General features: G+C 46.3%; 2 protein-coding genes across 2 annotated transcripts in view; both read right to left on the bottom strand.

The window, feature by feature from the left end:
- Positions 1 to 155: 155 nt before the first annotated feature.
- On the bottom strand, positions 156 to 48,354 carry LOC121844702 (endophilin-A1-like). Its single transcript, XM_042315116.1, has 6 exons — positions 48,081 to 48,354; positions 10,177 to 10,245; positions 6,450 to 6,522; positions 6,039 to 6,182; positions 5,272 to 5,405; positions 156 to 398 (listed from the first exon to the last, which is right to left on the bottom strand). Exons 1-6 carry the CDS (start codon positions 48,123 to 48,125, stop codon positions 189 to 191), a joined length of 675 nt encoding a protein of 224 aa, XP_042171050.1. The 5' UTR covers positions 48,126 to 48,354; the 3' UTR covers positions 156 to 188.
- Positions 48,355 to 64,578: 16,224 nt separating this feature from the next.
- The window catches only part of cntln (centlein, centrosomal protein), an 87,850-nt gene continuing 80,339 nt past the window's right edge, over positions 64,579 to 72,089 (bottom strand). Inside the window, exon 16 of the mRNA XM_042315115.1 lies at positions 64,579 to 65,624. Coding sequence (XP_042171049.1) covers positions 65,514 to 65,624 — 111 coding nt within the window. The 3' untranslated portion in view covers positions 64,579 to 65,513. The remainder of the gene's footprint in view (positions 65,625 to 72,089) is intronic.

Consider the following 72,089-nt stretch of genomic DNA (forward strand, 5'->3'; position numbering starts at 1 on the left):
TGCTTACTACTTACTGCTGCTTACTACACTACTAGCAATATAGATATTTAGTGCTTAGACCCACAGGTAAACAGTATACTTGCATTTATTAATTAGTTCACCACTTCACACTGAACCTACAGTACAGGAGGAAAACATGGTGCTCATGTGTCAATGGTGGGTCATCGCGCGCGCACACACACACACACCTACCTACTTCCCACACAGTGTGTGTGTAACGGTAGAAACATATTCCTTACATCACTCTCCAACAGGTTGAACATGCTGAGCTCAGCAATCTCCTTGGTATCGTCAAACTTCTCCAGAGCCTGTTTGATCTCGTCGTCCGTCACCTTGCCCTGACGCTTCTTCTTGTAGTCGAAGTCCAGACGGCGGCCTTCCAGTTTCTTCAGGTGATGCTGCGAGGAGAGGAAGGAAGAAAGGGTGATAAGAGTGACAGGTTAGACAGGGATCCCTCCAAATGGTTAGACAACTTCATCCTTTTCGTACCAACCCAAACCGTACTGTGCTGGTCCAGCTCAGCTTGGCCCAGTTAAACTCATGGCCCAGTCCTGAAACAACCCCTGACCTCAGATTGGACAGGCATATGCCAGCAACATGACCGGAGCTCCCGGCCACATCAGATCAAATCAAATTTTATTTGTCACATACACATGGTTAGCAGATGTTAATGCGAGTGTAGTGAAATGCTTGTGCTTCTAGTTCCGGCAATGCAGTAATAACCAACGAGTAATCTAACTTAACAATTTCACAACAACTACCTTATACACCCAAGTGTAAAGGAATGAAGAATATGTACATAAAAATATATGAATGAGTGATGGTACAGAACGGCATAGGCAAGATGCAGTAGATGGTATCGAGTACAGTATATACATATGAGATGAGTAATGTAGGGTATGTAAACATATAAAAGTGCCATTGTTTAAAGTGGCTAGTGATACATTGTGCATCTGTAAAAGTTTGTGTACTTTTGGTGACAAGCCGAATTTCTTCAGCCTCCTGAGGTTGACGCCGAGGAACTTAAAATTTACTACCCTCTCCACTCCTGTCCCGTCGATGTGGATGGGTGGGGGGTGCTCCCTCTGCTGTTTCCTGAAGTCCACGATCATCTCCTTTGTTTTGTTGACATTGAGTGTGAGGTTATTTTCCTGACACCACACTCAGAGGGCCCTCACCTCCTCCCTGTAGGCCGTCACGTCGTTGTTGGTAATCAAGCCTACCACTGTAGTGTCATCTGCAAACTTGATGATTGAGTTGGAGGCGTGCATGGCCACGCAGTCGTGGGTGAACAAGGAGTACAGGAGAGGGCTCAGAACACACCCTTGTGGGGCCCCAGTGTTGAGGATCAGCGGGATGGAGATGTTGTTACCTACCCTCACCACCTGGGGGAGGCCCGTCAGGAAGTCCAGTACCCAGTTGCACAGGGCGGGGTCGAGACCCAGGGTCTCGAGCTTGCTGACGAGTTTGGAGGGTACTACGGTGTTGAATGCTGAGCTGTAGTCGATGAACAGCATTCTCACATAGGTATTCCTCTTGTCCAGATAGGTTAGGGCAGTGTGCAGTGTGGTTGCGATTGCGTTGTCTGTGGACCTATTGGGGCGGTAAGCAAATTGGAGTGGGTCTAGGATGTCAGGTAGGGTGGAGGTGATATGGTCCTCGACTAGTCTCTCAAAGCACTTCATGATGACGGAAGTGAGTGCTACGGGGGCGATAGTCGTTTAGCTCAGTTACCTTAGCTTTCTTGGGAACAGGAACAATGGTGGCCCTCTTGAAGCATGTGGGAACAGCAGACTGGGATAAGGATTGATTGAATATGTCCGTAAACACACCAGCCAGCTGGTCTGCGCATGCTCTGAGGGCGCGGCTGGGGATGCCATCTGGGCCTGCAGACTTGCGAGGTTTAACATGTTTAAATGTTTTACTCACGTCGGCTGCAGTGAAGGACAGTCCGCCGATTTTGGTAGCAGGCCGTGTCAGTGGCACTGTATTGTCCTCAAAGTGAGCAAAGAAGTTATTTAGTCTGCCTGGGAGCAAGGCATCCTGGTCCGTGACTGGGTTGGTTTTCTTTTTGTAATCCGTGATTGACTGTAGACCCTGCCACATACCTCGTGTCTGAGCCGTTGAATTGCGACTCCACTTTGTCTCTATACTGACGCTTAGCTTGTTTGATTGCCTTCCGGAGGGAATAGCTACACTGTTTGTATTCGGTCATGTTTCCGGTCACCTTGCCTGGATTAAAAGCAGTGGTTTGCGCTTTCAGTTTCGCGCGAATATTGCCATCAATCCACGGTTTCTGGTTTGTGAATGTTTTAATAGTTGCTTTGGGTACGACATCGTCGATGCACTTTCTAATGAACTCGCTCACCGAATCAGCGTATTCGTCAATGTTGTTGTTTGAAGCAATGCGGAACATATCCCAGTCCACGTGATCGAAGCAATCTTGAAGCGTGGAATCAGATGTCAGACCAGCGTTGAACAGACCTGAGCGCGGGAGCTTCTTGTTTTAGTTTCTGTCTATAGGCTGGGAGCAACAAAATGGAGTCGTGGTCAGTTTTTCCGAAATAATCTGAAGGTGGTGCCATCACCAATGCTTACCCGTATCAGACACCTTCAGGCATATGATTATTCAGAGTTAATTATAAACTTTTAGTATGCCAGAGTTGATTTTCCCTCTGCCCTTAGAACAAAAAAGTCTAAATGAAGCTCTCCGAGAATCTAAACTTTACTAGCTGAGTATTGATTCTGTGGTCTGGCAGGGAGACGGATGTAATTGTATTGGGCAACTCCAACGAGAGAGTAGAGTAAACATGCTGCCTCTCCCTCCAGGGCAGTAAACATTGACTGAGCATTAGGAGTTATCCAACTGATGTCAATGTCTAGATGAAGTGATTGTCAAATCAAATCAAAATGTATTTGTCACATACACATGGTTAGCAGATGTTAATGCGAGTGTAGCGAAATGCTTGTGCTTCTAGTTCCGACAATGCAGTAATAATCCAACAAGTAATCTAACTAACACCCCCAAAACTACTGTCTTATACACAGTGTAAGGGGATAAAGAATATGTACATAAAGATATATGAATGAGTGATGGTACAGAGCAGCTTAGGAAAGATACAGTAGATGGTATCGAGTACAGTATATACATATGAGATGAGTATGTAAACAAAGTGGCATAGTTAAAGTGGCTAGTGATACATGTATTACTTAAGGATACATAAGGATGCAGTAGATGATATAGAGTACAGTATATACGTATACATATGAGATGAATAATGTAGGGTATGTAAATGTTACTAAACTTATTTAAGTGCATATAAAGGTGCAACGTTGGCATTAACGTTACATTTTTTAAATTAACATTTTCCTGGTCTGCTTTCAACATGACTAGGATTTGAGTTGTATGTTGTAATGTATGCAATGACTTTCAATGTGTCTCATTAAGGACATAGAAAATTAACGGTACATCGGTCTAGCTTACCATGTTATGTCTAGCTTGCCGTGTTGTTACTAGGGTGGTGTGTCTAGCTTGCCGTGTTGTTACTAGGGTGGTGTGTCTAGCTTGCCGTGTTGTTACTAGGGTGGTGTGTCTAGCTTGCCGTGTTGTTACTAGGGTGGTGTGTCTAGCTTGCCGTGTTGTTACTAGGGTGGTGTGTCTAGCTTGCCGTGTTGTTACTAGGGTGGTGTGTCTAGCTTGCCGTGTTGTTACTAGGGTGGTGTGTCTAGCTTGCCGTGTTGTTACTAGGGTGGTGTGTCTAGCTTGCCGTGTTGTTACTAGGGTGGTGTGTCTAGCTTGCCGTGTTGTTACTAGGGTGGTGTGTCTAGCTTGCCGTGATGTTACTAGGGTGGTGTGTCTAGCTTGCCGTGATGTTACTAGGGTGGTAGGGTGGTGTGTCTAGCTTGCCATGTTGTTACTGTGGTGTTGTGTCTAGCTTGCTATGCTGTTATTGTGTTATGTCTGTTATGCAGTTTTGCTATTATGTCTGCCTTGTGATGTCATGCGAGTGCACTGTTCTTGTTATCCTTGTATTTTGTATGTAGGGATTTTTGTAAATGCAGTACTCACTCAAAAAAGAGACCTGGGTCCAGGGTTGACTTAATTTCTTACCGGTACGAGACACCTATACTACAAAAATTGCAGGGTAGCCTACTCTGCTGACACTGACAAACATATCAATAAAAAGGATGTTGTCTGATCCATCTAATCGGCCTATGGGAAGGGGAGACAAGAATACAACCTGAAGGAGGAAATGTTTGTCCAAAAACAAACAAAAAAGTGCTACTGACTCAATGACAAAGACTGAATATGCACAACTCACCGGGATATGGCTGATGTTCTCGCTACTGTTCACTCAAATAAGTTATGAATTTTGATAACTAAAAGACAGGTGAGTATTTTCATTGTCATCTCTTTACAGCAACAGCCATTTTTTTTCCAAACAGTTTTTCTGTAATTGTATTTTTAAATATTGCGATATGCCTGACTGGGTCTCTCTTCTTCTCACTGATAGTCATAACTCAACAATCATCTATTTGGTGTTTGCCCAAATTGCGGGCCCTTCGACTGCGGGCCCTTCGACTGCGGGCCCTTCGACTGCGGGCCCTTCGACTGCGGGCCCTTCGACTGCGGGCCCTTCGACTGCGGGCCCTTCGACTGCGGGCTATGAGATGTCAAACAATCTACAGTTAAAAGAAAAAAAGAAGCTACTTCAAATGTACTTAAGGGAAAGCTTCCCCAGCTTCCCCAGCCTTATGGACACGCCTATGTCTTCTAATTGTGGCATAAACACAACCAGTCATGTTTTCATCTGATTGTCAAACAGTCACTTAACCAAGGCGCTCCTGTAGCCTACCTGCACACATTCGTCCAAACCCCAACAGTGCTCTGTGCACCCGCAATTTGATGAATTGAAAGAGACATCTGTTACAAAAACACCTGTGTGTATTGTAATGACATTCTACCATTGTCATTTGGCCTACACTTGTAGCCTGAATTGATTCATCCACTGTTGTCCATGCGCACCTCGGTTTCGGCCACTCATCTCCGTCTTGACAAAATGTAAGTGTTCTCCTCAAACCACAAAGCAATTTGGAGGGTAAACCACCCGGTTTCCAGTCAATTCGTGGCTGACATGCAGCAATGTTAAATAGTGGTGTAGTAGCCTATAGTTTCTGGGCATGTTGTATTACCAGGCAGCCTTACTTTCCCCCAGTCTGGGTCTCAATGTTGCATAAAATATCAAATAAAATGAATAAATCCAGTCTCACCGCAATCTCCTTGAGGTCTTTGTCGTGGAGGGTCTGCAGCGGGTCCAGGAAGTTCTGCTTGACCTCCATGTCGAGAGCGTCCTTCACCTCCCCCAGCTCACGCATGGACTCCCCAGCATCGATCAGAGCCAGGCCTGGAACACACAGGGGCATAATATAACAACATGTACTCCTCCATCTCCTTCAGACAAGTTGAGGAGTTTGCACATCAATGTTGTTTATGCGCTAAGCTAGCCCGCTCCGTTGTTTGTTTGGTCTTATGAGTCGGCAAGGCCGCACAAACAAATCTGGGGGCAGTCTAGCAATCAGCACCATTATAAATAGACAATGGCGGTGATCGAAATCGGTCTGGCCTACTACTAACTAAAACTACATACTGGGTACTAATAGTACTACATACTGTTTAGAACATACTGTTTAGTAGAAAGGTATGCAGTAAGCAACCGTTAGCATTTCAACATACTACTCATCCATACTGAGAAGGCATCATCAAATGCGCAATCGCATTTGTTCCCCGTCATTCGTACATTTTTGTAGAGCGAGTCCCCTATTCTGAGCTGCTGTCAAACATGTTCAAACAAGTGCAAAGAGAGGATTCTCTTCAATAGTGTGCAGCGAATTCTACTTGATGAAAAGACTACATGAGTATAACATCCTGGCATTTAAAATATACAACATTTTAGAAATGTCACATCCTATACAACGTTATATTTCCGTATACCCAGAAGCCTACTATTTAGAAGGCAAGTACCGCCAAAGTGACTTACCAAAGTTGGACTCTTCCCCGAGCTCCCTGCCAAACTTCTGCATGGACTCTCCCAGGACGGTCTCGGTCTGGATGTAGCCCAGACCCTTCTCCTGGCCACGCATCTTAGACATGGAGTTGATCATGGTCATCTTGGCTCTGGAGGCTTTACACGCAAACAATTCATTCATGAATCACTCAATCAATTAAATCAAATCAAACTTGCCGTACAAGTTTACTTTTTAAACATGTGCTTGATTATGGTGTTTGTCATGCGTATAATTTATTCAATTAAATAAAAATCTATCAAAAAGGGTTGACCAAAACACAGTGCATTTATTTTCAGCAGGGTCCATAGGGCTCAGGTCAAATGTAGTGCACTATATAGGGGATAGGGTGCCATTTGAGACCAGCCATGGCACGTGTCTCTCACCTGGGTTGGGCTGCAGATACTCAGTGGTCTTGGTCATAATGTCCATCACCGCCCTACTGGTGGTGTCCACCTTCTACAACCCACACAGAGAGATATATATTTAAAAAAGGAGAGAGAGATTATGACAGAGACAGAAAAGACAGGGGGGGTGAGAGGGAAGAAAGAGATTAAGACAGAAAAGAGATAGAGAGAGGTGAGGGAGGAGGAGAGAGAAGCAGGAGATTGAGGCAGAAAGACAGAAGAGAGAGCTGGGGTGTAGGGGAGGAAGAGAGAAGGAGAAAAGATGGAGAGAATGAGAGAAAACACAGAAGGAGGAGGAAGGCTTTGGTTCCTGTAGTGTGGAGGGAGAGATAACACACCTGGACAGAACATGAAGGGACTGTACTGTGTAGTGTGGAGGGAGAGACTACACGCCTGGACAGAACATAAAGGGACTGTACTCTGTAGTGTGGAGGGAGAGATAACACGCCTGGACAGAACATGAAGGGGCTTTACTCTGTAGTGTGGAGGGAGAGATAACACGCCTGGACAGAACATGAAGGGGCTTTACTCTAGTGTGGAGCGAGAGATAACACGCCTGGACAGAACATGAAGGGGCTTTACTCTGTAGTGTGGAGGTGGAGGGAGAGACAACATGCCTGGACAGAACATGAAGGGGCTTTACTCTGTAGTGTGGAGGTGGAGGGAGAGACTACACGCCTGGACAGAACATGAAGGGGCTTTACTCTGTAGTGTGGAGGTGGAGGGAGAGACTACACGCCTGGACAGAACATGAAGGGGCTGTACTCTGTAGTGTGGAGGTGGAGGGAGAGACAACATGCCTGGACAGAACATGAAGGGGCTTTACTCTGTAGTGTGGAGGTGGAGGGAGAGACAACATGCCTGGACAGAACATGAAGGGGCTTTACTCTGTAGTGTGGAGGTGGAGGGAGAGACAACATGCCTGGACAGAACATGAAGGGGCTTTACTCTGTAGTGTGGAGGTGGAGGGAGAGACTACACGCCTGGACAGAACATGAAGGGGCTATACTCTGTAGTGTGGAGGTGGAGGGAGAGACAACATGCCTGGACAGAACATGAAGGGGCTTTACTCTGTAGTGTGGAGGTGGAGGGAGAGACTACATGCCTGGACAGAACATGAAGGGGCTTTACTCTGTAGTGTGGAGGGAGAGACAACATGCCTGGACAGAACATGAAGAGGCTGTACTCTGTAGTGTGGAGGGAGAGACAACATGCCTGGACAGAACATGAAGGGGCTTTACTCTGTAGTGTGGAGGTGGAGGGAGAGACTACACGCCTGGACAGAACATGAAGGGGCTTTACTCTGTAGTGTGGAGGTGGAGGGAGAGACTACATGCCTGGACAGAACATGAAGGGGCTGTACTCTGTAGTGTGGAGGTGGAGGGAGAGACAACATGCCTGGACAGAACATGAAGGGCTTTACTCTGTAGGAGGTGGAGGGAGAGACAACATGCCTGGACAGAACATGAAGAGACTGTACTCTGTAGTGTGGAGGTGGAGGGAGAGACAACATGCCTGGACAGAACATGAAGGGGCTTTACTCTGTAGTGTGGAGGGAGAGACAACATGCCTGGACAGAACATGAAGAGACTGTACTCTGTAGTGTGGAGGGAGAGACAACATGCCTGGACAGAACATGAAGAGACTGTACTCTGTAGTGTGGAGTGGAGAGACAACATGCCTGGACAGAACATGAAGAGACTGTACTCTGTAGTGTGGAGGGAGAGACAACATGCCTGGACAGAACATGAAGGGAGGCAACATGCCTACTCTGTAGTGTGAAGGTGGAGGGAGAGACAACATGCCTGGACAGAACATGAAGAGACTGTACTCTGTAGTGTGGAGGGAGAGACAACATGCCTGGACAGAACATGAAGAGACTGTACTCTGTAGTGTGGAGGGAGAGACAACATGCCTGGACAGAACATGAAGAGACTGTACTCTGTAGACAACATGTGGACAGAACATGGACTCTGTAGTATGGGGAGAGACAACATGCCTGGACAGAACATGAAGAGACTGTACTCTGTAGTATGGAGGGAGAGACAACATGCCTGGACAGAACATGAAGAGACTTTACTCTGTAGTATGGAGGGAGAGACAACATGCCTGGACAGAACATGAAGAGACTGTACTCTGTAGTATGGAGGGAGAGACAACATGCCTGGACAGAACATGAAGAGACTGTACTCTGTAGTGTGGAGGGAGAGACAACATGCCTGGACAGAACATGAAGAGACTGTACTCTGTAGTATGGAGGGAGAGACAACATGCCTGGACAGAACATGAAGAGACTTTACTCTGTAGTATGGAGGGAGAGACAACATGCCTGGACAGAACATGAAGGGACTTTACTCTGTAGTGTGGAGGGAGAGACAACATGCCTGGACAGAACATGAAGAGACTGTACTCTGTAGTGTGGAGGGAGAGACAACATGCCTGGACAGAACATGAAGAGACTGTAACATCTGTAGATGGAGGAGAGACAACATGCCTGGACAGAACATGAAGAGACTGTACTCTGTAGTATGGAGGGAGAGACAACATGCCTGGACAGAACATGAAGGGGCTTTACTCTGTAGTATGGAGGGAGAGACAACATGCCTGGACAGAACATGAAGGGGCTTTACTCTGTAGTGTGGAGGGAGAGACAACATGCCTGGACAGAACATGAAGAGACTGTACTCTGTAGTGTGGAGGGAGAGACAACATGCCTGGACAGAACATGAAGGGGCTTTACTCTGATGTGTGGAGGGAGAGACAACATGCCTGGACAGAACAGAACTGTACTCTGTAGTGTGAAGGGAGAGACAACATGCCTGGACAGAACATGAAGGGCTTTACTCTGATGTGTGGAGGAGAGACTACACACAAAGCTGACAGCTGGTGAAGATTACTTTTGTGTTCCCACTTGATGCTGGTCAGATATGCCAGCTCTCTGCCTTCTTCAACACAGACCTCACACTACTATTCGCCAGAGCCCTATATTTAAATGCATGGCTCTGCTATACACTACTCAGCCTCCCCAGCTGTCTAGAATAAGACACTACACTACAGAATGATGGTTTTGGCTTGGTCTCTCCCCAATCACAACGCACGCACACTTCATTTTCCCACTTTCTAGAAGCAGTTTCATAAGAATTTTTCCAAGGCATTTAAATTGAGATAAATGTCTCTCTTTTATTGAAAAAAAGTAAATGTGCAGTGCACAATGTAATACAATAGGACTATGGGAGTGGTGAGGATATAGTTTCTAACACAAATGAACAAGGCTTGGGAGAATGGGCTCATTCATGACAACATTGTAATATTGAAGAAGAAAGAGAGGATTCTTAGAGAAATAGAAAGAGAGGATTCTTAGAGAAATAGAGAGAGAGGATTCTTAGAGAAATAGAGAGAGGATTCTTAGAGAAATAGAGAGAGGATTCTTAGAGAAATAGAGAGAGGATTCTTAGAGAAATAGAGAGAGGATTCTTAGAGAAATAGAGAGAGGATTCTTAGAGAAATAGAGAGAGGATTCTTAGAGAAATAGAGAGAGGATTCTTAGAGAAATAGAGAGAGGATTCTTAGAGAAATAGAGAGAGGATTCTTAGAGAAATAGAGAGAGGATTCTTAGAGAAATAGAGAGAGGATTCTTAGAGAAATAGAAAGAGGATTCTTAGAGAAATAGAGGATTCTTAGAGAAATAGAAAGAGAGAATTCTTGCCTTCTCCATTTCAGTGAAGTCATCATCATGTTTAGTCCCCTCTGCTCCCCCAACCTTCTCACTCACCCTCTGCAAGAAGACACAAAAACATGTCAAGGTTAATATCATTTAAAAACTTTCTGCACCTCAAGACGATAGGTGAATGTAACAAAGATGGAATCAAATGTCAAAGATACCAAAACCAGAATATACGGCAAATTCATTTGTATTTCAGTCAATATAGCTTCCACGTTGGACACTGAAATGGAAAACTCCCCAGGGTGTACAATTCAATTCACAACTAATGTAATTATTCATCAAGTCTTACTATTCAAGTAGCTGGACAAAAGCACATTCATTTCATTTTCAGCTACCTTTGTAATCAGCCAGTCTCTCAAAACACGCAGTGAATAATTTCCAGACATTGAACTATTTGAACAGAAATCGTTCTCCTAGCTAGTTATTTACCCTCCTGGTTACCCCCCTCCTGTTGTTTTGTGCTGTGTCTATATGAGCCAGTGTCTTGCATGTTGTTGCTGTCTCATGTCTGCTCTGTCATCAGTGTACACTAACACTAAGGTTGTGACCCCTGTTCATCTTCTAATTAAGAGGACACCACGAAGAGAGACATATCAGATTAACCTTGGCAGTTTACAGCTCCACACACACACACACACCAAAAAGACTCGTTAGAGGAGCTGTCTTATTCAAGGCTTTGTGATATAAAGTCAGTCACCACAACCACAGCCTGTGACGTAACCTGGTGCCCAGGAGGCCTACAATCTGACACATCCAGGCCAGACGAGCAGCTCACAGAGGGCAGGATGAGAGATGAGGGAATTAAGGAGAAGTCAATTTTGTGACTGAAGGATCAATTGCTGTGAGCAAGCTTGTTTAGGGAGAGTGGGAATTTGCAGTGCTCCTACGAGACTGTATCATACCAGATGGAAAATGACTAACAAGATAGAAAGATTACTAGAGAGAGACGCTGATATAACTTGTATTAAGAGAGGAACTAATTCATTGAAGGCACAAGGGCTCTAAAAATCAGCTTTTATCCTACTCATGAGGAGATGGTGAAAACAACACTAAATTCTTCCTGCTATGCAGAGAACACGCACAGACACAGAGGAAGTGAGCAAAGACCTTCTTCTGTCATCAGTTTCTGCTTAACATCACTCAGAAATCTTTAAGTCCTCCGTGAAACAGTTGCCGGTTGTTGCCATGGAGACAGGCACCTGCCTGGTTCAGCTCGTTGGCTGTGTCTCCTGCTCCCAAATCTCTCCCCCTTCCTCACTCCTTCCCCCACTCCTGTTTCCTCTGCCGCTGGCTGCTACTTCCTGGAATACCAGACACATCCACAACGATCAAAGGCCAAACCCAGGAGAGACAGGGAGGGAGGAAGAGAGAAAGAAAGAGAGAGAGAGCCTCTGACTCTTTCGCAGTGCGGTTGTGTCATCATCATCTCCGGATAGAGGACAGTGATGCTGACAGTGATGCCAGCCCAGTGACGCTGTCAGTCCTAAAATGGAGGTCAATGATATGTAATAATATGCGGCAGTGTGTCACATCACGGAGGCTGAGAGCAGGGTACAGACAGGGCGGGCATCAGAATGTTAAGCCCTCCATAACAGGGCATTTGTGTTTGTGTGTGTGTGCGTCAGGCCAGACAGACATCATGTACCAATCTCATATTTCATTACTACAAGGACAATCCTACAACACGATTCACAGAACATCACCAATTCAATCATGGTCAGAACAACATTGGCCGACCCTTGTCATAGATTTTGCAAATCTATTGGAGTTTAGGGCTTTTAAGATGTTTTCGGCAGAGAGCGAGAGCGAGAAAGGAGAGAAAGTGAGAGACAGAAAGAGAGCGAGAGAGACGCCACTTGCATTTCTCCACAGGACTATAAATAGGTGAAGTAATTCTGTATCTTAATGCTCCTTAACTACGTCATGTACCGTATTGAGAGGTATCATAAGATGGGATACAGATATGGTGTGTGTATGGATTGTCTGCCACCCCAGTGCTGTGACTTCCCATGACTGCACATTGCAGCCTTCATCGCTTCCCCTGCTGGACACACACACACAAAAAGCAGATAATCAAATGTTCCCTCGATAGAAACATCCCGTTGATTGAAATATCAGTTAAGCACACATTGGGAGCACACACATTGGGAGCACACATTGGGAGCACACATTGGCAGATGGTTTATAGAGATCGGCATACGACGACGGTGTGTGTCCAAACCCAACTCATGAAGTGTTTATGAATAAGATGCAGGGGAGAGGAGACACAGGAAATGGAGCACAGCTTTAGCTAACAGTGACTGGCACAATAGGGGCTCTGCCCGGCAAAGCAGGAAGTCTGGCCATTAGAACCTAATTACTGTAGATGAAAAGCGACTCTATCACGCAGAACCAATGGGGACCCATTGCTTCTCTAAGGAGACACAGGATGAGTCGCTTTGAGGATGAGTCGCGTCTATGTCAGTGGGCTGGAGAAACGGTGTATACGGTCTGCTTGTGTCCCCGTCACTGCAGCACTTTCCTGATCTACACTGTAGAATGGAGTGTCTGCTGCAGGACAGAGCCAAAATGGAGGATGGTGTGCAAGTGGCCCTGTCCCAAGATAGCACTTGGCAAGGATAGGGGACGGCTGGAGTGAGTGAATGAGAGAGAGAGAGAGAGAGAGAGAGAGAGAGAGAGAGGATAATTAGAGAGATGGGAGAAAGAGGGAGAGACAAAACAAAAATAGGTAGTGTTATCAGTACTAAGAGATCCAGAGGTGGGGAACAGAGAAAAAGAGGAACAGAGAATTAGAGGAAACGAAAAGGCATGTTGGAGTGAGGGACATACAGTAAGAACACTAGGAAATGGAATGAAGTGGAGCTGGTCGACACAGATTTGAAAAATCCGATTTTATACCTACTTCTAACCTTAATTTAGGGCTAGCAGTGCGTTAAGACTAAAAAGCATTTCTTGTTTTCAGGAATTTTTACAATATAGACAATTTTGACATTGCAGCTGGCCTATCTGAGGGGAAATCGCTCAGTTCTACCCCCTGGACAAGATCATGATAGTAAACGTGAAAAAAGCCTGAAATGAACACGAGAGCCAATGACTTAATGCTGTCAGTTATGCGAAGTGGCCTTGAAGCAGTCACCTGGAGGTGCAAGCAGTGACGTCACTAGTGACTGCAGTGTTGTGGATAGGACTTCACACAGTGAGCACACAGAATAGGTAAAAGTACACACAACTGACTCACAGCACCCCAGGGCATAGCAGCATGACATCCTGTAGAATAGGTAAAAGTACACACAACTGACTCACAGCACCCCAGGGCATAGCAGCATGACATCCTGTAGAATAGGTAAAAGTACACACAACTGACTCACAGCACCCCAGGGCATAGCAGCATGACATCCTGTAGAATAGGTAAAAGTACACACAACTGACTCACAGCACCCCAGGGCATAGCAGCATGACATCCTGTAGAATAGGTAAAAGTACACACAACTGACTCACAGCACCCCAGGGCATAGCAGCATGACATCCTGTAGAATAGGTAAAAGTACACACAACTGACTCACAGCACCCCAGGGCATAGCAGCATGCATGACATCCTGTAGAATAGGTAAAAGTACACACAACTGACTCACAGCACCCCAGGGCATAGCAGCATGACATCCTGTAGAATAGGTAAAAGTACACACAACTGACTCACAGCACCCCAGGGCATAGCAGCATGACATCCTTGAGAATAGGTAAAAGTACACACAACTGACTCACAGCACCCCAGGGCATAGCAGCATAGAATAGGCAGCATGACATCCTGTAGATGACATGTAGAATAGGTAAAAGTACACACAACTGACTCACAGCACCCCAGGGCATAGCAGCATGACATCCTGTAGAATAGGTAAAAGTACACACAACTGACTCACAGCACCCCAGGGCATAGCAGCATGACATCCTGTAGAATAGGTAAAAGTACACACAACTGACTCACAGCACCCCAGGGCATAGCAGCATGACATCCTGTAGAATAGGTAAAAGTACACACAACTGACTCACAGCACCCCAGGGCATAGCAGCATGACATCCTGTAGAATAGGTAAAAGTACACACAACTGACTCACAGCACCCCAGGGCATAGCAGGACATCCTGTAGAATATAGTACACACAACTGACTCACAGCACCCCAGGGCATAGCAGCATGACATCCTGTAGAATAGGTAAAAGTACACACAACTGACTCACAGCACCCCAGGGCATAGCAGCATGACATCCTGTAGAATAGGTAAAAGTACACACAACTGACTCACAGCACCCCAGGGCATAGCAGCATGACATACTGTAGAATAGCTTCCACAGGAATCTCTGGGCATTGTTGTTCTCAATGGAGTTCAAGACGCACAATATTCACCTGGAGGGTGAATCCTAACATCCACTTCAGTATATATATTTTTTACTTTGTCGCCCATTGATCTCAATACATGACTAAGTGAAAGAGGAAGTTAGGATTTACCCCGATATTTATAGAAACTCTGCCAAGTCAAGTATGTTTGGTTCAATGGAGGACACCTCGGCTCATCTGTCACCTGATATATCCTCCTCATTCATGTTACATCATCACTGTGGGTCAAACAGGGCAGTGACATCCGATGCTTAATTAAATGAGTGTCCAGATTCTCAGACACCACCTAGTCTTAGACTAAAAAGCTACAATTGAGAGGTTTCCATTGAAAATGCTTTTAGTCCAGGCTTACTGTGTCCGGGAAACTAGCCCCTAGGGGTGCATCTCGATCATCTAAAGTTGCTTCCTCTCCCTCACCTGTATTGATCTGACAACACAGGCACGGTAGACACCACTTAGGAATGGGTGCTTCTGGGAATTTATTTACACCAGTCCAATTCTGTAACATCAGCTGCAGATGGAGAAAAGGAGCATTTTCATTCACCTACACGAATGAAATGGATTTGATTCCAGATTGCAGTTGATGAATATGGTACTGGGTAGTGTGTAGGCCCTACTATGCTGTTGGGGATATATTGTATTGTTCTCATAGTCACTCACTGCTGTAGATCTTGGGACAGCTGCACTGTACCACATGAGTGAGCACCCACAGTAAGGTAATGGGACAAACCCATATCAATACATCTCCCGTCACAAATAAGTAAAACCCCTTTCTCCTCAACAGTCCATTTCATCTGACTGTGCGCTCAGGTGGTGAAAGGCAGGGAGGTTGTTTTTCTAGCAGGGATTTTTAGTTGAACTCCATTCTGGGCTTTGGGTTCTTCGTAGTTAATAAATGATGGTTGAGGGAATGGTTATGAATGAGGTAGAATTATTATTATGATTCGTTCATATGAATTGCTGCTTTTCTTAACTTGAAAAAGAGATGTCGATCTCACTGTGACTTACCTGGTTAAAAAAGGTTGAAAAAACAATATGAATGATGGTTATATACAACAAGCGCTTATAACCGAAACAATTAAAGAGTATTTACCTGAAGGTCAGCACCAGAAAGCACCATTAGTCTACTAGAGGTTAGAGGGACTCATTCCCCCCACAATAAACTAAACGCCTCGGAGGCTCAAAACAGCCGATAGTAATTAGCCCACAGAGTGGTGACATCGCATGCCCCCTCCTGTGACCTTTATAACTGTCACCCGCTCCAATGGGTGACAGAGTGAGGGAGGGAGGGACCTTTCCTTCAGGCATCAACACCCTTTTTTCCCTACACCACCCTCGCTTTCTTTTCAAGGTGAAACAACATTCCAACAACAAAATCCCATTTAGTCGTTTCACAAGAGTGTTTTCTTCAACAAAGCTCAGGGCCAGATGTTAATCCAACACGCTTGTGTCTTTCTCCGCAAAATGACGCACTCTCATTTAAAACTATACTGATACAATAGACCCAGAAGATCCTTTGTTTCATTTTAAATGGGTCTTTGAGACCCTTCATGTAATGAAAAGCTCTATATAAATTAAACATATGATTATGATTATTATTAACACCCAAAGAAACCAAAACAACTGTTAACCCCTCCAGAGCGGATCCAGCTCCATTGTTCCACTGTGTAAATTAAATAACAGATGAGAGAGAGAGACAGAGAGAGAGAGAGAGAGAGAGACAGAGAGAGAGAGAGACAGAGAGAGAGAGAGACAGAGAGAGAGACAGAGAGAGAGAGACAGAGAGAGAGACAGAGCGAGGGAGAGAGACAGAGCGAGAGAGACAGAGCGAGAGAGACAGAGCGAGAGAGAGACAGAGAGAGAGACAGAGAGAGAGACAGAGAGCACTCAGCCAATTCATTCTACTGTGTGCCCACAGACGGTCTCCCTTCTGCAGCGCTCTAGCACATCCACTTCCTCCTCTATAAATACACATCCAGACAGTCAGATTACTAGAAAGGCTGCTGGCCTGGCCACCATGTGAGAGTGTTAAGCTCTAGGCCCAGTGTCCTGCCTATAAGTCCATCAATAGGTGTGACAAGACAAACGTCCTGGATGAAATCCTCACACACAGTAAGATCTTAAGAGAGGAGAGGATGCTTGGTGTGTGCTCTCACACTACCAGTCAATCCAACAGCAGTGGTGGAAGCTACCCTTAACCACAGATCTAGGATCAGATTCCCTACTCCCAATAATCAACCTTAACCATTACACACTAACCTACCCACAGATCTAGGATCAGATTCCTTACTCCCAATTCTAACCTTAACCATTACACACTAACCAATTGTTAGGTTCTGAACAAGTAGAGTAAAAAAATCACGGACGACTAGAAAAAGCTCAAAGCAAGTTTATTCAACCCACTGGGTGCTTCAGCTGCAAACACAACATACAAGTCACACAAACACATCTTTCTACCTCCCAACTAGGAGTCGTCATCTCCTTGTATGACTAAGATAGACACTCCTTCTGTTGTTAGGCAGAAACACAGTAGGTTCCTCTTACTGGTATTGTCATGGCCCTGCTTAAGTCTAGGACCCTCATGGGTGTGGAAGTGTGTGTGTGTGTCTGTGTGTGTGAGAGAGAGATGGGACGGTAATCAGATGTTCTTCTAGTTCCTCTTTACCCCTTTTATACATGTAAAGTAATTACTAAGTTCTGGTAACATGAATAAGTTTATTTCAAGCTGGAATCCAACACTGCCCACAGATCTAGGATCAGATTCCATACTCCCAATAATCAACCTTAACCTGCCCATAGACATTCCACATGTATGGACAGTATGAAGATGTGTAGATATATCACTGAATGTAGGATATGGTTTGTGTGTGTGTTCTATTATCTAATTGAAATAGGTGGTGTAATTACTTTGGCTCGTGCTCTGGGTAGCAGCTCTGCCTGAAATAACCTCCTCTCCTATCTTTCCACTCTCTCTCTCCCCATTGGTGTAAATCTCTGGGCAGGGTGACAGGGATCAATGACAATCCTCAAAGATAGCCCCCACTGTACCCAAACTCCCTCTAGCCATCCATCCATCCCCTCTGTCCTCTCAGCAGTGTTCCAAAATAACACGCTACGCATCATTAGTGGGTGTTACTGTGCTATACAACATTAGCTTTAGCGCTAGGTAGCATCAGGGCCGGCAGCGTCACATGGAGCCCCATGTGAGCCACACGTGGAGAGGCCACTGCTGCTGCTCCACACTCCATCCCATCTCTCCTCCCCTCTCCTCTTCTTCCTCCCTCCATCCATCCCACCAGATCCTCTCCTCCCGGGTTCTAATCCGGCCTGGGCACATTGAGGCCCCTGCTTTAAATACGTGTGTCAGTGGGCAGGGATTAAAAACTACAGTAGGCCAGATTAGGAGGTTATAAAGAGACTGGAGCGTCCCGGCCAGCAGCTGGGCTGGACACAGACCTAACTGTCACTTCCTCTCAGATTTACTGCTCCTTTTCATCCCTCCTCCCTTTGTGGGGAGAATAGGGGGCAGGGGATCTCCCGATGTGCAATCATGGAGTAGGAGGAGGTTATTCCTCCCTTCCTCTGACTACTCTCTCATTCCACTGTCGAGCAGCATAAGCTTCAAAATATTTCCCTCTTTCCTCCCGCTCTCCCTGTCTCTCCTAGTCCCTCTCTACCCCACGCCGCTCTCTCCCTCAGTCTCTCGCTCTCTGTCCAGACGGTTGAGAGGGAGGGTGGATGGGGAAATGGGAGGGGTATGTGACTTTGCCAAATGTTGTGGTTAGGAAAATACTTGCGTAACAATGCCCAGAAGAGCTTTCTTTCTCTCCCTCCACCTCCGTCCCCCCCACTGTATCGGTCTCTGTCCCTTTCCCTCTCCTTCCCTCTCGCTCTCTCCTTCTCCCCCAAAGTCCTTGGGGGTCTGTGTGTCCTCATCAACACTTTGGTGGGGAGAGCTGGCAGCTCTCTTCTCATGCTACGATTCAGCTCTCCTCTCTGCTGGACCGGACGGCACTGTGACTCAGCAGAAACCAAAGTACATTCATTTAGGATGCATCCCAAATGGCACCCTATTCCCTATGGGCTCTGGTCAAAAGTGCACTATAGAAGGGAATAGGGTGTCAGTTTGGATGCACACTTAGACGCGTGTCAAGAATCTACTAACACAGATATATACTGAATCGAGAGAACGAGACAAGCAATTACAATTTAAACAAGAGCTTCATCTAAATTTAGACTGATATTAATGCAATTTCAATGCAGCGGAACAAATCTATACCCTCATTGTCTTTCCTTCGTTTCGACCACAGACGCTCTCGCTCCAGGAAAATCATGATTGTGGTGATCCTCAAATCCCGAAGTGCACATGGGTGGTGGTCGGCCCACTCTTCCGCCTTTACAGTAGTAATGATCCCAATAGCAGCAGAGACAACACAGCGGCATTGAAAGCCTGTGACGTGGACAAGACCACAGAGACAACGGATCAACACGCATCAACAGCCTCCCACCCGATGGATGACATCATCTAAGGCTGCATCCTAAATGGCACCATATATGGTGTAGTACTGTTGACCAGGGAACATAGGGTCCAGGCCAAAAGTAGTACACTATATAGGGAACAGGGTGTCATTTAAGTCAGCCTACAAAAACAAGTCTTCAGCCGCTAGAGTCTAAATCCCTAATCCCAAGACAAACCTTGATTTACTTCTCGGTAAAGCAGTGCTTTCCAGCACAGGAGTAGAGCATCAGTCTTTCTACAGATCTGAGTGAGAGAGACTCCATACATAATGTTGAATGGAGCATCCACACAGAGGAGGCCAAGCCTCATGTCCAAACCCATGTCTGGGCCTCAGGCTTTGGCAGTCTGTGCTGCGTCACCAACCCGTGTGTGTGTTGTGTTGTGTTGTGTGTGTATAGGGCCCCTGGCTGCTCTAATCTGATCTGTAAGCCTTTGCATGGCTCTTACGTAACAGTGGGAGGATGAGTCGGCGCGCGAGGCGAGATGTGTCCATTCCTCCCCATCCATGTGCTGCTGGAGAGACAGGGGAGGGAAAGAGCACCAGCTGGCGCTGTTCGTGTGTGCGTTTTTGAGTACAAAAGAGATTGTGCTTTTGTACTCATAAGTGTGCAAATGTGCGTGAGTGATGACAGTACACAGACTGAGAATGTCTATGCTGTGTGCATGTCAAGGTGAGTCATGCGAGTGAGATGGATTCATTCCTATTACATCCGTGATTTCATGCTTTTGACTATGATGTGTACTTGTTTGACATTTTTGCTGCACTGCTAAGAGCTGGTAACACAAGCACATCGCTGACACTACCCTGGCATGCAACAAGACATTGACACGGTCTATCATCCCTGTACTCGTGTCATTCAATCAGCTAGCAATGTATTCATAATACAATGACTTGATCAAATTGACATAAAAACGGATGACGATAAATTATCACGACACCTTTCCTCAATGTCATTTCCTTCATAACCAGGTATTACTAACTGGACTGTCTAAATAAAGGACATTGTAATAACAGACTGTATATTATCTACAGTGGCAAGAAAAAGTATGTGAACCCTTTGGGATTACCTGGATTTCTGCATAAATTGGTCATACAATTTTACAAAAGACAACAATAGACAAAACACATTGTGCTTAAACTAATAACACACATTATTGTATTTTTATTGTCTATATTGAATACATCATTTAAACATGCACAGTGTAGGTTGGAAAAAGTATGTGAACCCCTAGGCTAATGACTTCTCCAAAGCTAATTGGTGTCAGGAGTCAGCTAACCTGGAGTCCAATCAATGAGACAAGATTGGAGATGTTGTTTAGAGCTGCCATATAAAAAACACTCACACAATGTGAGTTTGCTATTCACAAGAAGCATTGTCTAATGTGAACCATGCCTCAAACAAAAGAGATCTCAGAAGATTAAGAATTGTTAACTTGCATAAAGCTGGAAAGGGTTACAAAAGTATCTCTAAAAGCCTTGATGTTCTTCATCAGTTCACGGTAAGACAAATTGTCTATGAATGGAGAAAGTTCAGCACCGTTGCTACTCTCCCTAGGACTGGCTGTCCTGCAAAGATGACTGCAAGAGCACAGCGCAGAATGTTCAATGAGGTTAAGAAGAATCCTAGAGTTTCAGCTAAAGACTTACAGAAATCTCTGGAACATGCTAACATCTCTATTGACGAGTCTGCGATACGTAAAACACTAAACAAGAATGGTGGTCATGGGATGACACCACGGAAGAAGACACTGCTGTACAGAAAAACATTGCTGCACGTCTGAAGTTCGCAAAAGAGCCCCTGGATGTTCCACAGCGCTACTGCCAAAATATTCTGTGGAGATGAAACTAAGTTGAGTTGTTTGGAAGGAACACACACCTCTGCGTGGAGAAAAAAGGCCCAGCACACCAACATCAAAACCTCATCCCAACTGTAAAGTATGGTGGAGGGAGCACCATGGTTTGGGGCTGCTTTGCTGCCTCATGGCCTGGACAGCTTGCTATCGTTGGCAGAAAAATGAATTACCAACTTTATCAAGACATTTTGCAGGAGAATGTAAGGCTATCTGTACTTCTGGAGTGGCCCAGTCGGAGTCATGACCTCAACCCGATTGAGATGCTGTGGCATGACCTCGAGAGAGCAGTTCACACCAGACATCTCAAGAATATTGCTGAACTGAAACAGCTTTGTAAAGACGAATGGTCCAAAATACCTCCTGACCATTGTGCAGAAAACTACCGAAAACGTTTGGTTGAGGTTATTGCTGCCAAAGGAGGGTCAACCAGTTATTAAATCCAAGGATTCACATACTTTTCCCACCCTGCACTGTGAATGTTTACACATTGTGTTCAATAAAGACATGAAAACGCATAAATGTTTGTGCGTTATTAGTGTAAACAGTCTATTGTTGAGATGAAGATCAGATCAAATTGTTTGACCAATTAATGCAGAAATCCAGGTAATTCCAAAAGGGTTCACATGCTTTTTCTTGCCCCTGTAGATGAAGAGAATGAAAATGGAGGAATTGTCATTCCACAGCCACACATCTCATTAGAACATGTTCTCTCCCATTCAGTCACCGTTCAAGGAGAAATTAGCTAAATGTGTGAATAACAGAACAATCTACTCTGTACCTTTCTCAACTTCTCTACCTGTCATTTTCTCTCCAACTTCCTGACTTTTCTCCTCCTCTCTCAACAGCTACATGGTAGTAGGCATCTCTCCCTCTCTTTCCCTCTCTCTCTCATACGGCAGAAGGTGTCTCAGTCCCAGAAGGGCCCTTGGGAGTTATGTAAATGAACGGCTCTTGGTGATGACTATTCTGCCAGCGCCGGATTTAGTGAGGAGGGTCCAAGGCTTTCATCCTGGTTAGAAAGCCTTGCATCATGAGGGTGGAGAAAGAGAGAGAGAGACATGAGGGTGGAGAAAGAGAGAGAGAGACATGAGGGTGGAGAAAGAGAGAGAGACATGAGGGTGGAGAAAGAGAGAGAGACATGAGGGTGGAGAAATAGAGAGAGACATGAGGGTGGAGAAATAGAGAGACATGAGGGTGGAGAAATAGAGAGACATGAGGGTGGAGAAAGCGAGACAAGACAAGGAGAGAAATTTGTCACGACTCGGAGGAGTGCAGAGGCTCCATCATCCACACTACTGCTGCTGCCACGACGACCAGTGACTCACCCCTTCTCTTTTTCAGCATCGTAGTCATGCCAACAATGCATCACGAGCCCCAGCCTGAGCCGGAATCTCCATTTCAAAGGGGAAAAGGAATGAGAGGGATACTGACATGGAATAATGAGAGGGATTTGACTGTAGATGGCCTTGACTTCCTACGACACGACACCACGCAGGGAGATGGATTGCCCTTGAGGGGTTGTCTAATGTTATGAGGATGTGATTAGGGTGTTAACACAGTGACTAACAGCTTGTCATTGGTGATTCTGCTTATTACTCGGGGGCTTCAGGCGTGGCGTACTGGACAGAGTGTCGATACTAGCATCCGCCATCTTGTTGGTATGAATATCATAAGATCATTGGCATTTAGTACTCTGCTGGGAAAAATGCTTTTCTACGAATGCGTCTGTACAATCTCACAATATGTAGCCTAATTCTGTTACCATCTGGTTGATATCTCAATGATATGTTTGAATTAAACAGTAAATGCTCTCTGTCTGTTTTGATGTAACTTGACATTCAAAACCAATTCCTTTGACACAGACATTTCTTACAGCTTAAGATGCCTTTAGTGACGTATGTGTGTGTCCTAATCCTTGGATGCATGAGAGGCCCATTTATCCGAAAGATACGCGAAAAGCCTCTCCTATAACTCACTAGCTCACCGTCAGAGCGCTCCTGATTGGCCAGTCTAAATACATTCAGCCGGAGCTCCAAGAAGGTGCATCCTCAGCGACATGTCAAAAATAATAAACCAATCATTATTTATCTAAAATGGAAGACGGCAAAACAATATCTATTTTTATAAATGTGATGAATTACTATACAAAACAAAATCAAGACTATAATATATTTGCACTTGTAGCACACTTCATTTCCTCATTACAGACAGACAGACACTACTTGGCAGACTAAAACAGATTCGGTACAACTAAACTGTATTGACTGAATAGGGTTGTAAAACATCAAACTGTTGCTGGCCACATAAGAATAGAGGATTGTACTGTAGACACTGGGAATGTAAAGAGACCATGTCGTCTCCAGAGGTTATGAAGTCCTATGACATCTGGAACCTGATCAAACCTTACACTGTCCAGACAAAACATGGGTCTGGAGCAATTTCTGTCTCGGGTGAAAGAGCTCAGATTATACGAGTCTTTGGAGGGTGTGTGTGTGTGTGTGTGTGTGTGTGTGTAGACAACTGTAAACACACACACACCATCCAGCATCTCCGTCTCCAGTGGTTGTGGAGGCAGTAATGGCCTCTCTGGTAGGTGAATCCATCGCCAGTCCTCTCTGTGTCAGTATGGTCTGGACGACTGGTGTCTATGTCAAGGGAGAAATCCCCTACCCTAACACAGTCACAAAGATCCACCACATCAATGGTGGGCCATTAGAATCCCAGCCTAGAATCCCAACGGATACGTTCCGTTTCACCTAGTAACACCAAACAGAACCTATCAGTTGGGATTCCAGGCTATTAGAAGCCCTCACCCAGACTACACAGTCACGACAAACTGACAGGATGAACTGCTAGAACACGCAAAGTCAAGAGGTCAGAGCCCCAGGTCAACGGCACCACTTGGAATCACCATTTTCACTAAGTACTTTTAATCTGCTACAGTAGAAGGTGAAACTGCTCTGTGGTGGTTTAACAACGCATGAACACTACACCACGTTGAAAATATGTCAATCTGGGAGAGAATATGTGAAGCCGAGGCCACGTAGCTAGCTGCAGTCGCTAACGTCGGTCGCTAACGTCGCTTGAGGGTAGAGTAGCAGCAGGCGACATACAAGAACCTGACGGTTACTGACAGCTTCCTATAGGGTGCTAGTATGTGGTGGGCTGTATTTATGGTGCTATAATGTACAGCTCCGGGAGGTAATACAAGGAAATATAGAGGCTATTCATTACATTCTGGAAGCAGAGGAAAGGAGGAGAGGAGGAGTGACTGTATGGCAGTTCATTCTCAGGGTCTCGCTCAGGAGCTGGTGATAAACCACCTCAGGGTCTGTAGGTATAGAGGGGGGTTAGGGATGAAAGTGAAAAAATGGATAAAATATGCTAAAAGAGAAGAAGGAGCAGGAAGGGCTGGGTGAGAGAGGGAGAGAAAAGCGTGGGAGGAGAGAGGAAAAGTCATGGAAAGGTAGAACGAGAGGTATGGTGACAGATGCTATGACAGTATGTCAATGAGGGTGGGGTAGTCAGGAGGGCTGGGGCCCAGCCAGAGGACCATGGGTTACCTCCTACCTAGGGGCTTCTGAATCACTACAGCCTGCAGCAGGTGTCAGGTTTCAGCGAGTCATGGGGTGTATTCACTAGGAACCAAACGGAACGAAAACAGGGAGGGACCTACCTGAATGTGTCCAATAGAAACCTGTTTGCACTAATGATTACACCCATGGTCAACGGTTTCTGTTTCTTACAACTCACTGTACATGACATACAGTCTTTATCCTTAGCTACTTTCTTACTGCACAGTATGCACACTGCACATTAACTTAGTGATATCCTATACCACCTCTACTCTGTACATTGATACGGCCATTTCTAATATGGCCGTATCAAATAAAAAGGTGTTAATAAATATGGTCTACGTTACTTGAAAAACTGTACCTTCCAGATGAATCTCATAAAGCAAGATGAAAATAAATGGAGTCGAGCGCAAATGAACATTCGCTACATTTCAGTCTGATAAAGACAAATGTGAGTGGTTCCCTCTCCGTCTCACTACAGCGACAAACCACCAAGGGCAGTAGTGTTATTCACAGCTTGCCTGGGAGCTGGGAAAGACAAGCAGTCGGCTGTGGACGCCTAAATCAATACTGCAGTAGAAACCCATTCCTCATCCTCACAGACCTAAGCAAACGCTCCTGCAGACCGTCAATCAGACAGCACCGGCCGAGCCCAGATATATATTTTTTCTAAACACACAAAAAAACAGATATGCCTAATATTGACATTGGTGACTGAACCCGCTGTGAGTAATTACAAAGCCCCTTTTAAAGACTCACATGTCGTTCCATTACATTGAGCACAGGGTTTATTTGATTGAATTTCCTCTGTGTTGATAAGGTCGTGACTGGGAGGGAAAGGAGATCCAGGATTGTAACGATATATCCAGACCTCAGGGCTCAGACTGTCATCAAGCCAACTGAATACAGAGTGGGAGAGACAAGGGCTGCATCTCAATAGTCAGTGGCTCCCCCCCTCTTCCTCTCCTTCACCTGGGCAGTTCTGAGAACACAGCACAGGTGACAGCCATATGGAGACCCTCTACCATACATGTTCTTTCACCTGTCCCGTCCCTTCAACTCAGTGCAACTGAAGGAGAGACGAAGAGAGGAAGCCACCGTAGACTATGAAGACACACCCTAGGAAGACAGCACAACCTTTTACTGTAGGGCTGAGATAGAGGCTACATTACATCAGTGGAGGCTGCTGAGGGGAGGACGGCACAACCTTTATACTGTAGGGCTGAGATAGAGGCTACAGTACATCAGTGGAGGCTGCTGAGGGGAGGACGGCTCATAATAATGGCTGGAACGGAGTCATTGGAATGGTATCAAACACATGGAAACAACTGTTTGATCTGATTGATACCATTCCATTGACTCCATTCCAGCCATTATTATGAGCCGTCCTCCCCTCAGCAGCCTCCACTGCATTGTATTCTATTAGCATTCCAGTGGTCTATTCCTAGCTGAATCCCTTCAGGGCTCAACACATGATGATACCACACATGATATCATTATCATCAACGCACAGCAGGAGAATCAATTCCATGCTTATTTCTCCACACGAACATCCATTACACGGTGTATTCTCTTGGTATTCTGAACATCATCGGGTCTCAATATTGTCCCACAGATAAACAAACTATAAACAAGCATGTCTGAACAGATATCAGCCAGCACTGAGACAGCTTCAGATGAGACGGCCTATAGGGAGGAGAGACGGCCTATAGGGAGGAGAGACGGCCTATAGGGAGGAGAGACGGCCTATAGGGAGGAGAGAGACGGCCTATAGGGGGAGGAGGGAGACGGCCTATAGGGAGGAGAGACGGCCTATAGGGAGGAGAGACGGCCTATAGGGAGGAGAGACGGCCTATAGGGAGGAGAGACGGCCTATAGGGAGGAGAGACGGCCTATAGGGAGGAGGAGACGGCCTATAGGGAGGAGAGACGGCCTATAGGGAGGAGAGACGGCCTATAGGGGGAGGAGAGACGGCCTATAGGGAGGAGAGACGGCCTATAGGGAGGAGAGACGGCCTATAGGGAGGAGAGACGGCCTATAGGGAGGAGAGACGGCCTAAAGGGAGGAGAGACGGCCTAAAGGGAGGTTGTCAGAGAACTGGCAGTGTGGTGCCAGGACAACAACCTCTCCCTCAATGTGAGCAAGACAAAGGAGCTGATCGTGGACTACAGGAAAAGGAGGGCCGAACAGGCTCCCATTAACATTGATGGGGCTGTAGTGGAGCGGGTCAAGAGTTTCAAGTTCCTTGGTGTCCACATCACCAACAAATTATCATGGTCCAAACATACCAAGACAGTCTTGAAGAGGGCACGACAGCACCTTTTCCCCCTCAGGAGACTGAAAAGATTTGGCATGGGTCCCCAGATCCACAAAAAGTTCTACAGCTGCACCATCGAGAGCATCCTGACCGGTTGCATCACCACCTGGTATGGCAACTGCTCGGCATCTGACCGTAAGGCGTAACAGAGGGTAGTGTGTACGGCCCAGTACATCACTGGAGCCAAACTTCCTGTCATCCAGGACCTATATAATAGGCAGTGTCAGAGGAAAGCCCATAAAATTGTCAGAGACTCCAGTCACCCAAGTCATAGACCGTTTTCTCTGCTACCGCACAGCAAGCGGTACAGGAGGATCAAGTCTAGGACCAAAAAGCTCCTCAACAGCTTCTACCTCCAAGCCATAAGACCGCTGAACAATTAATAAAATCTCCAGACAATTTACATTGACCCCCCCCTTTTGTACACTGCTGCTACTCACTGTTTATTATCTATGCATAGTCACTTCACCCCCACCTACAAGTACAGATTACCTCAACTAACCTGTACCCCCGCACACCGACTCTGTACCACCTGTATATAGCCTCGTTATTGTGTTACTTTTTATTATTATTTTTTACTTTAGTCTACTTGGTAAATATTTTCTGCCCTCGTCTCTCCTACTGCCCTCGTCTCTCCTACTGCCCTCGTCTCTCCTACTGCCCTCGTCTCTCCTACTGCCCTCGTCTCTCCTACTGCCCTCGTCTCTCCTACTGCCCTCGTCTCTCCTACTGCCCTCGTCTCTCCTACTGCCCTCGTCTCTCCTACTGCCCTCGTCTCTCCTACTGTATTCATTTGGCTTGATGACTGTCTGAGCCCTGAGGTCTGGGTATATCATTACAATCCTGGATCTACTACACCAACTACACTATTGGTTAAGGGCTTGTAAGTAAGTATTTCACGGTAAAGTCTACACTTTTTGTATTCGGCACATGTGACACAAAGTTTGATTTGAAAGCACTGAGACAGCTTCCCCCATTGACATAATATACATCCAGGCTTTGGTTATAAAGCTAAGATAGCACAGGGGGAGGGAGGGGAGAAAAACACAAAACCGCATGTGTGTGCACGATGTGTGTGTGTGTGTGTGTGTGTGTGTATATATATGTATATGTGTGTGTGTGTATATATATATGTATATATATATGTGTGTGTGTATGTACTGTGTGTGTAAGTGTGTGGATGTATGAATGAATGAAGCATACGTGGGTGGGTGTGTGATGTGTACGGTGTATGTGTGTGTGTGTGATGTGTGATGTGTACTCATCCATATTTAACGACTACTGCATGCGATAACAGGAATAAGCAATTGCTGGTTCTCAAAGCCTTTCTAAGGCAAACAATTCAGGGTGACGGGGCTGATGGGAATTGGAAGTGTGCCCAAGGAGTCATTCAGAAACACACAACTGGGAAATCCCTAGGAATGACTGGAGAAAGGCCCTTTGAGGATTTCATATATTAACATATCCAAAGGTGTTTCTGTACAAGTTGGGAGACTGTGGACACACACACACAAAACCAAGGCTGCCGGAACCGCAGTCAACTTCCTCCTCTTAGCGTTGCCATACCAACCAACTCTCAAGTCTCTGACCTCTTCCCCTTTTCTCTGTCTTTGTTCTACCTCTCTCAATCATTCATTTCTTTTTCCACAAGTGTTCTCCACAGTCCACACACACGATTCAGTGAGGGGGAAACAGTCGTAACACAACGGCATTATCCACAGGTATTAACCAGGTGTCTAACATGTCCAACAGATGACCAATGTGAAACCAACACTTCCAGCTAAGTGACTCACACAGTAATTACAAATACCTAAATCCTTTCTTTATTTTATCATTTAATCTAAACTCTAATCCCTCGTTCATTGGGGTGTTTGTCACAGCCACAGGGAAGCACATAGTGTTTACCCATAATGCACAGATGTTTGTTTCTGCAGGTCCATTTTGGATAATAAATAGTCTTTATGTGTGTACACAATTCAAAGCATGGAGCTAATTTAGGAAGATGGGATTTAAACTGCCGGATAACTAGTATGGAATAGCAAATACACATAATGGGAGACTAATGTGAAGAGATCTCAACTGGCTTGCCATAACATAAGATAATGTGGTTGCTAGATTGCAATGATGATTTCAGGAGTGGGCCAAACATCTAACAGAGTTGCTTTCTTTCCTTGAGCCAGCATTTATAATTAGTGACATCAGAGATTAGCGCTAGCCACATGGCTTTCACCTATTAAGTCACGTCAGATCTGTGACGTACTTCAAGGAAGATAGGAAGGAAGAAAATAAGAGTGTATTTTAAAAGTATTAGGGTTAGGGGTTAGGTTTAGGGCTACAATTAGGGTTAGGGGTTAGGTTAAGGGTTAGGAGTTAAAAGTTAGGGAAAATAGAATTTTGAATGGGAATCAATTGTTTGGTCCCCTCAAGGATAGTAAAACAAATGTGTGTGTGGTGGGGGGGATCCTGTTCTGGTAATAAAGCTGTCCACAAATGACACAGACCGCAGTACCCATCATAGTTACAGATGTAGGATCTTAATTTGATCGCCCTGTTGCAGGAAAACTTTTCAGCAATGCAGGAAATGTAAAACATGTAGTGTATGAGGTTGAAAAAGGTTCTGAAGTTTGTCATTTCCACTTTGAAAAACAGAAAATGTTCACATGTCCTGTTGCTGTAGGAATATTTCCCTGCTGTAACAAACTGACTTAAATTGCATTAAGGCAGTTTGAAAGCATTCACACCCCTTGACTTATTCCACATTTTGTTGTGTTACAACCTGAATTTAAAATGGATTAAATTGCAATGTTTTTATCAATGACCTACACAAATACCCCATCATGTCAAAGTGGAATTATGTTTTTATCAATGACCTACACAAATACCCCATCATGTCAAAGTGGAATTATGTTTTTATCAATGACCTACACAAATACCCCATCATGTCAAAGTGGAATTATGTTTTTATCAATGACCTACACAAATACCATCATGTCAAAGTGGAATTATGTTTTTATCAATGACCTACACAAATACCCCATCATGTCAAAGTGGAATTATGTTTTTATCAATGACCTACACAAATACCCCATCATGTCAAAGTGGAATTATGTTTTTATCAATGACCTACACAAATACCCCATCATGTCAAAGTGGAATTATGTTTTTATCAATGACCTACACAAATACCCCATCATGTCAAAGTGGAATTATGTTTTTATCAATGACCTACACAAATACCCCATCATGTCAAAGTGGAATTATGTTTTTATCAATGACCTACACAAATACCCCATCATGTCAAAGTGGAATTATGTTTTTCAAAATGTTTACAAATTAATAAAAAATGAAAAGCTGAAATGTCTTAGTCAATAAGTATTCAACCCCTTTGTTATGGCAAACCTTATTACGTTCAGGAGTAAACATGTGATTAACAAGTCCCATGATAAGTTGCATGAACTCACTGTGTGCAATAATAGTGTTAAACATGATTTTTAAATGACTACCTCATCTCTGTACCCCACACATACAGATAATTGTAAGGTCCCGCAGTTGAACACAGATTCAACCACAAAGACCACGGAGGTTTTCCAATGCCTCACAAAGAAGGGCTCCTATTGCTAGATAGGTACAAATAAAAAAAACAGATATTGAATATCCGTTTGAGCATGATGCAGTCATTAATTACACTTTGGACGGTGTTTCAAAATGCCCAGTCACTACAAAGATACAGGCGTCCTTCCTAACTCAGTTGCCGGAGAGGAAGGAAACCGCTCAGGGATTTCACCTTGAGGCCAATGGGGACTTTAAAACAGTTCAATAGCTGTGATCAGAGAAACCTGAGGATGGATCAACAACATTGTAGTTACTCCACAATACGAACCTAAATGACAGAGTGAAAAGAAGGAAGCCCGTACAGAAGATATGCATCCTGTTTGCAACAAGGCACTGAAGTAAAACTGCAAAAAATGTGGCAAAGCAATTAACTTTTTGTCCTGAATACAAAGTGTTAAGTTTGAGGAGAAATCCATTACAACACATTACTGAGTACCACTCAGTTTAAAGCATAGTGGTCGCTGCATCACTTACATTTTAGTCACTTGCAAGCACCATGCTCTACCAACTGAGCCAGACGTGACCACCATGTTATGGGTATGCTTGTAATTGTTAAAAACCTAGAAAAATCCTAGAAGAAAACCAGACTGAACCAGGTTTCCACCAGACACTGGGAGATGAATTCAACTTTCAGCAGGACAACCTAAAACACAAGACCAAATCTACACTGGCGTTGCTTAACAAGAAGACAGTGAATGTTCCTGAATGGCCGAGTTACAGTTTGGTAAGACTTGAAAGTGGTTTTCTAGCAATGATCAACAACACATTTGACAGAGCTTGAAGAATTTAGAAAATAACAAATGGGTAAATATTGTACAATCCAGGTGTGTAAAGCTCTTAGAGACTTACCCAGAAAAACTCACAGCTGTAATCTCTGCCAATGGTGATTCTAACATGTATTGACTCAGGGATGTAAATATGTCCATTACTACATTTCATTTTCAACAAACGTGCCAACATTTTTTTTTAAATATATGTTTTCACTTTGTCATTATGGAGTATTGTGTGTAGATGGGTGAGAAACAAAATCGATTTATTTCATTTTAAATTCAGGCTGGAACAACATGTGGAACAAGTCAAGGTGTATGAATACTTTCTGAAGGCCTTTATGTCCCTACAGCAATCTATAATCACCATCCATAACTCAGGTGTGTGTGGTCTGGTCTCCAGACACAGAGACTCTGTGTGTGTGTGTGTGTGTGTGTGTGTGTGTGGTAGGGGGAATCTTATCTCTAATAGGATTCTGGTAATAAAGCTGTGTGGCCTGGATGCTCCGCATGTTTAAACACAGAGAAAGTGTATGTGTGTTTGTGAGTGTGCATGTGTTCTCCTGGGCCGTGTCACCATGTGTGTGTTCTCCTGGGCCGTGTCACCATGTGCGTGTTCTCCTGGGCCGTGTCACCATGTGCGTGTTCTCCTGGGCCGTGTCACCATGTGCGGTTCTCCTGGGCCGTGTCACCATGTGCGTGTTCTCCTGGGCCGTGTCACCATGTGCGTGTTCTCCTGGGCCGTGTCACCATGTGCGTGTTCTCCTGGGCCGTGTCACCATGTGCGTGTTCTCCTGGGCCGTGTCCCCATGTGCGTGTTCTCCTGGGCCGTGTCACCATGTGCGTGTTCTCCTGGGCCGTGTCACCATGTGCGTGTTCTCCTGGGCCGTGTCACCATGTGCGTGTTCTCCTGGGCCGTGTCACCATGTGCGTGTTCTCCTGGGCCGTGTCACCATGTGCGTGTTCTCCTGGGCCGTGTCACCATGTGCGTGTTCTCCTGGGCCGTGTCACCATGTGCGTGTTCTCCTGGGCCGTGTCACCATGTGCGTGTTCTCCTGGGCCGTGTCACCATGTGCGTGTTCTCCTGGGCCGTGTCACCATGTGCGTGTTCTCCTGGGCCGTGTCACCATGTGCGTGTTCTCCTGGGCCGTGTCACCATGTGCGTGTTCTCCTGGGCCGTGTCACCATGTGCGTGTTCTCCTGGGCCATGTGCGTGTCTGGGCCGTGTCACCATGTGCGTGTTCTCCTGGGCCGTGTCACCATGTGCGTGTTCTCCTGGGCCGTGTCACCATGTGCGTGTTCTCCTGGGCCGTGTCACCATGTGCGTGTTCTCCTGGGCCGTGTCACCATGTGCGTGTTCTCCTGGGCCGTGTCACCGTGTTCTCTGGGCCGTGTCACCATGTGCGTGTTCTCCTGGGCCGTGTCACCATGTGCGTGTTCTCCTGGGCCGTGTCACCGTGTGCGTGTTCTCCTGGGCCGTGTCACCATGTGCGTGTTCTCCTGGGCCGTGTCACCATGTGCGTGTTCTCCTGGGCTGTGTCACCATGTGCGTGTTCTCCTGGGCCGTGTCACCATGTGTGTGTTCTCCTGGGCCGTGTCACCATGTGTGTGTTCTCCTGGGCCGTGTCACCATGTGTGTGTTCTCCTGGGCCGTGTCACCATGTGTGTGTTCTCCTGGGCCGTGTCACCATGTGTGTGTTCTCCTGGGCCGTGTCACCATGTGCAGGTGTGCCTTACTAGCCACAGATGTAGCACTGATGACTCCTATTGAATCCATCCAATTTGTGACACCCCTAATACTGCCTCCATCTTGGACCGGGCCAATGCTGAACATGAAACAGCCCATCATCAACACATAACACCAATAACAATATTTAGATTTTAGAATACCATTGTGTTAAGGAACCCCTCACCTGTCTTCCTTCTGGAGGCTTCTGGAACTTTCCCCTCCCAGTCCATCCTCTCAGCCCCAGCCTTCCTGTGTTTCCCAGCCGCAGTAGGTGATGCCCAGAATGTGTAATATCTAACTCCTGAATAAAACATCTTTCATGGCCTGAATACTGATGTTATGGGGGAAGAGGGAGAGACGGAGGAGAAAGAGAGAGCTGCTATATCTGCCTCCGACCAAACTGCCTAGTTTATTGTCCAGGCGTCATCACTCTCCCAGACAGGGAAATACAAACGCTGAGATAGGAATGAATGAGTGATGACTGGCCGTGACTGTGCCGTCAGCTCATAGAACTACACTCTCCGGTAACACTTTCAGCCTACAGTCATTATGACGAGAGATGCATTGCCTCTCTAGAGTCCCTTTCAATGGTCAGTCATTCACAAACACGGAGACTTTAGAACGGTGGGCTGATTAGTGAAATGAGCTGTTCACTAATCAGTGTCCATGTCACCATTCATTGTCTCTCTCTAGGCATTAGTTGCCTAGCTACGGGCGTTGTAACCCAGGGCAAAGGGATTAGGATTATCGGGAGTGGTTCTGTGGATGTCATCTATTAACCTCTATAATACTGATCCAGAGTCAGCCCAGCGCACTACCCGTTCTCTGTATTTGACAAGCTCAGCTCACTCAATACCCTAATGGACTGGGCCTGTACTCACAAGGCGTTTCAGAGTACGAGTGCTGATCCAGGATGTAAGCTGATTTCTGGGATGTGTCCTGATCTGACAAACAGCGCTGTAGCTCTGCTACTTTCCATCGGTGGATGCAGTGGATTGAGACGCAGCCAATGCGGAAAAAAACATATCTAGCTAAACTGACAGATTCATTTTTATTATGTTACTTAGGATGTACTCTAGGGGGGTTTTAAACAGATCCTTACACAGCTGCACATTGTGTTGGGGACAATAAAAGGCTGCTTCCAACGTTGTTTTGGAAAATTTGACAGTACGTCCAACTGGCCTCACAACCCCAGACCATGTATAATCACACCAGTCCAGGACCTCCACATCTGGCTTCTTCACCGGTGGCCTCACAACCCCAGACCATGTATAATCACACCAGTCCAGGACCTCCACATCTGGCTTCTTCGGTGGCCTCACAACCCCAGACCATGTATAATCACACCAGTGGCCTTCACACAACCCCAGACCATGTATAATCACACCAGTCCAGGACCTCCACATCTGGTTTCTTCACCGGTGGCCTCACAACCCCAGACCATGTATAACCCTGCCAGCAAAGGACGTCCACATCTGGCTTCTACACCTGCGGGATCGTCTGAAACCAGCCAGCCGGACAACTGAAGAAACTGTGGGTTTGCACAACCAAAGAATTTCTGCGCACAAACATCTCAGGGAAGCTCATCTGTGCACCCGTCAACAACCAAAGTACTTTGAGCAAATACACTCCAAGAAGTGGTACTGTAAGTAAAAACACTGTACATCCTGAGGGGAGGATGGCAGGCAAATATCCAGAGTAATATAGAGGTACTTAGAAGAAGAAAATAAAGATCAGATGAAAAGGAGGGTAAGGAATATGTTCAGGTACTGGAATGATGAGAGGATCCAGTGTACAGCACCACTTCTGCTGCACTGCAGAACTACATTTAAATTGGCCAGGATTACCCTCACACACACCCACGCACCAAGGAACGAACACACACACACCCACGCACCAAGGAACGAACACACACACCCACGCACCAAGGAACGAACACACACACCCACGCACCAAGGAACGAACACACACACCCACGCACCAAGGAACGAACACACACACACCCACGCACCAAGGAACGACACACACACACACATTTGTCGGCTAGTCCATTCTTGGACAATTCAATTGACAAATCTACCATTCTCCACTCCTAACAGAATGGATCCATGGATCCTTGGGTCTTCGGGTGCTTTAGCCCAAGAGTATTCACTGAAGCTCAGTACAGGAAGTAAAGGCAGCATTGGAGATTCATAGCTACTCGCCACCATCTCTCACTATAACAGTCTTTTCCCAAATCAATACAACCGCTGTAAAGGCATTTACTCCACCCATCAATAACTGAGTAATGGACTTTTGCCAGTGGTGCAAATAAACAATATCTTCCTATGAGCTCAGAAGAAAAACAAAATCAACCAGGAAATAGACCAAGATTGATGGGTGAGAAAGTGTTAGTCGTTGCGTAACGTCTCATTGATGAAGGTATATTGAGCTGGTTTCAGGAGCAATACAGATTTCTTCATGAGGCAGTTCTAGTGTAAGACTATTAGGCAGTGTGTGTGTGTGTGTGTGTGTGTTAGCTTATTATGGCAGCGCTGAAGTGAGAATCCAGTCAGTGAAAGATGACTATAGAGATTGTGCTGTGTGTGTAGGTACATCGGGTGTTTGGGACTTGATCCTCTCAGCTACTGTTCTCTTCTTTGTTCCCCTGCCTACAGTATTTTGGCATGAGTCCTCCCTTTCCCACCATCTCCCTTTATTTCTCTCTCTCCACCCCTCTCGCCCTATCCCTCCCTCCTCTCTTATCTCCCAGATGGATCCGTTCTCCCCTGCACTGCACTGCAGTATGCATGACTAGGAGCAGCAGAATGAGAAAGAGGAAGGAGGCAGACCAGATGACTCACCCTCTCCTCTCACAATCCGAGGCCCTACAGGCCCCTAGGCAGGCTGCAGCCACATCCAGGGAGTCAAACGCTGCTGCTCCACACACACACACACTAAATCAGCCATCACAATGGATGCACACATAAACATGTATTGACCAAGCACACAGAACACTACTAAATCCATCACAACGGCTGCACTATTCCTGAAGTAGACATATCCTAACGCCTCTCCCCACAACGCCTCTCTCTCCTCAACACAAAGACTCCAACTACATCCATCCCAAAGACACCATGCTAAATGTTATACGTTGCTGCATTACTATGGTCAGGTGGATTATACCATGGTCCTGAATACATACTAAATATTACACATGAAATCGCTAAAAAACAGGATTTCCGTTGCTTAAAAAAACCCGTCATGTTCTGACATTATTCCATGAGAACAAAATGCCAGAAGGTATCCAACGGCATCCTGGGAATCCACAGCTACATCTTCCTGAGCTGAAAGGGATTCCCATGTACTGAGTGACCCTGGTCTGCAGTGCTAGAGGCAGCCTTTGGACTGTTCTAATGATGACAGCTAATGATGCGTGTCCTCCAGACAATGTTGATGTACATGGTGTTGTACCCTCTTCCAACTCGGCATAGACACAGCAAACACACACAGGCTGAATATGATTGTGTTTGTTTGTGTGTGGCCTTGCTGCAGGTACTGCTTGCTACTACAGTGGATGGATTCTCTCCGTCTCCAACAAGCCATGGAAAGGGGATTTTCAAGTGAACCGAAGTGAAGAGCAGTCGCGGATGTTTTGTCTCGCTGGCCTCTTGGAGACCCTTTATACTCTAATCAGACGGCACCAAATGTTCTGGAAACACCAGTCTGAGAGGCTGAGAGGAAGACACAACAGCTGCTACAGAGTCACAATGTCAGAGACATTATCAGTGTGCCCTCGGCTCAGGGTGGCGTCTACCTGTCACCATAACATTCAACACTGGCAGACGTTTGATACGGGCAGTTCAACAGGTCAAAGGTAGAACATCAGTACTTTGTTACAGTAAATCAAATACAAGGGAAACAATCATTCAATTACAATCATCAGTGCCTTTGTCTTCTCTCCCATCTATGGTAAACAGCACTCAGATTCATCTTCTTCCTTTAAATAACCACTTTACACCAATCAGCAAGAGATCAATGACACTACCAATCTTCTGATTGGCAGGGAAATGTGAGTGACAGGAGGCAGAGCAAATGCCTTTAAGGGACACCTGTCACAATGCCCAACGTTGTAAGCTCTGCAATAGTCTATATGCCGGGGAGCTAGGGTCAGTCTGTTATATCTGGTGGAATTCTCCTGTCTTATCTGGTGAATTTAAGTAAGCCCCCTCTAATTCTCTCTCTCTCCCCCCTCCCCTCAGGACCATGCCTCAGGACTACCTGGCCTGATGACTCCTTGCTGTCCCCAGTCAACCTGGTCATGCTGCTGCTCCAGTTTCAACTGTTCTGCCTGCGGCGATAGAACCCTGAACTGTTCACCGGAAGCGCCACCTTGTCCCGCACTGGCTGTTTAGGACTCGCTCTCTACCGCACCTGCTGTTTAGGACTCGCTCTCTACCGCACCTGCTGTCTTGACCTCTGAATGCTCAGGTATGAAAAGCCAACTGACATTTACTCCTGAGGTGCTGACCTGTTACACCCTCTACAACCACTGTGATTATTATTTGACCCTGCTGGTCATCTTTGAACATTTGAACATCTTGAAGAACAATCTGGCCTAAATGGTCATGTACTCTTATAATCTCCACCCGGCACAGCCAGAAGAGGACTGGCCACCCCTCAGAGCCTGGTTCCTCTCTAGGTTTCTTCCTAGGTTCTGGCCTTTCTAGGGAGTTTTTCCTAACCACCGTGCTTCTACATCTACTTCGTTATTAAAGATTAGTGCAGAGGTAATCTTAAGTGTACAAAAGTCATGCAAGACCAAAAGGTTTTAAAAATGCTCAGAAAGAAAGAGAGAGGAGGCAGAAAGAGGAGGCAGAGAGAGAGAGAGAGAGAGGAGGCAGAGAGAGAGAGAGGAGGCAGAGAGAGAGAGAGAGAGGAGGCAGAGAGAGAGAGAGAGAGAGAGGAGGCAGAGAGAGAGAGAGAGGAGGCAGAGAGAGAGAGAGAGAGAGAGAGGAGGCAGAGAGAGAGAGAGAGGAGGCAGAGAGAGAGAGAGAGGAGGCAGAGAGAGAGAGAGAGAGGAGGCAGAAAGAGGAGGCAGAGAGAGAGAGAGAGAGGAGGCAGAGAGAGAGAGAGAGGAGAGAGAGAGAGAGGAGGCAGAGAGAGAGAGAGAGAAGGCAGAGAGAGAGAGGAGGCAGAGAGAGAGAGAGAGGAGGCAGAGAGAGAGAGAGAGGAGGCAGAGAGAGAGAGAGAGAGGAGGCAGAGAGAGAGAGAGAGAGAGAGAGAGAGAGAGAGGAGGCAGAGAGAGAGAGAGAGGAGGCAGAGAGAGAGAGAGAGAGAGGAGGCAGAGAGAGAGAGAGAGAGAGAGGAGGCAGAGAGAGAGAGAGAGGAGGCAGAGAGAGAGAGAGAGGAGGCAGAGAGAGAGAGAGAGGAGGCAGAAAGAGGAGGCAGAGAGAGGAGGCAGAGAGAGAGAGAGATAGGAGGCACACACTTCAGAAAGAAAGAGAGAGGAGGCAGAAAGCAGAGAGAGCAGGCAGAGCAGAGAGAGGAGCAGAGAGAGGAGGCAGAGAGGAGGAGAGAAAGAGGCAGAAAGAGGCAGAGGAGAGAGAGAGAGGCAGAGAGGAGAGAGGAGAGAGGAGACAGAGAGAGGAGGCAGAAAGAGGAGGCAGAGAGAGAGAGAGAGGAGGCAGAGAGAGAGAGAGGAGGCAGAAAGAGAGAGAGAGAGAGAGAGAGAGAGACTTCTCTTCTAATAGACTACTGTCCATCTCTAATTAGGAGAATTGCGGCTAGATGGGACCGACTTATTTTCTCCCTGAAGGGGGAACTACTGTACAACACAAAAGAGACAGAAGAAGAAGTAGGAAAGAACCACTGCTGTAGTTTCTTAATTCCTCTTGCACTTGTGATGTGCACATAACCTTGCCTCATGTGTTCATGCTGTTCTGATGCCATATCTGCATGATGATGGCAGCTGTAGTCTAGAACAGATAGTATTCAGTTACAGCTCTTCCCACGCTGGACTGATCGAGATAAGAGGTTGAATGCACCTCCACGTATTATGGAGAGATGTCTCTGTCTCGGTCACACACACACACCCAACCTTTCCAAAACAAAACCCCCACACGTTGCTTCATGCTGGTACCACAGCTGTTGTGGACAAAGCAGAGCAGTATAAACCCTGTTCCTCACCCTGGGATAAACACAGCCATGTTTTACACCTGTCCATAGGAGTTACAGAAACACCACCCATCGGTCCTTTATTTGGAGATGTGGAGTTAGTAATAAAGCCATCATCAAAATGACTATCAATCTCTCTACTCATCATCATCGTCTTGAAGTTGTCGTCTATGCTATTCTGATAACTACCATGTGATGGGGGAGCATAGAAATAGAACCTGTCATAGATATGAATTCTGTCATTCAATTTCTATGTGGGGAAACATGTCTGATGTCTTCCACTGACCTGGTTCAGTAGCTCTTAGTGCCACCTGATATCCATAGAGAAACTGCAGCATCATATCTCAGGAATACACACACACACACACACACACACACACACACACAGACCAGACAGACACATCCGCTCGCACGCTGTCTTGCTGCGGTCTATCTGTGCCACAGTAGCTCTCAGAAGAAGAAAGCACAAGAGGCCTGAATCATTTATCAGACACAGCAGTGGAGTGAAAAAACGCTGCTTCATTAAGAACAGTGACTTAACTCACAGCATTCACAACGCTCCACTTTAACCTCTACTGAACAGAGACCTCCATGTTATTTTACTCCTGATCTCACCCATGTAGCTAAGCCAGACTAACAGTCACTTTAACCTCTACTGAACAGAGACCTCCATGTTATTTTACTCCTGATCTCACCCATGTAGCTAAGCCAGACTAACAGTCACTTTAACCTCTACTGAACAGAGACCTCCATGTTATTTTACTCCTGTTCTCACCCATGTAGCTAAGCCAGACTAACAGTCACTTTAACCTCTACTGAACAGAGACCTCCATGTTATTTTACTCCTGTTCTCACCCATGTAGCTAAGCCAGACTAACAGTCACTTAGCCAGTGGAATAACCTGCCATGTAATAGGGCATAAGAAGATTACAGTAGCCATGTTATTTTAGCTCCTGAATCACCAATGTAACCTCTACTGAACAAGCCAGCATTAAAATCACTTCAACAACAGTCGTGTCAGAGACGGCCCGATTTTACCCTTCTGACATTTATCTAAAACATCCATTTCTGTACAGTCAAACTCTGCACAGCCAAAGACCCTGCAGACACTTTCTGAAGCTCCCCATTTCCTCTGAACCTCCTTCCCCCCTCTCTCTTTCTCCCTCCCCCAGCAGTAGATTTTTTGAATGTATTTTTAGTTACCTGTTGGCAGACTGTTAGTCTAAGCCAGTTAAGACCTAACTCTCAAAGTCCTCCATGTTATTCGGATGTTAGAGCTTGGAGTGGCTCTTTGATGTTGTCAGCCGATGTGTTTATAATGAAGGAGGTCAGTGATTTTCCTGGTTGGTTCTCCTCCATGTCTTTCTGACTTATGGACAACCACACAGGCCCCGAGCTCCGAAGCTCCCCCCTTCCATTACTACTGTTGGATTTTCATATCCATACATTTGAGAGAACCAATCAAACACATCACTCAAATTCTGAGACAAAATTGCATTGTCAAATGGCCTCTAGACCAGTGCGATTTTCACAGCTCTCCCCGTGCTGTGATTCACGTGGTCGCATCAGCCAGGCCAGTGTCAGCCAGCCAGTGTCAGCCAGGCCATTGTCAGCCAGGCCATTGTAGCCAGGCCATTGTCAGCCAGGCCATTGTCAGCCAGGCCATTGTCAGCCAGGCCATTGTCAGCCAGGCCATTGTCAAATGGCCATTGTCAGAGGCCATTGTCAGCCAGGCCATTGTCAGCCAGGCCATTGTCAGCCAGGCCATTGTCAGCCAGGCCAGTGTCAGCCAGGCCAGTGTCAGCCAGGCCAGTGTCAGCCAGGCCAGTGTCAGCCAGGCCAGTGTCAGCCAGGCCAGTGTCAGCCAGGCCATTGTCAGCCAGGCCATTGTCAGCCAGGCCATTGTCAGCCAGGCCAGTGTCAGCCAGGCCAGTGTCAGCCAGGCTAGCAGACTATTACCATTAGATGCAATGTACTACGGAGCTACCCTGGGGTAAAAACAGAACGTCACAACCAATGTTCTGAGGAGGGCATGTTCTGGTGAAGAAGAGGGTTTCCCCTCTAGCATAACAGAACATGGGGTAGATCAGGGGCTCCCCTTGCAGCATTGGGGAACATCCAGCATGCGCCACATCTATTTCTATGGGTACAAGCACTGCTCATGACACAAACTGTTCACACTCCTCTTGGTGGTGGAGAGAATTTTGCAGGTTTAAAGCTAATTGTCTTGCAATTCTACACATTTTGCCATGTCCAATGTGTATTCATGTGATATTTGAGTGACTAAATATGACAATATCTACGGGCTAAAAACCTAAATAAAAAAAACAGCTGATATGGCGGACTTGATCTGGACATTTATAAATAGCTCTCGAAGTAATGACATGACTGACATGACAAGAGGAAGTGATGATGCACTACCCAATTTAGAAATTGCACCTTGTGCATTCTACTAATCTACTAGCCTAGTTCATGTGTTTGCCCCACAACAAACATTAGCCTAGTTCATGTGTTTGCCCCACAACAAACATTAGCCTAGTTCATGTGTTTGCCCCACAACAAACGTTAGCCTAGTTCATGTGTTTGCCCCACAACAAACGTTAGCCTAGTTCATGTGTTTGCCCCACAACAAACGTTAGCCTAGTTCATGTGTTTTCAAACGTTAGCTTAATTCATGTGTTTGCCCCACAACAAACGTTAGCCTAGTTCATGTGTTTGCCCCACAACAAACGTTAGCCTAGTTCATGTGTTTGCCCCACAACAAACGTTAGCCTAGTTCATGTGTTTGCCCCACAACAAACGTTAGCCTAGTTCATGTGTTTGCCCCACAACAAACGTTAGTGTTTGCCCCACAACAAACGTTAGCCTAGTTCATGTGTTTGCCCCACAACAAACGTTAGCCTAGTTCATGTGTTTGCCCCACAACAAACGTTAGCCTAGTTCATGTGTTTGCCCCACAACAAACGTTAGCCTAGTTCATGTGTTTGCCCCACAACAAACGTTAGCCTAGCCATGCGTTTGCCCCACAACAAACGTTAGCCTAGTTCATGTGTTTGCCCGACAACAAACGTTAGCCTAGTTCATGTGTTTGCCCCACAACAAACGTTAGCCTAGTTCATGTGTTTGCCCGACAACAAACGTTAGCCTAGTTCATGTGTTTGCCCCATAACAAACGTTAGTCTAGTTCATGTGTTTGCCCCACAACAAACGTTAGCCTAGTTCATGTGGGTAGCTGTGGATCAGCAGTAGTCTATGACGTGTGAGAGTCAATCATGCCATGGCTAACATTCAGTATGGGGCCTCTCATCCTACCATGGGAATATAAGCCTGGCATTTGGAGAGCATCTGTTCTCCTCCACACTAACTGATGCTTCTGACTCATGGCTCTCTTTCTCTGTCCCTCTATCCCTCTCTCCATTTCCTTCCTCTTTCACTTAGGGCAAAGTCGACGGATGGAGTAACACACACACTTTCCTCTATAAATACTCTAAATAACACAACCAATTTGGAGAAAAACATCCTAGGCGTGAGTCATCCTAATTGCTTCCCAAATCAAAGACGTAATACAGTCATGTTTCCCAGTGAGCCGGAGAGACTATTTCTCATTGCACCTTATTAAACTTCTCTAGAGAAATGTCTCATTTCAATTTATAAAGCTTCTCTAGAGATCAGGATGGATTTGTGTCCAGTGAAGGGATGGAGGGAGACTTGGTTGCTTTAACCTTCATGCCCCGTGCTTCCCTCTCCTCTCTCACCAATATTAAATGGACTGCATTGCAGTTGCCCTTGTACAGTGCGTGCAAGAGAGATTGTGTAAGAGAGTGAACAGTGTGTGTGTGTGTGTACACAACTGTGTGTACTAAATCCCTCAGTGAAACCAGCAGCTTTTTATGGCCAGTTGTTCCCCACAGAGCCCTGGCCCATAAAGCCTGAGTGAAGAAGGGATAATGCACAGCGTGCAGGAGGGAAATGGAACATGAAATATACACCGCAAAGCATCTGCTACACAATCACACAGGCAAGGCAGGGTCTGATGGGTAATTAGCCATTAGCATTAGCTCTGGCCAATGTCGGGTCAGTTGAGATTCCTGGGACATCCAGTACAATAACGTTCTGGATCATTGCATCTGTTAGAACTGATTCCAGATCAGGTCACTGGACCTTAACCTCTATGAGCCAAAGCCACAAAAGGTGACCCTTGGCTCAGATGTAAACCTTCAAAGGAACAACATGCACTTTTGACCTTTTAGAGATGGATGCTTTGTCTTGTAACCAGAACGACCACATATTAAAAACATATACCAAATCAAATGACATCTTATTGGTCACACACACATGGCTAGCAGGTGGTAATGCAGATAAGCAGGTGGTAATGCAGGCTAGCAGGTGGTAATGCAGGTTAGCAGGTGGTAATGCAAGTGTAGCGAAATGCTTCTAGTTCCGACAGTGCAGTAATAACTAACAAGTAATCTAACAATTCCACAACAACTACCTAATACACACATATGTAAAGGGGTGAATGAGAATATGTACATATTGGATGAGCGATGGCCGAGAGGCATAGGCAAGATGCAATAGATAGTATAAAATACAGTATATACATGTGATAATGAGTAATATAAGATATGTAAACATTATTAAAGTGACATTATTTAAAGTGACTAGTGATCCATTTATTAAAGTGGCCAGTGATTGGGTCTCAATGTGGGCAGCAGTCTCTCTGAGTTACTGGTGGCTGTTTAACAGTCTGATGGCCCTGAGATAGAAGCTGTTTTTCAGTCTCTCGGTCCCAGCTTTGATGCACCTGTACTGACCTCACCTTCTGGATGGTAACGGTGTGAATAGGCAGTGGCTCGGGTGGTTGTTGTCCTTGATGATCTTTTTGGCCTTCCTGTGACATTGGGTGCTGTACGTGTCATGGGGGGCAAGTAGTTTGCCCCCGGGGGTTGCGTTGTGCAGACCTCACTACCCTCTGGAGAGCCTTACGGTTGTGGGCGGAGCAGTTTCCGTACCAGGCTGTGATAGCAGTTGCGTTACCAGGCTGTGACACAGCCCGACAGGATGTTATCGATTGTGCATCTAAAAGTTTATAAGGGTTTTGGGTGACAAGCCACATTTCTTCAGCCTCTGAGGTTGAAGAGGCGCTGTTGAGTCTTCTTCACCACGCTGTCTGTGGGGTGGAACATTTCAGTTTGTCTGTCTGTGGGGTGGAACATTTCAGTTTGTCTGTGATGTGTACGCCGAGGAACTTTAAAACTTTCGACCTTCTCCACTGCTGTCCCTTCTATGTGGATTGGGGGGTGCTCCCTCTGCTGTTTCCTGAAGTCCATGATCATCTCCTTTGTTTTGTTGACGTTGAGTGAGAGTTGAGTGAGAGTTGTTTTCCTGACACCACACTCCGAGTGCCCTCACCTCCTCCCTGTAGGCCGTCTCGTCGTTATTGGTAATCAAGCCCACTGCTGCTGTGTTGTCTGCAAACTTGATGAATGAGTTGGAGGCGTGAGTGGCCACGCAGTCGTGGGTGAACAGGGAGTACAGGAGGGGGGCTGAGCACGCACCCTTGTGGGGTCCCAGTGTTGAGGGTCAGCCAAGTGGAGACCCCACCCATAAGCCCCTCCCCCCTCCTTAGGCCTGTTCATCCACCCATCTTCCCCACTGATCTCCTCTGTCAAGGGACAGGCATAACATTTGCTCTCAGATGAATAGAGGGAGCCCTGCTGTCACTGCATGGGAGACTGAGTGCAGCATGCAGTGTGTGTGTGTGTGTGTAAAGGCAGATAGCAGGAGAGAGCTCCTCCTATACCTCCTGAGGTTTACACACTCATACACTTATACACTCATATTGGCCAGCAGCATACCACTCTGCATCCCACTGCTGGCTTGCTTCTGAAGCTAAGCAGGGTTGGTCCCTGGATGGGAGAACAGATGCTGCTGGAAGTGGTGTTGGAGGGCCAGTAGGAGGCACGCTTTCCTCAGGTCTAAGAAATATCCCAATGCCCCAGGGCAGTGATTGGGGATATTGCCCTGTGTAGGGTGCCATCTTTTGGATGGGATATTAAACTTCTGTCCTGACTCTCTGTGGTCACTAAAGATCCCCGGTGTCCTGGCTACATTCCCAATCTGTCCCTCATACCATCATGGCCACCTAATCATCTCCAGCGTTCAATTGGCTCATTCATCCCCCTCCTCTCCCCTGTAACTATTCTCCAGGTCATTGCTGTAAATGAGAATGTGTTCTCAGTCAACTTACCTGGTAAAATAACAGTAATACATTAAATATAGGCCCACTGCTGTAAAGACCAACGATGTATGACTACATCTGTATGTCTATGGTGACAGATACACACAGTCTGGGTGCTCCGAGGTCAAATCTAAAGGGAGAGATAAGGTTTCCCACTGTGACAGTGACAGACAGCTCCCTCCTTCAGGTGACTTGACCACAACTACATCTCTATTCTACCCAGACATGGCTTGGCTACTTCTACCACAAGGATATTTGTACATCTCACTGTTTCTCAAAGCAGTAGTACATATACTCTGACAGGTTGAAACGGCATTATAATACATTAGAAACCATTAACTTGCATCATTCATTGGTAACACATTGCATGTGGCGTAACAGTTATGGGACACAATGTTCAAAGTGTATTGAACATGAACTGAATGTTGAGATCGAAGCAGCTGACATTCAATGACCTGTTGCTGTGCATTTGGCAGTATTCATTGACTGTATGATTCAGTCATTGTCTTTGCTTGTCTCTTAACAAGTGACTGCACATACAATATAACTGAATTGACTGTCAGCGATTGACTAATGTCATGGGGTGTGTGCAGTGTACTAAACCAGTATGAGAGGACAGAGGCCTTGTTTAGACTTGACAGTTCATGCGTTTTAATGTTCTGATCATAGAGTTCTGATCATGGAGTTCCGAACGTGTCAGGCATCTACATGAAACATGTCTACCGTGTCCACAGTGTGTCTGGATTCCCTTTTCCAGCACTACATTCAAATGCCAATATTCACTCTACAAAACGGTGGAGTAGGCTAAATATGATAACACAACAACTGATGTCAGTTGCTAACTACCGTAGCAAACTAGCCAGCTAACCTCTGTAGCTAGCCTGCAAGCTAGCAAACAACACTACAGGGATTGCAAACAGGTTAGCATAACTACTAAACAAAAAATAGTTTTTCTAAATATTAGCTAGCTGGCTAGCATTTATAAGGCCAGCAAACATGTTCCTCATGCTAGGAACGCATTTCCTCCAATGTTATAATGAGAAAGTGCCTCTCTGTCCCAAAACACACGTTTTCTGGAGACTTGTGGGAGGAGTGCTGATGACGTTGCCCACTGTATGTGCTTTCGGCAGCCTGATTGCATCCACACCCAGGAGAAATCTGTACACAATGCAGCCCTGACCAGCTCCTGAAGTGGTCAGCCAGATCTGAACACAATCAGACCACAAAGCCACTCTTGTGTGTCTAGGCCCGTTTTTTCAATGCGATCTTCGCATTCTGATAGCAGAAGTAACATGTAAGTGTCAAGTGTAGACATGGCCAGAGTGACAGGGTGACTCAGCCCTGTTCTAGGTCCTCCCAGAGCACATGTCACCCAGCACTCCAACGCAACACCCCCGCGAACTCTCCAGGGAGGTTAAACCCAGCTTGAAGATAAAATGTAAGCCCTTCAGTTAGAGACACTCAGGGCTGGTGCAGAACGTCTTTGGACATCAGTTTGGCAGGACTGAACCACGGTGCGCCGGGCGTTTTAAAGGGACAGGCCAATGGGGCGCACAGACACTTCCCAACGGTGTCTTAAATCCGTCCAAAGTGATTAAAACAGCATTAGCTATAGTCTATTTTTAAACCAGTAAAAACACTAAACAGAGATTGGGATGGCCCTAAACCATTTTGCAGTGTGTAGATGCGTCCACCGGGATGCATTACAATTATACTTAAATGACGGATCATTTCACACATTGTACGGTTTTCTGCATCGTCAGCAAGTTGGAGAAAGCACCCTGGGAGGAATTAGATTCAGTAGGCCTAACTCTAGACAGTTTGTCAGGACAGTTAGAGGCCGGTCGTGAGATGCCCGGTTTTAGAGGGCGGCGAGGTCAACCTGCGCAACCGCGTTGGGAGGATTTCAACCAGGACGCATTTAACAGTTACATAAAGGCGATTTAATAACGCACTGGTCTGGCCCTTATGGTAGAAAAAAACAGATAATAACATTATTCGTTGTTCCAAGCTGGAGTTTTTCTCCGGTACAGGCGGAACGTCATGTGAAGTGGAGAAGGTGTACCCATCATCACATTTTCAGACCATCTGTCCTGTACCGACGGTCTGTGATGTAGACGGTCAGTGCTATCCGGTATCCTTGGGACGTCCCTACACTAAACCCTAATCTTAACCATTTAAAACATGTCATTTTCCAATCCGCTAGGGACATCCCAAGGATCCCGGATAGCACGGACCGTAGAGCAAAGGGATTATCGTGAAAACAATCCCCATTTTGTTCTTTTGACCTGAAATCACTCTCTGCATAGAATGTCAAAGGTTAATTTATCACTCTCTCTGCACGTTTCAGAGGGATAAGAATGATGCGGCCCGTGGCGCATTGCTGCGTCGCGCCAGTCCTTTTGATGTCATTCATTTAGGGGATTCGAGCGCCATTGAAGGGATACATGCAGTGCAGTCGGTTATAGGAAGATCAATTTCCTCACAATATACCGTATTAGCCATGATGCAACCGCAAATATGCTACAAACTGTCTACCACGGAAAAACGCTGCGCATAACTAATGAGGCACATACTGTTATGTTATCCTTTCAACACCAACCTCACACAGCATTAACTAGCAATCACGAAAGCCCTTGACATTCAATGCATCTACACGATTAGGCTACTATATCCAAAAGGCACGACAATGTCCTGTATTATTTGAATTAACAATGCGGCTTACCTGAGTAGCTTTGTGGAACTGTTTCTTAAACCCAGCTACAGACATGGCTCCTGCTGCTGCTATACACGACGATTCTAGATGGATTACGAGCTGATGTGGGATTGTTTTGCAGGAATCTCGGCTCCTAATTGCGTGGTATGATATTGCTTCCGAGGAAAACCCCTCTGTATTGCTCTTAACTATTGGGAATCTCCTTTGAGCGGGGGCCGTGATCAGTGATCAGCATAGTCTACCGAATGTCAAACCCACATGTACGACACGCCAGTGACGTCAGCGCTCCGCAACCAGGCTCTTTTTTTAAAGCAGCAGCGTAGGCTACAGAGTTGGCCAGTCTATCTACCACTGCACGACACGGCATGTTTAAACGGGCATACGCTGTAATCACGCCATTTTAGAGGAGAGTGTGGCGAATAAGGGGATATAAGCGCTAAATCGGGACGTGACATGGCAGACAAGTATGAAAAAACAAATTGGCACGGAGGGAATTACATCACTTGAAGCTAGAATCAAGAATCGGCCTTTCATTCCTATTTTAATAGCCTACGAAATCCAAATAGAACAATGTGCATTACAACCTTGTCAAGACATTGATATACACCACAGATTAAAAAGGCATATGGGGAGGCAGGGTAGAGCGTTGGACCGAAAGGTTGCAAGTTCAAATCCCCGAGCTTACAAGGTACAAATCTGTCGTTCTGTCCCTGAATAGGCAACTGTTCCTAGGCCGTCATTGAAAATAAGAATTTGTTCTTAACTGACTTGCCTAATTAAATAAAGGTTTAAAAAAGGAGCCTACCAGACATGGTATCCGCGGTAGCTATGAGTTGAGAGTTTCAGCACCACGTACGTAGCCGGTTCTAGCACCATGGACAGCAACCAGCATAGGCGCTCTAGCAGGAATGATTGGGCACACAGAGCTAAAGGTCCTTTCCTAGTTAACACATTAAATAGATTCGACACTTATGACTACAATCCAACTGAAGTCGTAAAGGTCCAGATTAAGAACAACAATGAATACACATAAAACATACATGAGCTCAAAAGTTGAGCCTATTCAATCTAAACTTAATTCCAATAATTATACGACTAAAACATCAAATGTGTTCACACATATTGAATAGCCTAACACACCTAGCCTAACACACCTAGCCTACACACCTAACCTAACACACCTAGCCTACACACCTAGCCTACACACCTAGCCTAACACACCTAGCCTACACCTACACACCTAGCCTACCCCCACCTAGCCTACACACCTAGCCTAACATACCTAGCCTACACACCTAGCCTAACACACCTAGCCTAACACACCTAGCCTACACACCATCCGCCCATCACAATATTCTTGGCCTGCTTACTATCAAAAAGTAGCCTAGCTATGGTCCTTAAATTAACACTGAGCTGAAGAAGCTTCACATTCTTGCAGCTCAGCCCTTAGCGCCAGGCCGATAGTTTCATTTTGGCAAACGGTTTGAGATGCATCCAATATGGACACTATTACAGCCCTGAGGAGGGCCCAAGCTAAATGTCGATATCTAGATATAAAATTACACACGGTGTGGCAGGAGGCCCTGTGATAGGTAACTTCTGAAATATATATTGGTGGAAATGAAAGACTTGGCTTATATGCCTGCCCTGGAAATGAGTAGCCTTCATTCTTGTGTAACTATATAACGTCAGTTTAATTTACTCATGACTTTCTTCCCCCTGTTCATTGACTATCCCTAATACAGAACTCAAGTAGATCTATGGTTGTTGGTGAACAGCCTCAATGTGCAACAATAACATTGTATTACTGATTAATTGCTCATTTTTGCAAGCTGAAGCCATATTATGCATTTTCTGGGTCGGTGGTGGGAGGTCTAGGCCTAGGATATGATGTGTGTGTGTGTGAGAGAGAGAGTCATATTGAGTGTGATAAACACTTTTACTCACACATATGGTTAACACTAATAAACAACATGGGGTATGATTCATGGTGATACGTGTGAATAATGCAGAAGCAGGTAATTAGTGCATTATGGTGATATGGCATGGAGGCGGCGGTGTGACTCAAATCCATTTAATTCGTCCAGCAAATGTGAACACAACATTCGACTCGCTTGTAGGTTTTAGGTCCAAACCGGCAAAGTAGTTTGTCAATGCCAGTGCAGGCAGGCCAGTCTTTCCTATGGGAAATAGGGCCATCATGTGGACAACAACCCAAAGTGCATCTATTAAAAACATGACTGTCTGGCACTATGTATTTCTTTCAGAACTACTGTATAACACTGTATTGCCGCCACCTTGTGGTCAAATGGTATACGCAGCACGTAAAGGCCCAAACGCTAAAATACATGTCTGCCTGAATGATAAAGTACATTGTCTTGGCGACACCTTGTGGTCAAATGGTAGACCTAGGCGCACAGCGAATGAACAATGGACAGAAGAAGCATCTACGCTCTAATTAACATGCCACTGTGGCAGTGGCGATTTTAGCACGTAAATCTTGGTGGGGCAAACTCAACATATATTTTTTAGATGTATGCCAGCAAAGCCACTATACAATACAACACTAAACAATGCATTAATGGTGACAAAGGTGCCCACAAACTGTTAAGGCCAACATAAATCTGTCCCAACAGCAGAGCTTTCTTTTCAACACAATGGAGTGAATACTTACCATGCTACACCTGGCTATCAACAGAGCCATGTCTGGCCTCGAAACAGTTTATTCAGCCTCATTTACTGGCTTAAAAATAAATAAATACATAGCTGAAATGGCTGACTTGCTTAAACAAATGTGGTTTCTACTGACAATTGAGATGTACAAACTGTGGCATAAGGGAAACAATGAGCGGATAAGAGGCAATCCGTAACTTTGATTAAGACATTAAGGAGCGAGCTAAGACGGACGTAGTCAATATAACTATTTGTTCAGCACTTTTGAAGTGTACAGTGCCAGAATTCAGAACATGGGCCGTTCTTACAGTATTGTCCCTATACACCAAGTCAGAACCGTATGATAAATAAAGGGGGCATATAAGGAGACAATGAAAGCTCCTACAATATTCGATGATGACATTTCTCTAAAACAGGCTATAGGCTACATGTGCACCACCAAGTCAGAACAGTAGGCTAAGTTATGAGGGGGAAAGGGACCAAACTATTAGGTTGAGGCACATGGGCTACTAACAGCTTACTACACAACATACACTAAGTATTACTTTCTTAGCCTCAGTATACATATTTCACTGACATATTACATAATTTATTCAGCAGCATACAATACATATTTGGACTCGTTGTGCTGTGCTAACTTGAACAGGAAGGTGGCGCGGCGGTCCTTCTTGTGGGAAGAATTTGGCAGTCTGGCATTCTATGGATTTATGGTGCTTTCAAGACTACTGGGAACCCAGAAAAAAACAAGATCGAATCATGACGTCAATGATCTTCAGGTCGGAACTCTAGAAAGAGGCTGAGTTCCCAACTTGAAATTCCGAGATGGATGACTGTTCAAAACTTATTTTCCCAGTCGGAGTTCCCAGTTGTCTTGAACTCACTGAAGTCTGAGATGTCCCAGTTCCGAGTTTCCAGTTGTTTTGAACAGGGCAGAAGTCATGATGGATTGACAGCATGGCCAATGTATTCAACCTTTTCTGGCCCAGAGTGTTGTGTGTGAATATTTATCCTTTTAACGTGGAAAAGAGACCCTGAAACACAGACTTGGACCACACACCCTCTCCACCCAATAGCAGGGAGGGGAAGCTAAATAGTGATTGCTTTGCAATGCTTGCAGTTAGCCACTGATTCCTTCCAAACCACTCATCGTTGAATTTGAGATTTACAACTTGTGTAGTGTTTATGTCCAATGGCCGAGGAGCACCGATACGCTTTATCTACAATTTTTCTTCAAATGACAAGGATTGAAAATAATTTGCCAGTAGACTGTTGACATGATTCATGATGATGACTGTTAGCTAAGACTTTGAAAGTAAGGTGTTGACATGATCAGTCCAAAGAAAGCTACTGTAGATATAAAGTGATTTGACGTCATTTTATCTGTGGCCAATGACCTTGAGCCTTCTTGGATGGGCGCTTCTAATGTAAATCTATGGCAGCACCTAAGGGGGCTTTAACTTTCTAGCTCACCCTGTAGACTGAGGTTGCGGTGACGTAGCGTTCCCATGAGTGACAGAACACTGAGCCAATTACGGCGCAATCAGAGAAGATTACCAACACCTACACTCTGTATTTTTTGTGACTGCCCCACCGCTGCAGAAAGCACTGAGCTAGGCTGAAACAACTGCATTTTGGAGCTGCCTTACTCAAGAAAGTAAAAAAGAGACCATGTTTGTATGCGGGTTTATTAACTCAAAATTATATATTTTAAATGGTTTGAAATCTGATATGTGACACATATTAATGCCAAAATAACATGCAAAACAGGAAAAAAAAATAATAATATATTTTTTTAGCTAAATGTGTGGGGCTCAAAACAGGTGGGGCTCTGCCCTGAACGATGGGTCACCATTGTACGGAATATAAACTCAGATCCAGTCACCTCTGCCCTGAACGATGGGTCACCACTGGTCTGGAGTATAAACTCAGATCCAGTCACCTCTGCCCTGAACGATGGGTCACCACTGGTCTGGAATATAAACTCAGATCCAGTCACCTCTGCCCTGAACGATGGGTCACCACTGGTCTGGAGTATAAACTCAGATCCAGTCACCTCTGCCCTGAACGATGGGTCACCACTGGTCTGGAGTATAAACTCAGATCCAGTCACCTCTGCCCTGAACGATGGGTCACCACTGGTCTGGAGTATAAACTCAGATCCAGTCACCTCTGCCCTGAACGATGGGTCACCACTGGTCTGGAGTATAAACTCAGATCCAGTCACCTCTGCCCTGAACGATGGGTCACCACTGGTCTGGAGTATAAACTCAGATCCAGTCACCTCTGCCCTGAACGACGGGTCACCACTGGTCTGGAGTATAAACTCAGATCCAGTCACCTCTGCCCTGAACGACGGGTCACCACTGGTCTGGAGTATAAACTCAGATCCAGTCACCTCTGCCCTGAACGACGGGTCACCACTGGTCTGGAGTATAAACTCAGATCCAGTGACCTCTGCCCTGAACGACGGGTCACCACTGGTCTGGAGTATAAACTCAGATCCAGTGACCTCTGCCCTGAACGACGGGTCACCACTGGTCTGGAGTATAAACTCAGATCCAGTGACCTCTGCCCTGAACGACGGGTCACCACTGGTCTGGAGTATAAACTCAGATCCAGTCACCTCTGCCCTGAACGACGGGTCACCACTGGTCTGGAGTATAAACTCAGATCCAGTCACCTCTGCCCTGAACGACGGGTCACCACTGGTCTGGAGTATAAACTCAGATCCAGTCACCTCTGCCCTGAACGACGGGTCACCACTGGTCTGGAGTATAAACTCAGATCCAGTCACCTCTGCCCTGAACGACGGGTCACCACTGGTCTGGAGTATAAACTCAGATCCAGTCACCTCTGCCCTGAACGACGGGTCACCACTGGTCTGGAGTATAAACTCAGATCCAGTCACCTCTGCCCTGAACGACGGGTCACCACTGGTCTGGAGTATAAACTCAGATCCAGTGACCTCTGCCCTGAACGACGGGTCACCACTGGTCTGGAGTATAAACTCAGATCCAGTCACCTCTGCCCTGAACGACGGGTCACCACTGGTCTGGAGTATAAACTCAGATCCAGTCACCTCTGCCCTGAACCACGGGTCACCACTGGTCTGGAGTATAAACTCAGATCCAGTCACCTCTGCCCTGAACGATGGGTCACCACTGGTCTGGAGTATAAACTCAGATCCAGTCACCTCTGCCCTGAACGACGGGTCACCACTGGTCTGGAGTATAAACTCAGATCCAGTCACCTCTGCCCTGAACGACGGGTCACCACTGGTCTGGAGTATAAACTCAGATCCAGTCACCTCTGCCCTGAACGACGGGTCACCACTGGTCTGGAGTATAAACTCAGATCCAGTCACCTCTGCCCTGAACGACGGGTCACCACTGGTCTGGAGTATAAACTCAGATCCAGTCACCTCTGCCCTGAACGACGGGTCACCACTGGTCTGGAGTATAAACTCAGATCCAGTCACCTCTGCCCTGAACGACGGGTCACCACTGGTCTGGAGTATAAACTCAGATCCAGTCACCTCTGCCCTGAACGACGGGTCACCACTGGTCTGGAGTATAAACTCAGATCCAGTCACCTCTGCCCTGAACGACGGGTCACCACTGGTCTGGAGTATAAACTCAGATCCAGTCACCTCTGCCCTGAACGACGGGTCACCACTGGTCTGGAGTATAAACTCAGATCCAGTCACCTCTGCCCTGAACGACGGGTCACCACTGGTCTGGAGTATAAACTCAGATCCAGTCACCTCTGCCCTGAACGACGGGTCACCACTGGTCTGGAGTATAAACTCAGATCCAGTCACCTCTGCCCTGAACGACGGGTCACCACTGGTCTGGAGTATAAACTCAGATCCAGTCAAAGTAGTTACTAATGCTTCAATAGAAAAGCATACTGTACTACATCACTACATTACAGTTGAAAATGACATCACAGAACTAAACAACAGCTCAAAGAGAGACAGTATCAGTTATATATCAACCTCATCTGTCAGCCACCTGAATGCAGTTGTCCTGAATGAGTAGTACTGGTCAGTGGCTTCAGCTCTGATAAAGTGCTGTATCCCACGGCCGAGTGAGCAGTGTGTGTGTGTGTGTCTCCCAGACCTCCAGTGGAGGTCTCTTTCCGTTTGTCATCTCGAGCCCATAAATCTTACCTGCACCATGGAGACAGATGGAGAGAGGCCAGGCCAAAGTGAAAAGGTAGATACTTTCTTCTCTCCACAAAACTGACCAATTGCAGTGGCTATAACTCTATCATTTAAGAGAGGAAAAGGTGGAAATAAACGACAGAGACAAAAATCTCCTTTAATAACAAGAGGGACCAGCTGTGGGTGTGTTTAGTCTGTATGGAGCAGTGATCAGCAGTCACACTCACCTTATCGGAAAAAAACTGGCTTAAAACAACCAACACACCACTTGGAGAGGTTATACCACTCTAAGAGGTTAATCACTGCACACCTTAATGTTCCACCCCTCTCAAACATGCTGATGTACCTTGGTCAAGACAAGAGGGTGTGGTTTATCATGAGCATACACATCTTACACCTCCCCCCTCTATCCCACTCAAACATGCTGATGTACCTTGGTCAAGACAAGAGGGTGTGGTTTATCATGAGCATACACATCTTACACCTCCCCCCTCTATCCCACTCAAACATGCTAATGTACCTTGAGGTTAATTATTAGGCCTACACACCTTACACCCCTTCTCCGCTCTCCTCACCCCCCACCCCACTCAAACATGCTAATGTACCTGTGCTCGTCTAATTGGTCCCACAGATGCTCGGCTGCTCCACCTGTGTTCACGGGAAGCCTCCAGTCAGTCCTGCGGTCGGCCCCACCATTGTGTGTGCGCACACCCTAATGTTATGCAAACAAACAATCCTTTGTTGTTTGGGCTCCTCGTGCTCTTTGCCCACCACTGAGCGAAACAGGGGGAGCGAGAGAGAACGAAAGAAAGATTGAGAGAGAGATGGGGGCCTGAATTCATTACCATGATTACCTGAGGTGTGTGTGTGTGAGTGTGTGTGGGCACCGTTACCCCTGTAACAATAACTTCAGCCATTCGCTAATGAGGGCTAGAGAAAGTTAGTGAAGGTGGAGGGATACTTTGAGGTGCTTCAGCCCCAGACCAAAGTGTACGCTGCACAGAGACAGGAGAAAACAAAGGAAAAATATGTATATATATATATGCTTCTATTTGTGCTGGAAATGTGTTGTTTGCATATCCCAACTCCCCCTGAGACACCTACAGGGCCCCCGGAGCAATTGGGGTTAAGTGCCTTGCTCAAGCGCACAGCAGCAGGTTTCACCAGGATTCAAACCAACGACCTTTAGGTTCCAATGATCTAACCTGGAGGTTATACCTACTGCCCCAAGCAGCTATGATCAATGAAGAACCAAGTAGCAAGAATGTTATTGTGTGTGTGGGCCATCACCTGCAAGAAAGAAAGACAATAGACAAAGTTAGGTTAGGGGTCTTATAGCCTGGTTAAACCAGACTGAATCCTGCACTTACCATTGAAGTGAAACAATGAGCACAGTGTTCAATATGATTTAACCAGGCTAGGAATGTTAGGCTTAGTCAGACAGAAATACAGTACAGTGCATTTGGAAAGTATTCAGACCCCTTGACTTTTTCCACGTTACAGCCTTACTCTAAAATTGATTAAATTGTTCCCCCAGTTATCAATCTACACACATTACCCCATAATGACAAAGCAAAAACAGTTTACATTTTTTGTGCAAAATGTATAGTAAAATAAACAGAAATATCACATTTACAAGTATTCAGATCCTTTACTCAGTACTTTGTTGAAGCACCTTTAGCAGCGATTTGTCGTGGTAATTTCCTGTATTACTAAATGAGGAGAGTTTACAAACCACAGATCAATCAGAGTTATACTTAAACTTCATCTTTAATTATATGAGCTTCACCATAGCCCTTTGACTCTCAGATCAATTTAGTGTCTATAAATTAATTCTGAGAGTCCTTACAAAAGAATACTAGTATCTTTTATAGCCAAGATACACCCCTCTCAACTCACATGATGAACCACAGATCTCAGGAACTTTACAAAGGGCCTTTTACTTGAGAGAGGAGTATCCCATAAGCATTCGCTATAAATTATCATTCAGTTTGGTCTCCAAGACGAGGTTCTAATCTCATTCTTGGTACTTCATAGTACCAAAACATTACTCCATCCAATGGCATATATCAATTGTCAACTCTAGATACGCCCATCTCAAATACACCCCCTCTTCTCCCCACTCCTGGACAAGCTCACTGAGGAGAGTGACTTGTGCACAGACATTGTGGAGCCAAGAGATAATTGGTTCCCCCTTAAGCCTGACCTCTCCCCTCTCTGGGCCCAAAAGTGACTTTTCCCTAGCTGAGAAGGGAAAAGTGCAACTGCCAACAGTATAGTCCAAAAGGAGACATTCTAATGACAAGTATCTCACATAAGCATATTATGAAAGTAAATAAAACATTATTTATCTGTTACCCAACTAATTCTGATTCATCCCCAACAGATGAATCTGTCGAGGCAGCTGAGGCATGGGAACTTGTCGAGGCAGCTGAGGCATGGGAACCGGTCGAGGCAGCTGAGGCATGGGAGCCCATCGAGCTGGCTGAGGCATGGGATCCCGACGAGCCAGCTGAGGCATGGAAGCCTAACGAGCAAGCGGAGGCATCCCCTGTTGCTTCGGCAGCCGCCCTTGGACCTGACATTACCAGTAAAAAAGCTAAAAAAAATCTTTATTCTGTAACGTGCAAGCTAATAATAAGGAAGCAAGTACTGGGAGTGAATTTAATTAATAAATTAACATGGAACAAAACAAGATACACAAATCCTCCAGACATGACTCTTGGCATTCAGGCCAAAGAGTTCAATCTTGATTTCATCAGACCAGAGAATCTTGATTCTCATGGTCTGAGAGTCTTTAGATGCCTTTTGGCAAACTCCAAGTGCGCTGTCATTTGCCTTTTATTGAGGAGTGGCTTCCGTCTGGCCACTCTACCATAAAGGCCTGATTGGTGAAGTGCTGCAGAGATAGTTGTCCTTCTGGAAGGTTTTCCCCATCTCCACAGAGGAACTCTGGAGCTCTGTCTGAGTGACCATCGGGTTCTTGGTCACCTCCCTGACCAACGCCCTTCTCCTCCGATTGTTCAGTTTGGCCGGATGGCCAGCTCTAGGAACAGTCTTGGTTGTTCCAAACTTCTTCCATTTAAGAATGATGGAGGCCACTGTGTTCTTGGGGACCTTCAATGCTGCAGACATTTTTTGGTACCCTTCCCCAGATCTGTGCCTCTCCACAATCCTGTCTCGGAGCTCTACGACAATTCCTTCAAAGTCATGGCTTGGTTTTGCTCTGATATGTACTGTCAACTGTGGGACCTTATATAGACAGGTGTCGTGTCTTTGGCTATGCCGGATTAAGTGATATGATATGCTATTCTATAAAATAATTTCTCTGTAATTAATATTACCTGATTGAGCTAATCATGTAAATGTAATTAACTACCAATTATTTATTTACTAAATACCTAACTAATCACACAGAATTACACATACACAAAATTAAATCATAACTTGATTACAAATTACGTCATAAAGGAAAACGTCCCTAGCGGGCAGAACAGATATGACAGCTTGTTACACAAAAGAAAAGGGCTGGGTTTGAGTGAAAGAGTGGGAAGACTGAGGAACAAAGGGCGAAGCTGTGCTATCGTAAATACAGTATCTTATGCATTCTACATTACCGCCCATTTGGAAAAGGAAAATGCAATAAATATTTACTCTGAGCTGCGCTTCGGTAGGTTGGTGGTAGATGAAAGGCTGTGTTGCCCAACCGAGTCCTTTGAAGAATGTCTCTGGTTGTCAATTGGATACGTTGTAGTAACGTCGTTGTGTGATAGACGGGATATTCTGTGTGTTCCTTCCTAACCCTCATTTGCAGCTGCTGTTGCTAACTCAACGGCTAGGAGGTATCACTTCTGTAGTGAATAAGAGTTCAAAGTTCATACCATTCGCAACCAAAGCTCACGCTGATGTTGGCTTTGTTCTGTAGTTATTATCTGAACCATTCTGACATCGGACCGTCGTCCTCACATCCTCGGAACAGGAGGTTATATTGTCGTCAAGGCTTTATATAGGAAGGGAGAGGAGGGCGTGTTTGAAAAGTTTTATAGCCCATGTCCCTTCACAGGGACGGGCCACTGATTGAGCAGAGCCCTATCTTATGAAAACCAAAATCTCACATTTCATCCCATCACGAATAATTTCATATTCAAACATTTAAATTGAACAACAATTCCATATGAATCCGATAACTCTGATGTGTAGATTTTCCACTGTAGAGTTTATGTCATCTTATCATTGATGAGAATGTCTCAGATGACAACCGAACTGACATCATATTCATTAAGTACCACCGCATATGTTCAATTGGTCGGATTACCAGAATATAGTTTATTCCCCCCCCCCTTCTCATGTTCCCAGAATCTCTATGTTAACCAAGGGTTTTGCAAATGTAACATCAGTAGGGTAGAGAGAGGAAAAGGGGGGAAGATGTATTTATGACTGTCATAAACCTACCCCCAGGCCAACGTCATGACACAGGTGTGTGCCTTTCCAAATCATGTCCAATCAATTGAATTTACCACAGGTGGACTCCAATCAAGTTGTAGAAACATCTCAAGGATGATAAATGGAAACAGGATGCACCTGAGCTCAATTTCGAGTCTCATAGCAAAGGGTCTGAATACTTAAGTAAATAAGGTATTTCAGGTTTTATTTTTAATAAATTAGAAAAAACATATTGTGTAGATTGATGAGTAAAAACATTCATTTTATCAATTTTAGAATAAGGCTGTAACATAACAAAATGTGAAAAAAGTCAAGGGGTCTGAATACATTCCGAATGCACTGTACATGGTACTATATACAAATATTGCTCAATAATCAATCATACTTAAACAAAACATGAGCAATATATTTCCATTGTACAGATATCATAACGAAAGACTGGTGAAGTAGCTATCAGAGTCACTCACTAAGACGAGACCCACGGAGAAAGTCTCCAGCCAAACCAAGACCAGTCCAGGGGTGCATCTCATTCTCAACAGTTCCTCTCCTCGTCTCCTCTCTTTCATCTACAGCAATCTAGAACCCCACAGAGCCAATAAAATGAAAGGAAGCCAGTTTTGGAAGCCAAGTCGGACTTCTGATATCTCTCCATAGGAGGAAACCCCAAGAGGGATTTGATCGTGCTCTCCAGATGAAACATCATGATCAGTATCTCTTCTAGTAGAGAGATATCTAGTAGAGAGATCATATAAACTCATTACTGATCTAATAGTTGAGCAAGTCTATCCACTCCACAGACAACAGACAACATAAAAAGCGCTAGATTATCTGTGGATGTGGCCCTTTTCAAAAAACAAAAAAGCAAAAGACAGGCGAGCAGACTGCTTCTGGGGAGAGTTCAACGGCCTTATCCTCTAAGGATTCCTAGTACAGCCACTGGAGCCTCTGGGCCTCTCTCGTTCACTCTGCATCTCCCGTTAGTCTTCCTCTCAGTCTCTACTCCTCTCTTTCTTTCTCTGCTCCTCCTTTCTCTCTCTTCCCAGGCTGGACTAAGCCCTGCTCAGCGCTGCCCTGCCTCTGATGTCCTGGGCTGCCTTTGTTGACTGAGCTCCCGGGGAGAAAAGAGAAGAGGCAGTAGAGCTGATCTGGCCGTCTAATCCACCTCCTCAGAGGACCAGAGGGAAGCTGCAGTCCTCCTGTCCTCCTCTTCACCATAGAGAGAGAAAGAGAGGTGACATTGAACATGACTTGATACTGTGGAGACTGGTCCTAACATGAGCTGGGGTGCATCTCAATAGTTTTAAAATGGCTCCCTCCCTCTCCTTCCTTGTTTCCTTTCCTTTTATATGTCCTTATGTGAAAGACCCTGAACGGTTAATGTAGTGAAATGTAGTGTTGACGGTCAGTGTAGTGTTGACGGTCAGTGTAGTGTTAACGGTCAGTGTGGTGTTGACGGTCAGTGTAGTGTTGACGGCCAGTGTAGTGTTGACGGTCAGTGTAGTGTTGACGGTCAGTGTGGTGTTGACGGTCAGTGTGGTGTTGACGGTCAGTGTGGTGTTGACGGTCAGTGTGGTGTTGACGGTCAGTGTAGTGTTGACGGTCAGTGTAGTGTTGACGGTCGGTGTAGTGTTGACGGTCAGTGTAGTGTTGACGGTCAGTGTAGTGTTGACGGTCAGTGTAGTGTTGACGGTCAGTGTAGTGTTGACGGTCAGTGTAGTGTTGTCGGTCAGTGTAGTGTTGACGGTCAGTGTAGTGTTGACGGTTGGTGTACATCTTTATCGTACGGTAGCAATTATTTTCATTGGATCGCGATCTAAATCCAAAAAGTAGAAAAAGAAAACCCAACGCGACACTTCCTTTTCTCCAAGGTAGAATCAACAGTACAGTAAACATGCTGCATTATACATTTGACAATGCATTTGGCTGAGAGTCACAGACACACCTATTACTTTAAACAGTGAGCCAAGTCTGTCTGGTTGTCTGTCATATCAAAGCCAGACCATCTCCTGGTGCTGAGAGAAGCAGGGAGAGAAACTGTGTCAGGGAGAAAAGGGGAAGTCAGTCAACTCACCGGAGGCTGTTTCTCTCAGGCTCCTGGTTCCTGTTACACTAGTGTCGAAATGAGAAGGAGAGGGAGGCAGAGAGGAGGAGAGGGAGGGAGGCAGAGAAGAGGAGAGGGAGGCAGAGAGGGGGAGAGGGAGGGAGGCAAAAAGGAGGAGAGGGAGGGAGGCAGAGAGGAGGAGAGGGAGGGAGGGAGGCAGAGAGGAGGAGAGGGAGGGAGGCAGAGAGGAGGAGAGGGAGGGAGGAGGCAGAGAGGAGGAGAGGGAGGGAGGCAGAGAGGAGGGAGGGAGGGAGGAGGAGAGGGAGGAGGAGAGAGGAGGAGAGGGAGGGAGGCAGAGAGGAGAGGGAGGGAGGCAGAGAGGAGAGGGAGGGAGGCAGAGAGGAGGAAGAGAGGAGGGGAGTGAGGCAGAGAGGAGGAGAGTGAGCAGAGAGGAGGAGAGTGAGGCAGAGAGGAGTAGAGAGGCAGAGAGGAGTAGGGAGGCAGAGAGGAGGAAGAGAGGAGGGGAGTGAGGCAGAGAGGAGGAGAGTGAGGCAGGTAGGGAGGTAGAGAGGAGGAGTAGGGAGGCAGAGGCAGAGAGGAGGAGTAGGGAGGCAGTGAGGAGGAGAGGGAGGCAGAGGAGAGTGAGGCAGTGAGGAGTAGGGAGGCAGAGAGGAGGAGTAGGGAGGCAGTGAGGAGGAGAGGGAGGCAGTGAGGAGGAGAGGAGGCAGTGAGGAGGAGAGGGAGGCAGTGAGGAGGAGAGGAGGCAGTGAGGAGGAGAGGGAGGCAGTGAGGAGGAGAGGGAGGCAGTGAGGAGGAGAGGGAGGCAGTGAGGAGGAGAGGGAGGCAGTGAGGAGGAGAGGGAGGCAGTGAGGAGGAGAGGAGGCAGTGAGGAGGAGAGGGAGGCAGTGAGGAGGAGAGGGAGGCGGAGGGCTAATTGTGATGGGCTGGAGGCTGCGGCGATTGGCAGCTGAGATCCACCTCTGTCTTTGTACTCCTTGGCCCCCCTGCTCTCTCCCAGCGCTCCCCACCCAAGTGACATAGGGGGGCTTTCGTAATCACACCAGGGGTGCCCCGAGACACTACCACACCCCTCAACCCCTATCATTGATCGGCCTCCCAGTCAACCCCTGACCCTGGCCCCCTCTGACCCCATCCAGGAGAGGAGCAACCCCAGAGGAAAGCTCTGCAGAAAAAATAACTGTGACAGGTGGATTAAATAGAGAAAGGGCAAAGAAAAGAAATGCCACAGAGTTGATCACGTGGGGAGGAATAAAAGACAGAGGAAGGAGATGGAAAACTTCGCAACTGGAACTAGTGATCAAAGTAATTCCCCTCGGAGACCTGCCCTTAATGAGAGTTGTACAAGAGAGAGAAAGAGGGGAGGAAGACAGAGAAAGCGAGAGAGGGAGGGGGAAAAACGACAAGTGGATGGCTCTAATTCTCCATTCCTATAGAGCGAAGGATGGGGGGAGCGTGTGGACGTGGTACGAGGACTAGCACAGGGGAAGGCAGGAGTGTGAAGGGTGCGTTCAGGATCTGTTAACGTCTTCACGGGGGGAAGGGGGGGGCACAGAGAGTCAAGGCCAGGTTAATTAAACCCAAGAGGTTTCTGGGTAGTCATTTGAATATGTCACATAAATAGAGGCTGAGTGTCAAGCAGACAGGGCCGGATGGTGCGGGTATAAGCAAACATGTTGACTATGCATTAAAACAGAGAGAGAGAAAGGGAGAGAGAATAAAAGGGGGCTCCATGCTAATTTGTGCGACTCTACACTACACCCCCCCCCTCCTCCTTCCTCTGTTCTTGTATCATCCCCACTGCACGCAGGATTTCTCAGTTATTAATGTTTGTCATTAGCAGCATTACGCCAGAGGACAGTGACTAGGGAGAGAAACCAAGCACAAATTTATATGGGACAAATATTGACAATAGCTCGCTCCTGGGTATTCGACGGAGAATAAAAGATGCAAACTATGTTAATGAATGGTAATTAACCACTGGGGCATAGTGCTCCCCGGGATCACAGCTAAATTGGTCCCTGTGTTGCTGGAGAGACAGTCCTGGGCTAATCCACCCTTTATTATAGAAAGATAAAGGAAAAAAAACACATCATTAGCATATATTTGAAAGGGGGGTGGGATAAAAAGTTGAATTATTTCTTGTTAATTCCTGAATGGATGATTTTACATAAGGTTGTTAATTGTACTTTAAAAAAAGATGGAGAAGGAATCATTTAAAACAAAGGGATGAGAAAGGAGAGGAAGACATGATCAGAGAGAGAGAGAGAGAAGTGTGGTGGTCTCGGGTGTGGGACTCCTGCTCAAGGACAGAGGAGACCCAGATCACGGTTTGATATTCACTATGAATAATAAAAGAAGAGAAAGAGAGAGGGAAGAGAAACATAAAAGGGCTGGAGAGGTACGTCAAGGGTGAGACTGCTCCCTCTCTACCACTGGGCTGCTTGTGTGTGTGGCCCACTGAAGACCCTCGTTAATGAAGTCAACAGTGGGGGTCGCTCATTACCGTCGGAAACCATGCTGATGGTCTACCAGTCGCCTGTCAATCATCTGGGAGACAGGGCCCCGCCTCCGCCCGTCCAATAGAGGAACTGAATCATGGTCCATCACTGTCAACAAGGCAGGACAGAGTCTGGATACACTACTGTCTTTCTATTAGCCTCAGTTCTAACCAGACTAGCCTGGATATAAAAATGATTTGGTCTTAACTTTAACCACTGGCCCAACTGTACATTCTGGCCATGAAAACATTGCAGCACATGATGCATCAAGAAAATAATCATTGTTTTAAAGTGGCAATATGTAACTTTTTGTGCAATAGAAATGTGAGTTATAGATCTATCCTTCCACTTGAAAGCAAGTCTAAGAAGTGGTAAATCCGTTCTGTGTGCTGTTCTATGCTTCCCGTTCTTAAGTTTTGTTTTTGTGTATTTTACTTTGGTTTTGTACAGCAGCTTTAAACAACTGAAAAAACAATATTTTTGGTTATGGAAAATATATTTCACGGCGGTTTAGATGATACAATGATTCTCTACACTATACTATCTTATTTTGTTACATAAACTGACATTAGGAAAACGATTTGAGTTTTAGCAACCAGGAAATGGTGGAGAGATTTCTGCATAGTGCAACTTTAATGTGACAGATCCATAATCTTGACTCCATAGTGTAAAAATAAAACAATTGGCAACACACTTTTATTTCAATTCAGTTTCAATCAATTAACAATATAACATAATTACCTATTGCAAAATACCGTATGAAGTGAACACACAAATGTCTAGTAGTATCCTGAAATAAAATACATTTCAGAATATACCTAGACATAACAAACAAAACACACAAAATGTATATTTTATGCTATCATTCACGTTAAGAGCATTTGGTCACTGAAACGTGAATGGAACAATGGAATCCAACCGGTCCAAATGGGACATGGAATGCATGTGTTTGAGTCCAGTATATCCTAAGAGGAGAGAGAGTATGTCTGCTTCTTACTTTAAGAGGATACTTTTTCTTTCGTTGAGTCTGCACTGTTGGGTCAGGTCCCACTCCGAACACCCTGGGGGGTCCTTGAGATCCACAATAAATTACTGAAAATATCAAAATAACAAATCATGTCTAACTTGAAGTAAAAACGTAAGCATAATGTTATCATCACCTCAGGATGGCGTTTGGAGTAGGGAGAGAAAGAGAGTGAGCGTTTGTCTCTGTACTGTAAATTAGCCTGACGCTAAAGGGCCCTGTCTCGCAGATGGAGCGGGCTAACCACTAACGCAGATGTTGGGGGCTCATTTACAAAGGCTTGGGCCCCGGCACGGCACTAGACCGCTGCGTGAGCGAGTGGCTCGGAGTGAGTCGACAGCGCTTTTCTCGTAAATATTGGTTCTGGAAGCGCGGCGTGGAGGCAACTTCATACACGTGCGCGATCACGCACATACACACACACACACACAGAGCAACTTCAGGTCGACTTGGCCAACTCAGCCCCCGCTGAGAAAGAAAGGCCTGGGCACGAAGGAGGGATGGAGAGAGAAGAGGAGGAGGAGAGTGAGAGGATGACAGTTTTTCCCAGCCGCAGCCCTCAGCCCCGGAGTGGGAGTCAGGCGATTTCGCTGACTGGTGTTGTGAGCGCGGCCAGCGCTTCTGTCAGCACTTTCCTCTCCTTCATCTTCACACACAGCACCTCCATTAGGAGAGCAGCAGAGGGGATCTGTGGAGGGGGAGGGGAGAGGGGAGAGAAAGAAGACAGAAAAAACACAGAACAGTTAAAGTGTGCTTTTTGACACTTGGCATCTTTTCAGAGGGCAGGTTTGTTGTTATTGTGGTACAGTATTGAGAGGAGAGAGAGGTTGGGCCTGAGAGGGGCAGTAGAGAGAGAGGTTGGGCCTGAGAGGGGCAGTAGAGAGAGAGGTTGGGCTTGAGAGGGGCAGTAGAGAGAGGTTGGGCCTAGAGAGAGGGGAGAGGGACAGGTGGGCCTGAGAGGGGCAGAGAGAGGTTGGGCCTGAGAGGGGCAGTAGAGAGAGGTTGGGCCTGAGAGGGGCAGTAGAGAGAGGTGGGCCTGAGAGGGGCAGTGGGCCTGAGAGGGGCAGTAGAGAGAGAGTTGGGCCTGAGAGGGGGGCCTGGAGGGGGGGCAGAGGGGCAGAGACAGGTTGGGCCTGAGAGGGGCAGTAGAGAGAGGTTGGGCCTGAGAGGGGCAGTAGAGAGAGGTTGGGCCTGAGAGGGGCAGAGGGGCAGAGAGAGAGGTTGGGCCTGAGGGGAGTAGGGGCAGTAGAGAGAGAGGTTGGGCCTGAGAGGGGGGCAGTAGAGAGAGAGGGCAGTGGGCCTGAGAGGGGCAGGTTGGGCCTGAGAGGGCAGTAGAGAGAGGTTGGGCCTGAGAGGGGCAGTAGAGAGAGGTTGGGCCTGAGAGGGGCAGTAGAGAGACAGGTTGGGCCTGAGAGGGGCAGTAGAGAGAGGTTGGGCCTGAGAGGGGCAGTAGAGAGAGACAGGTTGGGCCTGAGAGGGGCAGTAGAGAGAGGTTGGGCCTGAGAGGGGCAGTAGAGAGAGAGGTTGGGCCTGAGAGGGGCAGTAGAGAGAGGTTGGGCCTGAGAGGGGCAGAGGAGGGGCAGTAGAGAGCAGGTTGGGCCTGAGAGGGGCAGTAGAGAGAGAGGTTGGGCCTGAGAGGTTGGGCAGGGGCAGAGAGAGAGGTTGGGCCTGAGAGGGGCAGTAGAGAGAGAGGTTGGGCCTGAGAGGGGCAGTAGAGAGAGAGGTTGGGCCTGAGAGGGGCAGTAGAGAGAGGTTGGGCCTGAGAGGGGCAGTAGAGAGAGAGGTTGGGCCTGAGAGGGGCAGTAGAGAGAGAGGTTGGGCCTGAGAGGGGGCAGGTTGGGCCTGAGAGGGGCAGTAGAGAGCAGTTGGGCCTGAGAGGGGCAGTAGAGAGAGAGGTTGGGCCTGAGAGGGGCAGGTTGGGCCTGAGAGGGGAGGGCAGTAGAGAGAGGTTGGGCCTGAGAGGGGCAGTAGAGAGAGAGGTTGGGCCTGAGAGGGGCAGAGGTTGGGCCTGAGAGGGGCAGAGAGGTTGGGCCTGAGAGGGCAGTAGAGAGAGAGGTTGGGCCTGAGAGGGGCAGGTTGGGCCTGGGTAGGGGAGAGAGAGGTTGGGCCTGAGAGGGGCAGGGCAGAGAGAGAGGTTGGGCCTGAGAGGGGCAGTAGAGAGAGAGGTTGGGCCTGAGAGGGGCAGTGAGAGGTTGGGCCTGAGGGGCAGGTTGGGCCTGAGAGGGGCAGAGAGAGGTTGGGCCTGAGAGGGGCAGTAGAGAGAGAGGTTGGGCCTGAGAGGGGCAGTAGAGAGAGGTTGGGCCTGAGAGGGGCAGTAGAGAGAGAGGTTGGGCCTGAGAGGGGCAGTAGAGAGAGAGGTTGGGCCTGAGAGGGGCAGAGAGGGCAGCCTGAGAGAGAGAGGTTGGGCCTGAGAGGGGCAGTAGAGAGAGAGGTTGGGCCTGAGAGGGGCAGTAGAGAGAGAGGTTGGGCCTGAGAGGGGCAGTAGAGAGAGAGGTTGGGCCTGAGAGGGGCAGTAGAGAGAGAGGTTGGGCCTGAGAGGGGCAGTAGAGAGAGAGGTTGGGCCTGAGAGGGGCAGCCTGAGAGGGGCAGTAGAGAGAGAGGTTGGGCCTGAGAGGGGCAGTAGAGAGAGAGGTTGGGCCTGAGAGGGGCAGTAGAGAGAGGGGTTGGTCCATGTTTAGTGTTTTCCACAAAGCATTTCTTAAAAACTTGAAAAAGGAACAGCTGAGCACTTTGTTCTTTTAGGATGTCCTGAGGTACAATATACATACAAAAGTATGTGGACACCCCTTCAAATTAGTGGATTTGGCTATTCCAGCCACACCTGTTGCTGACGGGTGTATAAAATCGAGCACACAGCCATGCAATCTCCATAGACAAACACTGGCAGTAAAATGGTCTGTACTGAAGAGCTCTGTGACTTTCAACGTGGCAACATCATATGATGCCACCTTTGCAACAAGGAAATAATAAAAGGAATAATGGTCTGAGGCTATTTTTTATGGTACGGGCCCCTTAGTTCCAGTGAAGGGAAATCTTTACGCTACAGCATACAATGACATTCTAGGCGATTCTGTGCTTCCAACTTTGTGGCAACAGTTTGGGGGAGGCCCTTTCCTGTTTCAGTATGACAATGCCATCGTGCACAAAGCAAGTTCCATACAGAAATGGTTTGTCGAGATCGGTGTGGAAGAACTTGACTGGTCTGCACAGAGCCCTGACCTCAACCTCATTGGCCTAATCACCTAAAATCAGCACATATCCTCACTAATGCGCTTGTGGCTGAATGGAAGCAAGTCCCCGCAGCAATGTTCCAACATCTAGTGGAAAGCCTTCCAAGAAGAGTGGAGGCTGTTATAGCAGCAAAAGGGGGGGAGGAACTCCATATTAATGCCCATGATTTTGGAATGAGATGTTGGATGAGCAGGTGTCCACATACTTATGGTTCTGTAATGTACATACTGGTGTTCTGCTAGTCAGCATGCTCTCTGAGTGAACGTCCAGTGTTGTATAAGAAAGGAGAGGAGGACACTCTAGACTAATGAGAGTTGCACTCAGTGTTAAAGTTGAGAGGAATAGTTTGGGTTTCTCTCACTGTGTATGTGTGTGTGGTTTCCTTGCTGCAGGCGAGGGAGAGAGAGAGGGGGCAGTCTTAACCTCTGCGCCTCGGCTAATTTTGTTTTTCCTCTTGCCTCTCAAAACCGACACAAGGACTTTATGGAAATCAGGCCCTGGCGATCAAAGGCAGATATATCACACATAAATATTCACATTAACGCCGTGCATCCGCTCTGAAACGCTGGGAAACCTATTCATTCCTGTAGTGGGGTTTTAAAGTCTCGCTGTGGCCAGGTTTGAGTAGTAGTGGACTGAAGCTGGCTTAGCTCTGAAACTCATAAAAAGTTGTATTATGCTTTAATCATAGAACATATCTCCATAACATATGTAAACCAGATCAGCACTAAGTACTGGAGCTTAAAGGTTCTCTTCACACTCAGATCTTGAAAGTGAATTGAAGTGGCTTACTGGAGGAATTATATAGAAGTTAAACATTCAGGATGTTTATTTTGCTCTTTCTTTATCTATCTATCTATCTATCTATCTATCTATCTATCTATCTATCTATCTATCTATCTATCTATCTATCTATCTATCTATCTATCTGTCTGTCTGTCTGTCTGTCTGTCTGTCTGTCTGTCTGTCTGTCTGTCTGTCTGTCTGTCTGTCTGTCTGTCTGTCTGTCTGTCTGTCTGTCTGTCTGTTCTGTCTGTCTGTCTGTCTTCTGTCTGTCTGTCTGTCTGTCTGTCTGTCTGTCTGTCTGTCTGTCTGTCTGTCTGTCTGTCTGTCTGTCTGTCTGTCTGTCTGTCTGTTCCTGTCTGTCTGTCTCTTACCACTGCTGAGACACCTCTCTGTTCCTCTGAGTCTCCTCTACCACTCTGTTCCTCTGAGTCTGTTCCTCTGTCTCTACCACTGCTGAGACACCTCTCTGTTCCTCTGAGTCTCCTCTACCACTGCTGAGACACCTCTCTCTGTTCCTCTGAGTCTCCTCTACCACTGCTGAGACACCTCTCTGTTCCTCTGAGTCTGTCTACCACTGCTGAGACACCTCTCTGTTCCTCTGAGTCTGAGTCTCTGTTCCTCTCTACCACTGCTGAGACACCTCTCTGTTTACCACTCTGACACCTCTCTGTTCCTCTGAGTCTACCCTCTACCACTGCTGTTCCTCTGAGTCTCCTCTACCACTGCTGAGACACCTCTCTGTTCCTCTGAGTCTCCTCTACCACTGCTGAGACACCTCTCTGTTCCTCTGAGTCTCCTCTACCACTGCTGAGACACCTCTCTGTTCCTCTGAGTCTCCTCTACCACTGCTGAGACACCTCTCTGTTCCTCTGAGTCTCCTCTACCACTGCTGAGACACCTCTCTGTTCCTCTGAGTCTCCTCTACCACTGCTGAGACACCTCTCTGTTCCTCTGAGTCTCCTCTACCACTGCTGAGACACCTCTCTGTTCCTCTGAGTTTCCTCTACCACTGCTGAGACACCTCTCTGTTCCTCTGAGTCTCCTCTACCACTGCGGAGACACCTCTCTGTTCCTCTCTGCAGAGACAACACTACACACACAATCGCAGCTCAGCTCCTCACCACTGCTCTAATCAGCTAACTACAGTACACGTACAGCCACTAACTAAGCAAACAAACAACTACACAGTCAAATACAGTATAAAGAGATGCCACAGCACAGGGCTATGGGAGAGGAGACCGAGAGGGTCATAATGATGATAATAATAATAATATATGTTATTTAGCAGATGCTTTTTATCCAAAGAGACTTACAGTCATGCGTGTTTACATTTGATGTATGGGTGGTCCTGTAATTCTGGCATTGCAATGACCATGCTCTACCAACTGAGTTACAGAGGACCACATAATGATAATTATGATTGATATGGCTAAATAAAGGTAAACATACTGATTGAGAAGTGTACCTCAGTCTATTCTGGTTCAAGTGTGTGTAACTCATAGTCTACATAAACACAACCTTCCTTGTTCACAGAGGTGAACGATCTGGTTTGTATGCTGTGTGTATTCTGGCAAAAGGACCTCTGTACTTCTGCACGGAGCGATTTCTTTTAGTAGCCGTATGGGTTACATTTGTGACAGTCAGTGAGATCAAACACAGAGCTTGCTACCTGGGGCAGGTGAACACACAGGCCCTGGAGCGACACACACACTGTACCCATGTCTCTGCCTGCTCTCTCTAATGGCACCAGAGGGACCGCTAGGACCTGTCATTACTATGTAACCACTGCTTTACAGGGGCCCCGGGCCCCTAGGGCAGATCGCACCTTTTCAGTGGACTCCCCCATGAATGTCTTTCAGAACCCCTCCGGGAACCTGTTTTGTTCCTTGTCAGTGACTCTTTGTTAGTTCCACCTTCTGTTTGAGTGGCAATTTTTGGTTTCTTGCTGGGGAATGTACCAAATTGTTAACTAGCAACAACAACTGGGCCCTAAAAGACACCCACCAGAAGAGGCAAACAAAATAAAACCCAAATCAAACTTAAAGTCAGGAAGCAAACCAAAAAGTGGAGCAAAACGAAAACAGGGAAGATCAGATACATTACAGTTTTTTTTAGATATCAACATGGGCCAGCACAGGTGAAACACCTTCTGACTAATGAGGTGACACCAATCGGTGCGCCCAACATGCTAACGTCCAACCCCAAATATAAATGGAAACACCAAAGCCTGTAACACCTTCCCCCTAGCCCCCATCACTATTCAATAGGCCCCGCAGACCAGAGCGATTGTCTGGATGTGTTTTCATTAACACGGTCCGGTGTATTAGCGCTGACGTGCTAAGCTACCCGCGTTGAGTGTGTTGAGATACTGACCAGAGACAATATAAGGTGGCCGGGGGCGCGACGTAAAGGTGGTTTTACCAGACCAATTAAATGACACTGTTACTCCAGTGCCTGGGGCGCCGCTGGAGGCGGAGAGCCGTTTGCGGTACAACACCGGGGCTCCCGTTGTGCGTTAGACGCCATTACGTGAAACAACACCTCTCTTAACCGATCGATCATTCACACGCTTTCTGTTCTCCCTCGGAACAGGTTAGCAGGTTTCGAGGGCCCAATTTGTGTGAGGACAGGTAGACATGCATGGTGTTAGTGTGGAAGTCTAGATAGAAATGGAAAGAGGGAGGGGGACGACAGAGACAAAGGAGCGGGAACAACACATTTTTTATTTGTTGCATTGCAGCAAAGTTCTCTTGCAACAGGGTGGTCAAATTAAGATCCTGCATCTGTACCTCTTAGAAATGTGATTGATTGATTTAAAAATGCTTTAGATTCAATGCTTGTTCTCCAGTGCCCTTGCAGCACACACCACTGAAATGGTACAATATGTTTTACCGTCATTTATAAAGCGTCGATAAGACACCTCCAATCTAGGCCACCGCGGGGAAGGAGATACGTTACATGATCACAGGGAAACACTTTATGATCTTTGATCTGCTCACTTTTGTTTGAAATCAAAGTTATCAAACGGGGAATAAACAACAAGGAACAAAACAAAAGCACCGAAGACCTACTAAAAAAAGTCTGCATTTGATTATCCCGATAATGAATATGTCACATGCAGATGAAAAAAGACGGG

The sequence above is a fragment of the Oncorhynchus tshawytscha genome, unplaced genomic scaffold, assembly GCF_018296145.1.
Source record: "Oncorhynchus tshawytscha isolate Ot180627B unplaced genomic scaffold, Otsh_v2.0 Un_contig_10559_pilon_pilon, whole genome shotgun sequence".
NCBI classification, from domain to species: domain Eukaryota; kingdom Metazoa; phylum Chordata; class Actinopteri; order Salmoniformes; family Salmonidae; genus Oncorhynchus; species Oncorhynchus tshawytscha.

Coding starts and splice junctions, on each gene's coding strand:
- LOC121844702 (XM_042315116.1), bottom strand. CDS start 48,125: ATGTCTGTAGCTGGGTTTAAGAAACAGTTCCACAAAGCTACTCAG. Junction 10,246..48,080: donor AGTTCCACAAAGCTACTCAG/GTAAGCCGCATT, acceptor GTCTTCTTGCAG/AGGGTGAGTGAGAAGGTTGG. Junction 399..5,271: donor AAGACCTCAAGGAGATTGCG/GTGAGACTGGAT, acceptor CTCTCCTCGCAG/CATCACCTGAAGAAACTGGA.